The following is a 61,254-nucleotide window of genomic DNA, read 5'->3' as shown; positions in this document are numbered from 1 at the left end:
AACCTCGCGTTTAAGCTCATTATTAGCCTTTCCAGCAGATTCCAACCTCCGGCGAAGAGATTCCATCCCAGACAGCTCGAACTCGGCTTTCCGAGCTATCACTGCGCCGCGCAAGAGGGTACCATACATCCACCTCGCTTGCCCGACAAGGGATGACTCATGAAAATGCTCTTCGGTACCAGGAATCAGCTGAGAATCTATAAAGTTCCCGGAGTCGAAATTCTTCTCCATGACAGTAAGAACCCCCTCAGGACTGCTGGACATCTTCTTCTTCCTTTTGAGGCTAGGGACCTCCTCCGCCTCGTCGTCGGCATCAGGGTTGGACGTCGAACCCCCAGTGCCGACCACCTCGCGGAAGGGGGAAACGTGAACCACCTTGTCACCTTGAACCGAGGCACCCTGAGCCGAGGTGCCGGTCTCGTCGACCGCAACAGATTTCTCATTACCCCCCTCGTCGTCACTCGCGCACAGGAAGGTTTGGAACAAGTTAGGGAGACCCGTTATCTCGGTAGACATTCCCACTGTAAAAAGAAAAAGAAGTCCGTTAGACGCAATGAGTTATTAGGAAAAGCAAGAAGCTAAGAGACAAAGCAAGCAAAGATTTCTCACAAATATAGTTTCGACCGGCCTTCCGGTCACCCATGAGAAGGTGAGGATTCACGTGATTCCTCCCAAAGATTGCCAGCAACACATCGGCAATCTTCCTGTCCACCGCAGACATGCCTTTATAGGATACTTTAACAAAGGCATTGGACCCTGCCCCGAAGCTCCAATAAGTCGGGATGAGGCGTGCCCCCTCCAACGACAACCAAAAGGGATGACGACCTTTGACCGGGCGGACTTTGAAATATTTATCCTTAAATCCGTGATAGGAGTCCTCAAACAAACCAAAAATCCTCCGACCTTGGGCAGACCGGAAGGACATGAACCCCTTCTTATGTTTCCCTTCCTTCGAAGGGTTTGTAAGATTGAAAAAGAAAAGAAAAACATCTACAGACATCGGCAGCTCGAGATATTCACAAACCATCTCGAAACAGCGGATTGAAGCCCAACTGTTCGGATGCAACTGCGACAGCGCCACGGAAATCCGACCTATAAGCGCCATTTGGAAGGCGGAAAACGGAATACGGACCCCCACATGAGTAAACATGGATTTGTAGAACCAAATCCAGTCGGCAACTCGGGGAGCGTGGAAATTGAGCTCGTACAAGCGCTCATGAGGAGCCGGGACGAAGACGTCGTAATTGGCCTCCTCGTCGGTCCCTCCACATAAGTACTCGTTTTGACGGAACTCGGTGAGCTCCTCCTCGCCCATTTGGTTGGGAGAGTCCTTTACGTCGGAAATAACCCAGGCGTAGGGGTCGTACGCCGCGGGAGAAGGGGAAGCCCGGGAGGCGGTGCGAGCCATACCTACATGGGGGACCATCCAGTCAGTCTAAGAGGTCGGGTGCTCGGAGCGAATACAGAAGCTACCCCCCACACTACTCCCCAACTAAGGCTAAACACGATTAAAAGCGTAAAAGGTCCAAACAAAGTCACACTAAGAATGGCAACCCCCCCTTAGGACCTAAGATCAACCATCATGCAAGATAAACATACGGCATGCACAAAAAGAAGTAATGGCAGAAGCAGAAGAATGACAAAAAGATAAAGGAAGTTACCTATGTTGATAACCAAAATCTGGAAAGAAGGCAGCAACAAGCACCCTGGAATCGATAAGGGAGAAGAATATGGAGGTTGGCAGAATTGGAATCGGAGGAGATGATCGCCAAATGAATCCCAAAAGCACTACTGAACAGTTTTAAAAACCACCACCAAAGGGAGCGCGAAAGTCGAGGGGCATATCAGTCTTTGCATAAAGGGTTTTAAACCCATTATGAGCATTTAATGCTCGGCACGAAAAACGAGGTAGTAACTAATCACCCCAGCAACAAACAGGCACGCGCGAAAGGGGCACGTCCTCCCCACGGACGTCCGAATTGGCGACAACACAATAGGTCAGGAACGTCGCGTCACCAACAGCCCACGCGACTGTTGCTCACGCGTCGGGGGCACTGTTACGACCTGGCCCAAGAAAGAACTTGGGCGTACCCGACCCGATCACTACCCGACCTCAACGGTCAGGTGACCCGAACCTGCCCGACCCGCGCATCCTTCTGAGACAGCTGGCCGCCACATCTGTACAAGGAAGCTTCGAAGAAGGTGGGTTCTGCCCTCCTAGGGCCCACACTTGACATGGTATATAAGGGAAGGGTCCTACCCTTCCCCAAGGTATGTCACACTTTCCACCTAACCTATTCCACACCAGCACACTAACTAACTAGAGCGTCGGAGTGTCTTTGCAGGTGGCACCCCCTCTTTCCTTCCACAACGAGAGCTCGGCTACTCGGCAGATCCGAACCCAGCACGACCACGATTGAAGCGTCCTCACCCCCTCAAATATCCACCCGAATTGAACGGTAACCGTCCACCGAACAAATATAAAAAAATTATGTCATTTGAACTATAACTCGTTGGCTAATCTCTTCTCAAATACATTTGATGAGAGTTAATCTAAAGTGTTTGAATAATTTAAGTTTAATATATTAACTATCACACATCAAATCCAGTCAATAAAAAAATATAATAATAGCTTAATTAACTTTTTCCAATAAATTTTTTCCAAAGCCATACCACTTAAACTTTTGGAACTATTACAAATAGCAATCATGTTATATATATATTTAAAAAGGCAAAAAACAGAAATAAGTCAAGTGAGCAAAAAAATTACCTGAATCAGCCAAACTGAAAATTACTTCACGAATCAGCCAAACTGAAAATTGCTTCACGAATCAGCCAAAGCACATTACTATGTAATTCGAACTAGCTTGGTTCGAACTCCATAAACATATAATTCGAACCTACTTGGTTCGAACTACATGCAGTATAATTTGAACTTGGTTGGTTCGAATTACACTTATGTTCCACTCCCTTAGTAATTCAAACCGAGTTGGTTCGAATTACTCTCAAATTGCATCAAATCGTAATTCGAACCAGGCTGGTTCGAATTACTAAGCATGGGATCCTAAGTAATGAAACTGTTTTGTTATCAGATTTTTAAACGAAATGTCTGTTGAATGCACACGGCAATAAATAAATCTACAATTTAAATTAATACGTGATGCAGAAATTAAATAATATCAAAACGCAAAGTACAGATGTTTTCATAGTAAATGATAGACGATAAAGCAATAAGTAACACAAACATACATTAACTGATAAATACATAGACGAAGATAGGTAACATACAACATGGCACATTAATCATCTAAATAAGTGTGACCCCGTGAAGCAACGACGTGGTACTCGTGTCCTCTGACCTCTCCGGATAAGGGGCTCCTCATCCTCGATCTCATCCTCCTCGTCCTGCGGGGCTGCCTGTGCAGGCGTCCTAGGCTGGACATGTAACAGTCGGGATGAAGACGGCCCAGCAACTGAATGTGACCCAGCAGTATGTGTCGAAGCTGGGGTACTACCCAAAGCGAAATAGTCAGGAGGAGGCACGGAGGGAGGCTCATTTAGATCGACATCTAACGGTCCCTATGTCCCCGTCGTCTGATTCCGGCCACGGGCAGCCTCATCCTCCTGTATGATGGCACTGATCTCATCGAGGAACTGTGGTCCACCAAAATCTACATCAAGACCAACACTGGCAAAGAAGTCTGAGAACGTGCTGCTCGAACTCACCCATGGCATACTCTCCTGAAGTATCTGGTCGTCACCGGGAACACCAACGAAGTAATCTTAGAGCGGCCCCTCCCCAAGTCCAACCTCATCATGGGTAGAGGGATCTCCGATAGCGTATCCCTCTCCACCCTGCCCACCATGATGGGGACTAACAACCCCGACTGCAGCCCCTCCCCCACCGGCCACGTCACCAAGATCACCATTGTCGTGCCCCACAACAGGCGCCCTCCGTCTGCCTCCACGCCCTCGTCCTCGACCACAACCCCGACATGCCTCATCAGCCTCCTGAATAGCCTGGTCTAGCCACCTCAACTCACGCTGGCTCCGTCGTGTCTTGACTCGAGCTCTCCTCTCTATCTGACGCATATCAGGAACGTCGTCAACTCGATCCATGTCAGGAACTAGCCCAGGACCCCTCTGTGACGCCTCCACAGGAATAGGAATGCCCCTCGAATCCCCAAATACATCTCTGGTGACAAGAACCTCTTTCTATGCTGACTCCACCAATCTATGTATGTGTGCAACGGTCCAGGATCCACAACAACATCGAACCAGAGGACGTGGTCTGCACGACTCTCCCAATGAAGATGCCAATGCTGCAAAGCGGACGGGAACTAACGATCACCGCCTCTCCCGTCCTTCGACATCAGAAAGTCGATGTTCAGGTCGGGACGCGGTTGGGGCTGGACATCCCGAACTATGGTAGAACCCTGTCTATCTGATGCCACTCTATGACGACAAAGTATATCAGTGACATCACAGATCGCCACAGCGCCGTGTGTCGAGGCTCCAACGCCTCCGAATGCACAACCTGCAGTACCTCGGGGGAGCTATACGGCATCCAGATAAACTGCACAAAAGTTACAACATTGTCAAGCAAACTATTTATACAAAATCTTAAAATCTAGTTATTTAAATAAAAGTAACCGAAAGTATACTCACATCCCTGGGCTGTAACATGTCTATCTGCAGTCTCCACATCTGCACTCTAGGACCCTTCTCGCTAACGGAAGGGTTGTAACCTGACCACCTGCATCAGACATGGGTGTTATTTCTAATTAAAAGTATGACAGAATTATAAAATAGCACAAAGCGTACATCAACATTAGCTAATTTAACTTGAAATAGAACACTAGATTACCTCGATGCCAAAGGCCAGCTGCACGTATCATACCCAGCAGGCCTAAACCTAGGAAAGCGCCAGAAGATCCAGAACTGAAGTAGCTGAAGTGAGCCCGCTAACTTCACCACATGTCGGTTTGCCACTCGGCACATGCACCGGTACAACCATGCCAATGTTGCAGACCCCCAACTATAGGAACCCATCTCCTCAAGCCTAGCTATGTAGGGAAGCCATCTGATGTGAATGCGGTTGCCGGATTTGTCGGCAAACAGTTGAGTGCCCAACAACATCATGATATAGGCACGAGCAAAGCGCCGCACGGTGTCCTCATCGGCTCCCTCGGGGCACTCTCCAAATGTCTACTGGAACCAGCTACAGTTTACTGCGAACTTCTGAACTTGGCTCGGAGGAGGAATCACTCCAAGCAACTCCTCGAACCACACCCAAGCAGGACGTCCACCCTCGATATATATATATGGAAATCCGTAAGGCAACCGCTGACATAACGGCCGTCCACTGCCAACCCCAACTGGTACGCCACGTCCTGAAGCGTGATCGTGCACTCTCCGAAGGGCATATGAAAAGTGTGCGTCTCAGGACGCCACCGCTCCACAAAGGCACTGAGAAGGGACTCATCTATCTGGAACCATCTATCGTTTAGCCTCGCTAGATGGTATAACCCCGCCATCTGCAAGTACGGCACATACCGCTCATCGAGTCGCATGCCCTATTGCCACCGCATGCTCCTGATGCATCTCTGTGGCTGGGCATTACATGGACCGCATTAGTAGATCGACATAGAAAACCAGTAACAAAAATGAGTAATAATAGAAACCACTTATCGAAACCAATAACACAATATACATATGAAACCAATATAACAAACCGCTTACAAAGGCACATAGTAAACCACTAATTAAAACTACTAAACTGAACCGTCAACAAAATCACATGCTTAAACCGCTAACAGAAACCGGAAGCTAATCCACTTAAAAAACCACATGCAAATCCACTATCATAAATCGCACATAAAACCACATGATAAACCTCTTCCAATACCACCTAAAGTAATTCGCCAACATAAACCATCAACAAAACAACTATAAAAAAACCACTAATATAAACCGCTAACTAAAACCACATACAAAACCTCTAAAAGAAACCACTTGCAATACCACTACGATAAACCACTAACATAAACCGCCACTAAAACCACATGCAAAACCACTAACTCAGATAAACTGATTGCAAAGAAGTGTTCTATCCACTATCCTCGTCGTTGATCACCCCGGCTATATGAGCGACTCCGTCCAACCGATATAGCCTTGCAGGATCGTCTCCCATCAGCAGAATTTTCTGTTCGAGTCTTTGTCGAATGGAATCTGGGTCGTTTTCTCTGGAATTTGGGTGGGGTATGGGATGGAGAAGTTGTTCGAATGAGGGTGATTCGAACTCTTTATATAGCCGAAAACTTAGTAATTCGAACCAGCCTGGTTCGAATTACGATTTGATGCAATTTGAGAGTAATTCGAACCAACTCGGTTCAAATTACTAGGGGAGTGAAACACAAGTGTAATTTGAACCAACCAAGTTCGAATTATACTACATGTAGTTCGAACCAAGTAGGTTCGAATTATATGTTTATAGAGTTCGAACCAAGCTAGTTCGAATTACATAGTAATGTGCTTTGGCTGATTCGTGAAGCAATTTTTAGTTTGACTGATTCAGATAATTTTTTTGCTCCCTTGACTTATTTTTGTTTTTTGCCCTTAAAAAATATTTATTAATTAATTATCATATTTTAATATTTAGTATTTATAAAAATTTAATAATCTTATTTTAAAGAAATAATTATATTCTATAATATATTTAATTATTCTATTATATAAGATTTTATTATTCTAACAACTATTTATTTTATTAAAAAATATATAAAATAATATATTACTTAACTAATTTGTATTTTAAAGACATATTTTTAAAGTTAAAACTTTTGTTTAATATATTTAAAACATAAAAAATGATCTTTTAAATAAATTAATATTTTTTATAATACTTTTAAAATACATATTTATAAAATAACAAATACAAAATTTATCCATTGCTAGCCGTGGAGAGAAAAATATGTGGCTGTATGTATTTTGATTTGGTGGTTGTCTAATACGTAATTTTGTTTCACGTGGGTAGGCACTATGAAAGCTGCTACTAACGCACACAGCTTGAAGTGCCAGCTGGCTTTGCATCTTTTAGTAACAAAATATGACCAACGAGTCAAAGAGAACCTCTTCAGCATTCAGTCTCCTCTTAGCTATAAAAACTTTTCTTGAAGGGTCAACCTGTCCGTGTCAGTTACTATCAGGTCGTTACCTTCTAATATAAAGCTACGTTATTTTTATAGATAATAATTTAATCAAATAATTCCGTAAAGCGTACAATAGTGGTACCCTCGTAATTACGCGACTAAACGGAGGGCACTCTGGTACTTTGAGTTCTGCACCAAGCACTCCCGTGCTCTGCACAAACGACACCGAACCGAGAGATAAGAGCGAGAAAGAGAGTGTGCGAGAGAGAGAAAGAGAGAGAGACAAACAGTATTTCAGAGGAGCAAGTCCTCCTTCTCGCAAAGCAATGTCTGCCCTTAACTGAATTCAATGTTTTACTTCTTCCGTGTTTATGACGCTCCTTTTGCCCATTTCACGTAACGTAACCACTTCTTAGAAGCAAGAAAAAGGTAAACTAAATTAAATAATGGAATAAATAAATAAATGATAATTACATTTTTCTTCTGGAGCTGGTGATTGATTATTTTGCGCTGTTTATTCATGCATGCTAGGAAGCATGTCTTTGAAGTTCTGAGTTACTGGTTTTTTTTTCTTCTTCTTCTGTAGTTTAATGTTAATTATTACTATTGATATTTTTTATTTTTTTAAAAAAGAAAAAGAATGTTTGCTATGTTTGCATGCTCTCGTCTCTGATTATTCAAATCTTGTAGGGTCAATGCTGTCTCTGAGAATCATTTTCCAGAAGGAGGCTTGATCCGGCACACAAAGTCCTTCTCTGTTGAAGAATTTTCTTGTTTCTTCGCATAATCATTTTCAACCATCAAAAGCTTAGGGAACTCAATGTTATTATTTGCTTAACCACTAAACAGAGGTAGGAAAAAACAAATGGATGAACACTATTCATGTCTTGCAATTTCTAATTTGAAAAAAAAAAAGCGATTATGGAAATTAGAGATTTGAGCTGAGGCTTACATATCTGTAATTTAGGGTTGATTTTGATTTTGGAGGGAGCAAAGCAATGGCGTCTCCTTGGGATCATATGGGGGAAATTGCAAATGTGGCTCAGTTAACTGGTCTAGATGCAGTGCGTTTGATTGGGTTGATTGTGAAAGCGGCGAGCACGGCGAGGATGCATAAGAAAAACTGCAGGCAATTTGCACAGCATCTCAAGTTGATTGGGAACTTGTTGGAGCAGCTGAAGATCTCGGAGCTGAAGAGGTACCCTGAGACAAGGGAGCCATTGGAGCAGCTTGAGGATGCTCTCAGAAGGTCATATATATTGGTGAATAGTTGTCAGGACAGGAGCTACCTCTACTTGCTGGCCATGGGATGGAACATTGTTTATCAGTTCAGGAAGGCACAAAACGAGATTGACAGATACTTGCGGCTCGTTCCGCTCATCACTCTTGTTGACAATGCTCGAGTCAGGGTAGCTATTTTTGTTCTTCACAATGCTATGTCTTGTTCTGAATTGGAATTTTGTGTTTTGGTCATAAAAAGAAAATAAGAGGAAAGAGTTTTCGGTATTATTTATTCTGTCTGGTTTTCATAGCCATATTTGCTTATAAGCTATAACATTCCTGGTTTCTATGTAACAGTCCATGGGTAGGGAGGAATTTGAGGGTCACCTAAGCTATTGGTAGAGGGGGTATAATTCAGTTAATCCTTATGTGAAAAAATAATAGACTGGGAGTCCAACTTTTGACTGATTTTCAACATTTGTTGAAGTTTTTTTCTCAGCTTCAACATTGAGCAATGTTTTAGTTTGAAGCTGTCAAGTTTTGAAATGGGGATTGCTTCATTCAAGTGATGCCTAACTCTTGGTGGTATGGAATATTTTTTTGGCAGGAATTAGATTGTCCTAGACTATTCTGTTTATTGATTGGTTGCCCTTTTATTTTCTTCTTTCTTTTTTTCATTTTGGTGTGTGGGGGAGGAAACAGTTGCATGTGGTTGAATCTGATACACTAGATAATAGAATTCAGAAAGATGGGATGTACAGTTAACTAGTTTAAATAGCATTTGGCTTAATGCACCTTTTGAAACTCAAAGCATTTTGATTCATATTTCTTGGCAATCATAAGAAAATTTCCCAATGCTTTGTGATAAGTATTTTATGCTGAGGATAGGACGACCCCAACATATGTTAGTTGAAATGATATGTTTTAGATTTAGATAGAGTTGGTATTACTTTGACCAAAGTATTCCATTCAACTAGTATCTGTATGCAAAAGGCAGTAGCCGAAGATGTAACCAATTGAGCAATTATTCAAATTGGAGTTGCTTTTCCCCATGTTTTGAGTGTTGATAGTACATGTGAGCGTTTTGCACAACCTGCATCATTTTGCTTGTAGATTTTACTTTTTCCCTAACATTTATAGGGACAGTTATGTTTGCTTTATATTGTGACTTATCTTGTAGCATTTTCCATAAAAATCATTTTGTCAAAAAACAAAAGGGGTTAAAAATCTATTGATTCTCTGGAATATTCAGGAGAGACTTGAAGTTATTGAAAAGGATCAACGTGAGTACACACTGGATGTTGAGGATGAAAAGGTGCAGACAGTTATTTTAAAACCAGATCCTGACAAAGATGATGCTGCAATGCTGAAGAAAACACTTTCTTGTTCATATCCCAACTGTTCATTCACCGAAGCACTTAAAAAAGAAAATGAAAAGCTTAGACTAGAGCTACAACGTTCACAAGCAAATCTTGATATGAATCAATGTCAAGTCATTCAACGGTTGTTAGATGTCACAGAAATTGCAGCTCATACTCTTCCAGAGAAGACTGACAAGGTTCATAAGAAGGAGGAATACAACTATAATGATGTAGATAATGACAACGACCATTCATCTAGTGAAAAATACCAAGTTAAAAGTGACCCACTTTCCACATCAAGGTCATTATTCATCTTCCTTAACCTTAATATGTAATTTGAGATAATTAGTTGACCAACAATGACAATATTTTGTGAATCTTGAGTGAACTCATGCACTTCTGACATCCAGGAAGATCTAAATTTTTCCCTTAGTTTTACTTTTTTTGACTACTCTACAGTTCCTGCTTCTTCAATCCCATGTTTTCATAATTCTTTTAATGATGCTTATATGCCCAAACTGAAACAGATCAGCAGTTTGCCAAAAGGATCTGCTGTCAAATGGAGGTTCATATCAGCAGGAAGACTGGCATACTGATTTACTTGGCTGTTGTTCTGAACCTTCTCTTTGTAAGTTTTATCCTGCTCGATTTTCATTAGATTTGCACAAGATGTTGCCAAACCCTTGATTTGATGAAAAAAGGACAACTAAATCGAATTAAATGAAAATTATTTGATAAAGTTGGCTATATACTGTTGCTAGAAGTCTGTTTTTCCCGAACCTTGAGCAGTTGAGCGAGACTACTACTAGAGGAAAGTTTGTTATTAGCGGAAGCTTCATTTCTCTTTTTTTCTTACTTTGCATGTTGAATTATGCTTGAATAGTTTCCAGTATGTAATCTCATCGAGCATAACCTCTCTTTCTTTCGACAATGTGTTTTTTAATAAAAGAACAGGGTTACAGGAGAACTTTCTGATTTTGCTATACCTTTCTTCTCAAGTAATAAATATTAAATATGGCAGTTGATCTGCAGGTATGAAGACATTTTTCTATCCTTGTGGAACATTTTCAAAGATTGCCACTGTTGCAAAAGGCAGGCCCATATGTAAGTTGGTCATAATCTATTCCAGTACTGCTAGCACTAAATGTGATGAATCTACATCTATGTGCTATTTCTTTTCAAATGGTTCTTGCTGTTTCTTTCCAACAAGTCTAGAGTTTAAGTTTGTCAAGTTTATATCAATCTTATATTTGGCTTCAATTTTAATTTTGTACCTAGTATCTTTCCCTGGTTACCAATAATTTTGTGAGAAGCAATTGTGATGCAATCTGAAATCTTTATTTCATCAATTGAACTGAACATTTAGAGAGAGAAAGAAGAGGGGGGGGGGGGGGGGGGGACTGTCTGCACTTTCTCATACTGTGAAGAATACTCTTATGTCATTCAGACCTTTTTTTTCAAAGATTAATGCTACATTTTTTAATCCAGAGTGCAAAACTTCTCACTGTATGCACTTCTTCAATCCAGTTAATTTGAAATGCTCAAAAGATTATTAAGGTCCCGCTACTTTAATTTTAGTTGTGTTTTTTCAGCTTCTGGAGATGCATGTAGTGAATTGATGGCATATTCATTGGTTTTGTCTTGCTGTTGTTATACCTGCTGCGTAAGGAGGAAGCTTCGGAAGATGTTGAACATCACCGTAATGCTTGCTAAATCTCTTCTCTTATTTGTGTTTGTATTTAGATGTTGTTAGCTTCATTGAAGATGCATAAAGTATATTTGCTAAGGCGCGAGCAATACAATGGAATTGAAGAATTAGTATTAACTTGTGTGCATTTTCCGGTCTCTATAAAATGTTTAAGTATTAACATTTAAATTCTATTTCAGGGAGGCTTTATTGATGATTTTCTATCTCATTTGATGTGTTGCTGCTGTGCCCTTGTGCAAGAATGGAGAGAAGTGGAGATCCGCGGAGTTAGTGGTATGTCCTACTCATTCTTCTGCTTCTTGTGCATAATATTCATAACTTTAGACAAGTGTTTTGGTCTTGTCTCTTCATTTTCTCGGAAAATCCTCTTGAATTGAAGTGAAGCTTCACTTTAGTCTTCGGCTTTGTAGTCCCAAGTAATTTTAGTCCCCTGCAGATCCAAATCAGCATTTTGGGTGGGTCATTTTAGTCTAGTCATGAGATGAGATTCGCTAACATGTGCTGCTAGTGCCACATAACCATAACACATTGCATTTACCAGGATCAAGTTCTTCTAAAGTGAAGAAGTTGTTAAAGTAAGAAAGTGAGAATCTAATTATCCTTGAATCAAGGTAGTGGGGCTCATGATAAAAGTCAATGGTGATTAATATCTTATGTTATCACATCAATCCTTCACACTTGGAAGTTTTTTTCCCCATTTCCTGTGACACATTAACATATCTATAATGGTGGAATTAAATTACAAATAGAATATAATCCAAAGTCATAATTGAATTGTATCCAGCTTGGTTTTCTTGGTCTAGTTGTTTTTGTTATAAATATGAATTTGCATTTCATCAAAGCTGTTAGAAAAGGCAAGAGAGAACGATAGAGAAAAGGTTTGAGTGTATTCAAATTGTCGAGAATGATACAATATGAAAGGGTATTCATAGGTGTTATGAGAATCGAAATAATAAAGACGTAATATCCTATAATAAATATTTAGATATGCTAAATAATGCTAATTGATCTAGTTAATCTTAATTATATTTTAACATCTCTCTCAAACTCAAGTGACAACTTAGAGTTTGAAACTTATTTAAAACAACGAAATAAAAAAAATGCATAAACTGATAGAACGGGTGCAGACTGAACTGTCTGAAGAAAGCGCAGACGAAACTGCCGTAAGGAAACACAGACGGAACTGCCGGAAGGAAGTGCAGACGAAACTACCGGAAGGGAACACAGACGGAACCGCCGGAAGGAAACGCATACGAAACTGCCGCAAGAGTGGCCAACTGTCGAAAAACTTTTGAAAAGATGGCGAACTGCCGGAAAACTGCTGAAAAAGTGACAAAGTGTAAAGAGATGACAAACTATCGAAAGGTGATGGAAAACATATGGTTTCTCTATAAGAATAAGTAAGTAATGAATAAGCTAATCGGTAAAAAAGTATCAAAGCATGGACAAAAGAGAAGGAAAAAAAATTGGCACGAAAGAGAAGTATGAAAAATACGGTGATTTCACCGGAAGAAAAACAACCTATCCTCCTCAAAGAGGAAAACATGGCTCTGATACCATGTTAGATAGGGTAAGAGATAGCGGTAGAGAAGATTTGTGTGGAATGATACAATACGAAAAAGATAGGCTAGATAATGCTAATTGATCTTAATTATACTCTAACAAAAGCTATTTTATGTTTAATGTTGAATCACTTGCAGATCGCGAGAAGACCAAAACAAGCCCTCCACCTTCCCAGTACATGGAATCTTAGAACAAATGAGATTGTATTTCGGTTGTTTAGGGATTCAAGAGTGTTTTGAACCACATATTAAATAGAGGCAATTGGCTAGTGGGACTCATAGCAAGACAGAAACTATGTATTTCCTTTTTCTTTTTTTCCTTTTCCCTCAATACCTCTGGCCTCATTACCCATGTGTAAAGCTTACAGATTTAGCCACTGATGTATTGGTTTCCTTGTTTAATATAATTTGATTTTAGTTGTTTAGTATCATGGTATATTGGTATGTTTGTCACGATATATTATGGGACTTTTTTTGACTTTATATTTTATGGGACTTTAAACCCCTTTTTTGTTGGGTCTTTAGCTTTCACGAATACATTAGTCATAATTTTGGAATGGAATCACGGAGAATATTGTCCCAAAAAAAAAGGGACCCTCCTGGCTCCTGGTCCTAGCTATTCGGTACTAGTACTGTCAGTATACTAGATTAGATTGAATTAGAGTATATTAGAACTAAATTAGATAAGTGATTTAATTGAGTTGGATGGAGTCAGATTTGAACACCCCTTAAAAACATATAATAAGATAAAAAGATAAAAAGAATCAAAGTCTGTGTTAGGGTTTTGTTAAGAATTAAACGAAAAAAGATAAAAAGAATTAAAGAAAAAAAAGTCTTATTTTAATTTTAACTTCATATAATAAGATTTAAAAAAAACCCTTAAAAAAGATATTTTTTCAAGAAAATGTGTTAGGATTTTGTTAGTCTTATTTAGTTTTAATTTTATATAATAATACATAGTATAATAATATTGTCATTCTTATTTTTTTATGGCATTCTATATTTAATATTTTGTATTGTGAATTTATAAAAAAAATTATCAAGATAAAAGTAATAATATTTATTCTCCAATATATAAAAATGACATTTTTCTAAAAAATTTCTTTAAAGATCCTAAATTTCATCGTGTTGAAATTTTAGCCACTGCTTTCAGAATATCGTTGATAATTAGATTGGGTAACAAAAGAAGATAACCTAATATTTACATTTGACCGCTTTCTAATTTTTTTTCCCTCGTCATTTATGCCGCATGTAATCATTATTGTCAGTCGTTAGTACCGCTTATCATACCAAAGTCAGAGAAATCAACGTAACTGATGGAAATATATAGAAAAAGTTAAAGGGGAAAAAGTTGAAACCTGAATTTAATTAATTTCAACGGAAAATAAAAACAGAATTTATCTCCAAAAATAAAAATCTGCCAAAGAAACAGAAAGTAGTAAGATATCCAAGTTTTATTTTTAAAATAAAAAATAAAAACTAAAAAAAATTGCCACGTAGGAGGGCATGATGCATTGGATAACCCAAACGTCACAAGATAGATGCTTCTAGTGCCCCTCTATAAAACCAAAGCCCAGCCCCCTCGCTTGATTTTCATCGAGAATTAGAGATAAGGGGCCGAAAACGAAAATAAAAAGCTAGGGTTAGGGATTTTACCTTTTCACAGCGAAAGGGAACGAGAAAGAGAAAAGAGGATCAATCTCTGATATCATTCCAATCATGTCGTCGACGAGGAAGATCACCCTCAAGAGCTCGGACGGAGAGGCGTTCGAGGTGGACGAGGCGGTGGCGCTGGAATCGCAGACGATCAAGCACATGATCGAGGACGATTGCGCCGACAGCGGCATCCCTCTCCCCAACGTCACCAGCAAGATCCTTGCGAAGGTCATCGAGTACTGCAAGAAGCACGTCGAGGCTGCGAACGCCGAAGAGAGGCCCAACGAGGAAGACCTCAAGACCTGGGACGCAGATTTCGTCAAGGTTGACCAGGCCACCCTCTTCGATCTCATCCTGGTCTGTTCTATTTCTATTTCTATTTATTTGTTTAATTTTTTTGGTTATGCTGATTTCTTGGTTTCTTTTTTTTTCATTGTCTCGATCTCTTGACTTGTATCTGTTTGTGGTTGTGCAGTTATTATGGTTATTTAGGGTTTCCTAGTTTTGGATTGCGGAATTGTGTAGTTTTTTTGTTGTGTCGATGTTGCTTTACTTTGTTTTCGAATTTTAATTTCTTGTTATGATTTTCGATGATGTAGTTTTGAGCATTGTGAACCTTTCTCTGTGGTATGAGAGTTTCTTGAGATATTGAATATTCTTTTTGTGTGGTCATGGTTGATTCTGAGCTGAATAAGGTTCGTTATTTTACTCATCTTGCAGGGTTAGAAGACATAGCTTGTGTTTATATTTAATTGTGTCTGTATAAGAGACTGTGATTTCAGTTGTTGATTTTTGCTTCAAAAGCCACCACTATGTTAAAAATTGCATTGATGTATAGGTACTATATATTGTTTTGAACACTGCTTTTCACACGACATGAATTTTTGTGCAATAACCTCAATTTTTAGTGCATTAGTTGTTTCATCAATTCGTATATAGATTCTTGTTAGTATTTGGTGGTTTGCATTCACAAGCAGAATTGCTAATTGTTATTGCATTTTTTCCTGCTTCCATGGTTTGATTACTTTTACATTTAAGTATGCATATGAGTTCTTGTTTTCCGGTGTTTTAATTTTTTGCAATTGCACTTAAGTAACATTTGTTCTTTTCAGGCTGCGAACTACTTGAACATCAAGAGCCTTCTGGACCTCACATGCCAAACTGTGGCAGACATGATCAAGGGGAAGACTCCCGAGGAAATTCGTAAGACCTTCAACATCAAGAATGATTTCACTCCGGAGGAAGAGGAGGAAGTTCGTCGGGAAAACCAATGGGCATTTGAATGATTTGTTAAGCTTTTTAACATTGTCTTTCAAATCTCTGCCTGTGCTTTTGTTTTGCTTGTCAAAGATCTGCCATGTGCATTGATCCTATACTTATGGTTGTTTGCCTTCTATCTATCTGACTATTTTTGTTGACTGTTCACGGATCAGACGTATCTTTGTTGATGAACCTTAGGGGACGTTTTGAATATGTAAGTAAATAGTTGAATCTGGTTAAGGTAATTGGTGAATTCTGGTTGATTCTGCTTATTGATAATTTAATCATTGGCAACATATGGTTTCTAATTTTAAACACAACGTGGTGTTATATGTTTAATGTTCGTTTCCGCTGTTAAAGAATCTTCGAAGGCTGTTTGTGTTAGGCATGCCAAATTGCCAATGTGGTAGCTGTATTATGTGCTAACTGCTAAAGGCGTTCTGACTTCGGATTTTGTTTTTAGGTACTTGTATGCGTTACTACCAATTTCATAATCTCAGCAGATGTATTAGAAAGATTACGGGCAAAAATTAATTAATTTTACAGTTGAGACTTGAGATGTGTTGTATGTGTTCGTTAACGAGTGAAAACACGCCCTTTATCTTTTTCTTCTCTCCTGTTTCTTCTTTCAAATATGTATATATGTCATCTTCTTTTAAATTTACGTATACCTCCTCCTTCATTTTAAATTTACGTATACCTCTTCCTTCATTTTTGCGTACATAGATTCTTCTTCTGCTTCTCTTCATCCTTTTTCTCTTCTTTCGTTATCGTCATCACCAACATTTTGCTAATGGATTATTTTTTCAATCGAATTGAATGAAAGCAAATGTTCTGAATCTGAATTGAATTGATAATATCTAAATTGTAGACAGAAGTGTTTCGAATTTAATTTTATATAGTAAATTATGTTTCGTTCATTGAGTACAATCAGGTGAATCGAACTACTGAATCCAACACCAATCATGTGCTGAATAAACGTGAGAAAAATATCATATCACAATAATCTTAAAATATCATATCACAATAATCTTAAACACTAAACAAAGTAAAAGAAGAGAAAAATATTATATCACAATAATATTAAACACTAAATAAAGTAAAAAAAGACCACCGAACCGAACAACATTCATCTGGTGAATCAAAATCACAAAGGTCACTGAACCGAACAATGTTCATGTGGTGAATAAATGGTGATCAACTTTCAATCAACAAGAATAGTATTTCTCCTCTTCTTCCTCGTCCTCTTTCTTCTTTCAAATTCGCGAAAGTAGGTTCCTCTTCTACTTCTTCGCACACGCAGATTCTTCTTCTTCTTTCGTCATAATCATCATCAACAACACTAACATTTTGCTCGGTTAAGTGGAGTTGTTCATTTTGATTCACTTGATTGTTAATGTTTTCAGTTGAGCCCTTGTACATGCAGAAATGTTTTTCTTAGTGGTTGATTAATTCAGCATATGATTGGTGTTCGGTTGTTGGTGATGATTATAACAAAAGAAGAAGAAGAAAAGAAAAATCTGCGTGCGCGAAGAAGTAGAAGAAGAACTTACGTGCGCAAATTTGAAAGAAGAAGGAGGAGGAGGAAGAGGAAGAGAAATACTATTCTTGTTGATTGAAAGTTGATCACCATTTATTCACCACATGAATATTGTTCGGTTTGGTGGTCTTTGTGATTTTGAATCACCAAATGAATGTTATTCAGTTCAGTGGCTTCCTTTTACTTTGTTCAATGTTTAAGATTATTGTGATAGCATGCAGGAATCATTTCCTAGCTGTTTCAACGTAATAACCTCATTCAACTGATTGGAAAATGATGAAGACGAAGAAAAAGTGGTTATTGGGTGGGAAAAAAGGGTGCTTCAGAGAAGAAGTTGAAATTGTCGAGATGAGACTCTGACCATTCATTTGAAGGTTGACATAGACAAGTTGATCGTTTAATTGCCATTAACAAACATGCCTCTGCTCTCTGCTCACTCTCACGGCGTGTTTAGATCACCACTCAATCAATTGAGGTTGCCAAACCTCTCTAAACACTGCGCCTGATTCGTTGCCTATATTCATTTTTTTAAAATAAAAATTAAAATATTTAATGTTCGTGATCAACATTTTTTCTAATTTCTATTACCGTTAAAAATGACTCTGATAAAATTCTCTTAAAATTAAAGTAATTTATTTACTATTAATAAAACAAATAAAATAGAATAATTACTTTTAATTTAAAATTCAAAACTTACCTATAATTATCTTCCTATAAAATTAATAAAATAATAGTTATAATTTAATAAATTTTCAACTTATAACTTTATAACTTTACAGATAAATACACGTGAATTTTAATAGAACATAAATAAAAATAGAATAATAGCAATATATGCAGAGTTATAAATATATTATTATAAATATCTAGATTAAAATTAAATTTTAATATTTAAATTAATAGAATAATTATAGATGTAATCAAATTTAGTCAGCTAAATGTTAAATCATTGACTAAATAATTTCTTAAGTGTTTTATATAACATAATAATTTGATTGAAACCATCTACTATTATCTCCTTTCGTTTTTTTCTCTTCCTTTTCAATCCTCACTAAACTAAATTCTTCCTTTTTTTTTGTTGTTGTTATAACTAATATTTATTTTCATGGCATAAAGACTAGTTTTTGTTCGAACACGCAAAAATCAAGTAGATCCGTTCTGGGTAATAGTTTGGTCTGATAGAAAGCTCTTTTTGGTAGGAAAGCCCAATAAAAAGAACGTCATTGGGCCCACAAAAAATAAAATGAACAGATAACATTTTCTTTTGTCAGGAGAGTGGCAAGAAGAAGCAAAGAGGCGATGGGTCCAGTGGGGAAGAGGCTCTGGGAGGTTCTGGTTTGTCCTCTCTCGAAGCATCCCTTGAGGTACTGCCAGGAAACCAATTCCCTAATCAGTGACGCCATTGCCGTTTCCTTTCCTGTCAGTTTACTGCTACTTCGCTTTCCTTTCTCAATCTTTGCTTTCATCACTTCAATCTCTAACCATCCGCATATTCCGTTTTATTTCAGATCAAAAACGGGATCCCTTGCTTGGTTCCACAAGATGGGAAGATACTCGAGGAACAAGATGCCACTGATGCTAATTCGTCTGCAATGAATGAAGAACATCAAGGAAGAAGATGAACTGTAAGAGATTTCAGCGTCTCTTCCTTTAATTGTGACTCTTCTGGTGCTCATTCAGTTATTAGTATTGCAAATAACTCTCATCAATTTCTGTTTAACTCTCACTGTCTTGAGTAAATTATAATAATGTCCTTTGAAATTAAGAGGTGTTGCATGTAAGAGTGCTGATAATTAAGAGCTTTTAGATATGAAAAAGCGTGGTACACTAATTTTCTTTTTTTAAAATACCTTATAATTAAGTTATAAACTACTTACTACCTCACCTAATCTTATTTTTATTGATTTTGTACACATTTAGTAGTTAATTTTGCACGTTAATCCCTGTCAATATACTAGTGAAATATAGCATTACAGAGCTTTGAACTATGATTAGGGGTGAACAAATCAGGATTCCATTCGTAATATCCGTAGTATTTATCCGTATCAGATCTAAATTTTGCAGATATTGGATTATGATCAGTAGTATGAGTGCTGACATAATCAAGGTAAATGGCTTGCATTGGGAGTCATGGAAACTTGAATACTTTGACATTTTATCAAATTAGATTGAGGTGTGGTGGCCATCCTTAATCTATTGACTAATAAAAGATTAATATAAAAGATAGCTTTACTTGAACTTGAATGCATTGTGCAATGGTATGCATCCATGAGATCTGGTACAAGATTTGTCTCTTGTAACCTAACAACAACCTTCTTAACATTTTTGAACTTCAATTCAACCCTCAACATATTCCTGTCTAGGCTTGTGAAAATAATTGTCAGCAGTTTCTATCGGTTATGGTTTTGGTTTCGCTTTCACTTTTAACCGTGATTCGTTGCTTAAGCAAGCTACAAATCCAAATTCCCTGTTTTGTCTAGGCTGATGTGAGAAACTGGTATAATTGTGAGATTTTTCTTATGTATACGGCATATGGTGCTTTAATTCTATAGGTGAGAGGTAGGTGTCTGAATAACAAGTTGGTCAAGAGAAAACCCTTCAATGGTGAATAGCTACCTGCCATCTTCCTTTTCTTTCTTTCTTTACAGCGTGTTTTACACAGGGAATACAATCAACATAACTGTTCATAAGGCAAATAAATTCAAGTAGCTTTTCATGGCATAATAACAATAACAATAATAATAATTTAATATACTGATAATGTAAAGAATTTTATACAATCATTCAATGAGATTCAGATATTCAGACGACATTTCAAGTAGTAGGTTTGAAAATTAGTTAATTTGTTGATACAGGGATACACGATTAGTTGTTTGTATAAATTTTTTTTATACTAATGGTACATGAAAATTAAATTCTAATAATAATCATATTTGATAAATGCGATTGACTAAACTTACTGTGCAGACTCAATACAGTTATGAAATTTTCCTGTCAGTATAATTTAAACTATCCAGAGCATTTTTTTCCTATTGTTACTATTTTGATAACTTTGATAGTTTTCAACACAAATAGGATTTGATAAGACGATGTTGCCTTGTCGCCAACTACACTTATGAAAATAGACAACGATGACCATTTATGGTAAAACAAGATAAAAAGACATCTTCAATGAAGATTTCTTTTTTAAATGTTTAAAATGTTATCGTCTGACTAGTGACTACTATTCATGAGTTAGGAGTTCCGTAGTGTAGTTTTATTCCCTCAAAAGCAATGAGGTAAAGAAGGAATTGACGAATAAAACAAATATGGTAACAATTTTAATCAACCACATAACAAGGTAGGTTGCTGGTTGCGGTAGTTTATAGTATTATTCTCTCCAAAAGCAATGAGGAATGAAAAAAGAACCGATGTTAATTTGTATGCATGGTATCGTGAAATCAGTAAAAAATTACTAACTTAAAGTCACACGAACATAAATATATAATTGGATGAAATTGGAAAACAGTGCAAAACCTAATATAAACTCAAATAAAATGCTAAAAATTATAATCAACCACATAACACTAGTATTACAAAATAGTTAGAGATCCTGTAGTTTATGGTATTATTCACCCTAAAAGCAATCCAATGAGGTATCTATCTGAATATCTAGGTCGAGTGTAACACTCTTGTGTTGGTGTAACACACCCTCTTAGCTAACCACCCTTTCAAAACAAGCAAAACAACTAAACTACAGACTATATAGGAAAAAATATTATTTATGATAACGTGACCCGTTATTTGCAACTCTAGTTCTTACTTCTTATTAAGGATCTAACAAAAATGCACACCCAACAATGATAAACCAGAGATGAATAATCTCAACAACTTGGTTTCAATTGTGTTCAATTTAATTGGTCTAACAAAGGGACCAAGCAATGTCTCTTTATGTTATTTGCTATCATCTGACTCTGCAGCAGCATCTTCATCAAATGAACTCATCATGGAGAATAATGGTGAGGCTGTTTGGTGCTGTGTATGCTTGTCGAGGTTAAAGGACGAAGACGAAATTCGAGTCCTTCCTTGCCTGCACAAGTTCCACAAGGTTTGTGTGAATAGATGGCTCAAAGGTCGCCACAAAACCTGCCCCCTCTGCCGGTTTTCGATGGGAGGTGGCGGCGAGGAGAAGTCGCACCACCGGCCCGAAATGTTCACTGAAGAGATGTTGATATGGTTTTCTTCTTTCCATATAGCTGGTATGTAGTTTCTGTGCTAAAATAGTAAAAATTTTCACCATAGGGAATCTGTGCAAGTGTCTATATAAAAAGCATAGCCCTTGCTTTGCTTTTACCATTTTTATGCTTTTTTTTTTTGGTTGCTGCAAGGCTTATGATCCTGATTCTAAGAAAGGTGAAAAATGACCAATGCTATTAATTCGGCTGCAAATTAGATGAGCAAGTTCACAAAGGCTCTAAACTGGCCTAAGGCAAAAATAATAATACACCTTATTGTTCCTTTCACGTACACTAATTTGTTCAGTGTTTACTGTTTACCATTGTTCTCTCCTAATATTTGATAAAGAATTATACAATATGGATAACATAATTGAATATCCAATATGACATGTTCATAAATTAATATCCCCAGAATATCTAAATGCGATTTAGTATCTATGATTCGGATAATTGAGTGTAGGGGCCTTTTTTTTTCAAGTTTTCTAAATCCATACTTTATGGTCTTTGCAAGAACTTAGTCGTCCTCTAGTAGATGGTTGGATGGTCAATATTCAATAATGGGTTGCAGTGCTTGGAAAGATAAAGACAAGTCTAAACAAATAGGTAAAGTGAAAGATATATAGTGGTAGCCATGGTTCTTGAGTGAGAAAAAAAAAAAAGGAGCCTAGTAGGTTAGGTATCATATATCATTTCATAAGATAAGATGAGACATCATTTTCCAGAGGCAACTGTTTAATTCTTGGTCATTTTATTTTTAGACCAATGCACGACGGTTTTTAATTATTTATTTTTAATATGGTCTCAAAATTTTAGATTATTCTTTTTCTTTTCTTTCTTTTTTTTTTTCCGTCAAAGTAAGATTATGTCGGCTTATAATGAGTATATCTGCCCTTCTGAAGGCCAATAGATAACCAATATTACTATCATTGGGTCGTCGCTCAATACATAGGTGAATGAATGTCTGCTTGACAAGAAAATCATGACATACCGGGCTTCCACTTAAAAATTAAAAACCCAAAAACAAAAATAAATAATTCCGTTGCCGGGAATCGAACCCGGGTCTCCTGGGTGAAAGCCAGATATCCTAACCGCTGGACAACAACGGAATTGGTGTTAAAATTGGCCGTGATATTTTATTTATACTATGCTTTATATTTAATGTGATTAATATAATGCATAAATTACCTAAAAGGAATGTAAAAGATTATGTTTGGTTACAATATTGGCGGAATGTTTTTTTTTTGTCATGTAAAAAAAAGATTGGGAGAATATAGCATCATGTGCAAGTATATATAGCAAAATTAACCCAACAAAAAGATGATAGTATTCTATGCTATAAAGTATCATGTATAGAACATAACAGCTTAAATAATTCCTTCTTACTTAATACTTATTAGTCTTGGGTATTTTATGATTTTCTATATACTAATAGGGTTGATTGTTGTGTGGTAATGTACATTTAGCTATTAAGCTATTGTACTCTAAATGAAATGAATTACATTACCAATAATATTCTTCAATGCTTAGCACTACATTTAGAATATTCTAACTCAATAAATTTATAAGAGTATTTGTTAAGGTGTTTAAGAAAATAGAATAATTAAATAATTAAGTTTTCAATCAAAGTTATAATATATTTATTTAAAAAATATATCTATAATTTTTTAATGAAATTTTACAAAACAATCTGATAGTAGTGCTACTTAATCAATTAGAAATATCTTAGACTCATTCTCTAAGTGTATAAATATTTTTATAAAAAAGTTATCTTGTAAGTCAAGTTATTGATTAATAATTATTTTCTTTGTCTCTGTAGTTGTCTCTTTCATTCTTCTTCTTTTAAAGTTTACATCTGTCTTTCATTTCAATCAAGATTGAGATTCAGTCGTGAAAAGAATCAGATAGTAGAAGTAAAATCTAAATTCTATATTCATTTTTCATTTTATTGAAGATTTGTATAGAACAAAGTCAAATTTAAAGATTCCACGTAACGTACTCAACCTAGCTAGAATAACAGATAAAAAATAGCGTTATTCTATTTTAAAACTGCAAAAAATTGTAAAGCCTATACGAATATCTGACTTTAGTTTAATTACACGAATCTTATTTTAATTTATGTAAAACAAAATTTAATTTATTCATTTACAGGTGGATCTAATAATAGCCCACATCAATTTACTTGTGAGGGGGGAAGAGTTACAATTTAAATAATACTTCAAAAAAAATTTATCAATAATAAAACATAATATTTTAAAATTTTTAAAATATAATATATAATTAATATAGTTGATGAGAGTACTATATTACAGTCCTCCTATTAACTATATTGTCTTATATACTATATTTTAAAAATTTTGAATATTATATTCTGTTATTAATAAAAATTTTATAGAATATGGTTTTAATTTCTTTTAAAGATTTTGAGTACTGTTTATTAAACAAATGTATTGAAATAAAGGATGAGCTATTTAAATTAAAAAAAGTTTAAAATATAAAAAATATAAACATATTTAATTTAAATCAATATTTTAAATGTTATTTTTAATCGTAATTTTTTTATAATAATACATATATTTCAATAATTATAAATTTATCTAGTAATATGTGTATTTTTTTTAATTTTTATATATTTTATTTGTAAATAAGATAAAGTTAAATAAAATTATATCTTATTTTATTTACAGTGTAATAGAATATATGTGTACTAATTTTGTTTATATGATAAACAAATTATGTAACGAGACCTAAGGACATTAAAATACCTTTCTTAATAAATAAAATAATTAAAATATTTATTTAAAAAAATTACTAATCAACTTAAAGTGGTAAGATTAAGAAATTAAATTTCATCCTTTGAGTACAATAACTTATTAGCTAGTCAAATTTTTTATTCTGGACAAAAAATTCATCAAGTTAACTAGTTAAATTCTCTTAAATTACTTTTCTTTCTCTGATAACATAAATTAAATTATATATCTAAATACCGAACACTAATTATTATGGACAAAGATATTTTCTATTTATTTATTATTAACCTCTCATTATTGTTTTTTTTTTCTTTCAAAGTGTTCCCTTGTTCTTTTATTTTATATTTTTTTATTTACTCAAGTACGATTTTACACATCCACAATATTATATGACTTGATATGATATAACTAACTTCTTCTGTCATATATATTTTTTTAGGTATAGATAATTTTACTTTGTTTTCTTTTTTAATAAAAAGGAGAATCAACCAGGCTGAAAGATAGAAGAAAAGTTAAGTATTGGTTTGATTTGTTCTTTTAATATTTTTGTTTTTATAATTTTATACATATTTAAAATTAAGATGTGAATTATATAATCCTAAATTGTGTGAGAATTCTTGTAGTATCCTCAAATAGTTAACCTCAGACTCCACATCTAGAGTGGTTAATTGTCTACGTTTGCCTTCACATCAATGATCTCGATAAAATTATTTTTATTTTTCAATGGATTTTTAAAGCTATCCATTAAATGAAAATCTCGTCATTCTTTTTTTTTAAATAAAAAATCAAGTTCATTGTAATATATACTGTGTTATGTTTATTAACATATTAACAAAGTTACACCAAGTTTCTAAAAATCAAATTGCTCATGTTCATTTTAGTTATTGATTTATTCATTTAGATATTCAACCAGTTTAATTGAAATAATTAAATTATAATAAAATAATATATAAAATTATAAATAAATATATAAAAATATAAATATATGTTAATATAAATTTTAAAAATACATAAATTAAAACTGTTACACAATTACATCTCATAAGTCAAATCATCTAGTAGTATAAAACGGATACATTTAATTAGTTGTTAATGCATGTTTATAGGAACTCTAAGTAGTTCACTCTATTTAATTGTAAAATTTAACAATTATAAACCACTTTTCATTATCAAATGGGTGTTTGTGTTTTATTTTATTCTTTTCATTAAAAAATAATTACAAAAAAACGAATTTAAAATGACTAAAATTTTAAAATGGTCCTTAAGATTTGTATCGTACACTAAAATTATCTCTAAAATTTCAATTACACCAATTATATCTTTAAAAATTAAGGACGTGATAACATAAGTTGATGATATGGACGTGACACATGTTATTTTATAATTTATCCACGTATAATAATACGATGATGTATTAACCAATAACATATAACATGTATCACAATACTATTTAATTATGTATTAATTTGTACTACGTATTATAACTATATTCGTTTACGTGTCACTTATTAATCTGAGGGATCATTCTAAGGTTTTAGTCATTCAAACATGCCATTATTTCAGATGAGTAATTGCAATCCACCCAAGTTGGACGTTAGTTGTTGGGCCTATTAAAGTGATATTAAGATAATAAATAATAATCATAGCATCAAATATCAAATTAACAAAGCCCCATAAATATCAAATTAAACGAAACGAGTCAAATATCACATGGACGTAGCTAGTGACAAAAATGAGAAATCACATCATTATGGAAAACTGGCAAAGCCATGGACTTTTATGTAAAGGACATTACACTACACACGAATATTAAAGAGATAAAAAGTGAGTGAGATAGGGAAAAGCTAAGCTTGTTTGCCAAAACGTAGTACTATTATCATTTTAATAAAAACACAACCATCTTATTTATTTTATGTTATTCTATTGGCAAGTTGTTGCCATCAATTAATTAACAAATGTGGATAAGATAACACATTGATCGTCATTAGTGTCCATTCGGAAAATCCAAAGTCGGGCAAGATATGGTGGCATTAAAATAACCCCATATGACTATCCTTACATTAATGTCATATAATTAAGATAACTACCCTGCAGGTTACACTACTCTTCCTTATAGACTTATAGTGTCTCTGCTATATACTTGTGAAAGAAACAATCAAAATGTGCATCACATTAATATTTTTTATATGAAAAAATGTAAATAGATAATGAAAATATTAAATAATGTGAACAATGGATATATTAGATGTTCATTTTACTAAGTATGTAGATAATTATTCTAATATTAAGATTTAAGTGGATAATTTAAAGATGTAGTGTGTTTTGATTTGATTGATAGTTGTTCATGTTGTTCAAGAAAGTTATTGATTACTTAACATTATTCTTTTTATATTTATCAAATATGTAAAAAATGTTTTTAACACACACATATGGAAATAAATATAATTAGTTGGACAAAACACAAATTTTTTCTTATTAATTAATTTTAATACTAAAAATAAAAAATATATAAAACTAATGTAGACATACAGCATATATAAAACGTGGTGCAACTTGGACAAAAATGCAAAAAGCCAAACCCAAGTGAAAAATGCCAAAAACAGAACAAGAAGTCAAGAAGGGCAGAAGGCCATGAAAGTTGCTTGTAGAGTCCCTACAAAAGAGGAATGACAAAAGCATGCATACAAATTAAATTCCTTATATTACATATATTGATTTAATTCAACTTTCTTTTGGCTGGAACAAATCTCATGGTTAGAAGAGATTTTGAACGTGGAAATTAAAGAGTTACAGCCACCAATATTGCAGAAATAAACATAAGAGCGATGCATTCTTACATCATCATCATTATCATTATCATACATACACTCACTTAGCTTAGAGGAAGGGGTAAAAGGAGTGAGTACAGTGGTGAAGGTGCTTTCTTTTTTCATGAATTTCATTGCAGCATTAATGGCACACTAACTAAGAATCTAGCTAGATAGATACTCAAAATGGTGCTGTAAATGTTCGGTACAGGGCACTCTTCTTCTTTTGCTGATGATTCAACACTGCTGCTTCACATAGCTGCAACAATCACATACACATTTTGCAACGTCAATTTAGTAAAAACACTTCTTTTAGAAAGTCATACACAACTATATCTATTATTACTAAAACAAAAAAAGAGATTGTTGTATCATCACACTATCACCGTTAAAGCAAAACATAAACAAACAAAATCACTAGCAACTAAAATGTGTGTATTTATTATGTATATAAATGAAGATGCATGCCTTTTGTTGCTGCCTCTTGAGTCTTGCATTCTCTTCCAGCAAGTGATCCACTTTAAGCTGCAACTCGCTCGTATATGCCTGAAATAATAAACAGCAAAACCAAAAAAAAATGAAGACTTAGAAGCAAAAAGCAAAAGAAAAGAACATTAGTGTTGAAACAGTATGCACGTGGAGGAAGAAGAAGAAAGATGGAATCTTTTCCTGTTTTCTAGCGCGTGATCGAGCAGCAGATTCACGATTCTTAATCATGCGCTTGTTGCGGCGGTCGAGGGTAGGGGCGGGATCAGAGGAGGTTTCAGGAAACCTGTTAGTGGTGGCGAAGCAGGGGAGAGAAGAAGAGGAAGGAAGGGTGTCAAATAATGGTGAAGAAGAGTAAGGAAGCTTGGTAGTGGAGGGAGGTGATGGTGCAGCAGGATGAGGGTGATGGCCGAAGGGATTATGATGAGGATGGTGATGGTGGTTGCGGTTAATAGGGCGATGATGACAACCGAGGCTGAGAGCAGTGAGGGATTGCGGCGGTGCAGGAGATAAGGGAGAGGGGGATGGAGAGGGCGAGGGTGGAGGATCGGAGTTGGTGGTGGTGTTAATGGTGAAGGGACGGGCGAGGAAGTCTTGGAAGATGAAGGCGGCGGCGGAGGAGGAGGAGGAGGAAGAAGAAGAGGGTCTGGTGCTGTGGTCGTTCAAGGAAGCGAGGTTGATGTCCTTCCACACCTCTTCCATGGTGCTTCAGATTCAGCAGGGTTTTCAGCTTCAAACTCAAGGGTTTAATAGAAGTAGGAGGGACTCGTTACAAAAAAATGATATTTGTACACTAAAATAATCGGTTATTAATATATCATGAAAATTTAGCGACAGTCGATAAAAATGTAGTCAAAATCATCAAATCATTTAACAGTCCATAAATATTAACTTCACATAAAATTAACTACATTTAAATTTTTATTTTAATATATTTGTATATAATATATATATATAATTTAATTTATTTTTAATATATATTTTAGACTAATAACTAATTTTATTGTTAGTGATTTTTGTTTTGACTGATTTTAATATACAGATACAATAATGAATCCCACGATCATACATTACTATTCATCTCAACTTTATATATCGGATATGCTTTCCTTATTTGCATTATATGCTCTATTTCTTCTCATTTCTTTGTTTAATTTAATTCGTCAAGTACTTCACTACCAACACTATCATCTCAAGTCTTTCTCATTGGATCAAAAACTATTAATCATTAATTTAATAAAAGACGAGTATTCCTCCAAAATGTCTTTATATATAAATAATAATTCAAAATTATTATATAATTCGCGTTATAATGTCAACTTTTTCTGTAAATTCATACAAAACACAATGCAAAAAAAAAATTTATATAAGGAACGACATTATAAAAAATAAAAATAATATTATTTTTTAAATAAATATCTATATTTTAAAAATTATCTTTGTATATAAATATACTTTAATTATAAGTTACATGTGTTAAATATATTATATTAAGTATTAATTTATAATGCTTATAAGATAATACCAATATTGTTTATAGTATAGATAACATATTATTATTTTTTATTATAAAAATTATAACTTAATTTAAGATAGGAATAAATATTAAATATTAAATATTATTGTCATCACAGGTAAATTAAAGTTTAAGTTCTTAATTTTCTGAAGTTAGGATTCAAAAATTTTAAATTAAGATATTCTCTATCTTAATTTTCTAAAGTTTAAGCTTTTAATTTTAAATTATAGTTCAATTATGTCTGAAATTAAATTTTCTCTATCTTTTGTTATTGTTGTTAAATTTGAAGGAGAAATTATTCGTTGTTGTTGAATTTGAATTATTTGAAGTGTGGATTGTTAAATTTGAAAATTTTCAAATGTAGTATTGTTGGTAGTGGTGATTGGTGAATGGTGACCAAAGAAAAAAAAAACAGTGGTATATTAGTGGTGACAAAAGAATATTTATATCATTTAAAAATTATTGTATAAGATTAAGGATGATTTAGATTTTAACTATAAATTTTAAAGATTAAAATAATACTTATTCTATTTAACATCTATTTAATATTAAATCAGGTTAATAAAATTACGTAATTTTGTTAAAATATTTGAGTAGTTTTATATCATTGGGTATTAAGATTGTTGGCCCTTGTACATTTATGATCACAAATGACAATACATTATAAGAGAAAGGATTGCACATAGAAAATTAAATTAATTAGTTGAAACATGTCCCTCACTCACTGTTTACCAATGTGTATGGATGCTTGATACTTTGAAGCAGATTGTGTGAGTAGTCAAATCACACGTGACACGCGCGTGGGCCAACTGCATCTCTCATACATAACCATAACAGGGACTTCCCAACAAGTAACACTCTTTTTACCTAAAAAGTAAATTAAAAACCTTAATTAATTAACTTTTAATTTGCTTACTTATTTATATTATTATCGGTTTTCCTATGTATGATCTCTTAAATAAAAAAAAAAAGATATTTGTTGATTAATTTTTTAAAATTAAAATTAATATAAATTAATTTCTTGTATTTTACTAAAAATATTAATCTGTTAACATTTCTCTTTAAGATAATAATTTAATAACCAGCTGCCTAAAAAGTACTATTTCGTCAATTAAACAGCTTTATTTATATCATCAATAAACAGTGATTTTTACTAAGACACAAGATCAAGCATGTAATTTTAGAGTAGGATTTTTAATAGAATAAGTTAAAAAATAACCTTTTTAATTTATCAAATTAGTTAATTTATTTTTTATTATAAAATTATTTTTATAATTTTATTTTTGGAAGATTTAGGATTTAGTATTAAGATTTGAGTATTAGATTTAAAACTAAAAAAATAATTTATAATTTAAAATAAAAATTTTCAAAAAATTAGGTGATATTAATTAAAAAAGTAGTTTATAATTAAATTATTTTCAATATTAATAAGTAATGAGCATGTATCACTTTGATAAAATATGTGCCTCATCATATGTCCACTTGTTATTACTTTTGGGCTCACCATATATCACTATCAATTCTTGCAGCAACAGATAATACCAACAAAGAAATGTCAATTTGACAATTAAAAATAAGATAATATATATTAAAGAGAAAATGTCAGAATTGTTCTAATTATTATTTCTTAAAATTTAATTATGAAGAACATTTTAATTTTTTTTTCTCAATATTATTGATTGCTACTTGTGGTCGTTAATATGTAGAGATCAGAGGGGGAGAAAAATCATGAGATGGCATTTGGAAAACAGAATAATATGAATATATATAGAACATGCGGAGAGGCAAGAAGTATTGTGAATCAATGTTACATCGTTTTCTTTGATATGTTATAATCTATTTTCTTTACAACAAAAGAACTACCTTGCTTCCTATAATTATACATAATAGGATATATTTGATATTTATATTGTTGAGCCAACGACACTTGTTTAGAATTTATTATGTCATTTTCTCGGAGACCTGTATGGCTGTATCCACAGTAATCAGGGACCAATCTAGGTTATAATAATTAAAGAGGAGGGACACTTGCATCTTGAATTAAAAAAGTATATATAAATATATATTTATTTTATTATTATACTATTTTGTTTCCATGGTAAATTATAAATAAATTATTTTGAGGATTAGGTTAAAAAAATATTTTGTTAAACTCAACATGTAACAATAATTATTTTATTAAATTTTATATAAGTAGTGAAAATAAAAAGAAATAAATAAGTTAACTCAATAAAAAATAATATATAATGATAATATACTTGTGAAACTAGTCGTCGCTTGGTTAATTACCAAACTCAAATTTAATTTTCTAAGTGAAGTATTAGTGTGTTTTTTACTTTAAAATTGGTTGAGATGACATTACTAAAAAAAATTATTTTTAGCGACAATTTATTTTATTTTTAATGATAATAAAAATAATTATTTATATATTTATTGTTAATTAAATATTAGTTATTATATACTTTTATTTGTTACTAAAATATTTTAGCTGCAAGACTTTTGTAATGGCAGTAAAAAATATGTAATTACTATTATATCATATAATAATAATAATAATAATAGTAAATATATAATTATCGTAAAAATATAAGTTATACAATAAATATTATATTATTTACACTAAAAATTTGGCATTAAAAATTTTTATTACGGTATAAGAACGAATATTTAATAATATCCTTTATTTAAAAGTTATACGGTATTTTTTTATCTTAATCTTAAATAGTTTTGGTTATAGTATTTGTCTTAGCTAAAAAAAAATATTTTATGCCATGAATATCGTAACAAATAGACTTCTCAATTGAGTATAATTAAGGTAATGAACATTATTAGATAAATAAATATAGTTGAATAAATGTTTTAAAACATGAATTTAATTTTTATTCATTAAAATGTAATTTAACTTTTATAGCCATTCAATCATGTTTATTCAATTGAATCACTATTATTCGTAATGAATTAAAATATAGTTATTTTTTTCATATATATATATATATATATATATATATATATATTTGGTTACCGGATACCAAATGGGTCGGATGAAGAGTGGATAAGAGTGAGACGATGGGAATCTGAACTTGGTTGTTAGCGAACGGGTGGATCTCCCGGGTTGTCAAAGTGAGACGATGGGAATCTGGACTTGATTGTTAGCGAACGGGTAGATCTCTCGGGTTGTTGTATTGGAAAGCGGAAGGTTAGGCCTCACGACCTCACGAGCAGTAATGGTGTGAAGGGGGGAGCCGCCTGCAAAAAGGGCTCTGACGCTTAAGTCAGAAATTCGTACAGATGGCAGTAAGAAAGAGAGATAGTGACGTACATCGGGGAGGGGTAGGACCCTCCCCCTATATACCTTGACCCGTATTCCAAGAAGTTTCCTTTTCCCTCAGCTGTCAGGTGCTGCGCTGGAGGGGTATCCGGTTAGTCCCCCGGTTTGGGTCTCTCGTTCTCGCTGGGTCGGCCTCTCGGATCAGGGCGATGCGCCAACTGGGCCGGGCCGGAACAGTGTCCCTAATGCGCCGGCTAGGGTCGTGAGCACCGTAGTTGGCGCGTTCTCAATCGTCTTTGGTCGCAATGTCGCTCGGTCGGCTTGCCGCCATTCGTGGTAGGGACGTGCTCCCTACATGCAAGTGGGTCTCGTCGCTTTGAGGAAACGCCTTTTGTTGCCTCGTTCTTCGCGCCGAGCATTTAATACTCTTATTGGGTGATTTGAACCCTGCGCAAAATGTTCATCTTGCCCCTGTCTTTCGTGCTTCTAGGCGTTAGTTACTACTCAGTTTCTCATCTTTACGTTTCAGTTTCCCAAATCATAACCACTCATTTCCATTTCTCCTTTGCACTCTCTGAAGTTCTTTGCTGTGAATCGCCCGTTTTGTCCAAATCCCCCTGAAGTTTTCCAACTCCTTTCAATCATCACCATCATTCTCGTAAGTTGCTTCTTCCTTCTCTACTCTTTTAGTTTTACCCTACAGTTATGCCGCTTTTCCTCTGTTTGGTTTTGTGTGTGTATTGTGCATTTGTTGGATTGCATGCTTGAATAGTGCCAATGTTAGGTAGACATTAGAGGGGGTAACCATTTTAGGTTTTTGGTTTTTAGGCTTCATTTTGACTATAGATTTAGCCTTTGCTTAACTGTAGATACTAGATAGACAAACTGTAGTTTCTGGTGTTAGTACCGGTTTTCTGACCTCTTAGACTGACTCTGAGTGGTGCCCCCACTGTAGATATGGCTCAACGTCCCATTGCGAGGGTTTCCGTTGCGAGAGCACCTGTTGACCGATATGCTTGGGTGACTTCGGATGTGAAGGACACCCCATTCAGATGACCTTAGAGGAACTCACGGAGTTCCGTCAAGCCGACTACCTCTGAGGGAGAGGTCCCGAGGAAGCTAACTATGAGGTGTTTGTTCCCACTGACTGGGAACGGATATGCCATTTAAACCTAAACACTCCACAGATCGCCTATTGGATCTGGATGTACAAAGCAATGTTTACCAACTTGGGGATTCGCATTCCCTTCTCCCCTTTTCAAATGGCACTGCTAAACCGATGTGACGTGGCGCCATCTCAACTGCTTTCGAACAGTTGGGCTTCTATCCACTGCTTTGAGATGGTTTGGAGTACTTAGAGATACCGGCCTCTGTGGAGGTTTCTTATTTCTCTTTGTCTCAACAAACCCTTATAAGGAGGGGAGAGCCAAAAAAGGCTTCATGTCTTTCCGGTCAGCCTAAGGCCGGAGGATATTTGGCCTGTTTGAGAATTCCTACCACAGTTTTAAAGATAAATACTTCAAGGTTCGTCCCACTGAAGGTCGGCATCCCTTCTGGATGATTCTAGAGGGGGAACCCGCATCCCGACCTACTGGAGTTTCGGGGCAGGGGCTAATGCCTTCATAAAAGTGACATACAAAGGGTTATCTCTCGAGAACAAAAATATTGCCGATGTGTTGTTGGCCGTGTTCGGGAAGAATCACGTTAATCCCCACCTCTTAATGGGGAATCTGAAATGGGCAAAGCTTATATTTGTGAGTCATCGGGTCATCGTGGGCCCTTATCCTCTCTTGTTCGTCTTCATTTTATCACAAATTTAATGTGTTTTTATTTTGTTTTTGACTTTGCAGTATCCATGGCTGCCAACCAAGTTGGTCTTGATGATCTGATGTCGAAGTTCCTCCTCGGAGATGACGAAGATAGCTCTTCCACTCCTCCTGTAGATCTCGCAGCAGCATCTGGTTCTGAGCTCCATTCCCCCCCCCCCTCAAGGGGAAGTCGCTAGGACGAGTGCCAGTCCAGTTCCCCCAACGAAAGAGGCCTCGGGGGAGGGAGGGGGTCCGGAAGTTGCCATCGTCAACAACCCTCGGAAGAGGAAGCCGACATCTTCCCCAGAGGGAGTACTGACTGTTATGGAGAAGAATTTCGACGCCGGCTACTTTATTGACGCTGATTGTGTACTAAAAATATAAACCTTTTTGTACATAATTAATTTTTATAATGACCTACAAACATGGTAAAAAAGAGTTAAGTTCCTCCTAAAGGTATTGGGATAAAAGGATGGAACCTAAAAGAACCCCTTGAGAAGTTGAATTTCTCTTCAGTGGGAACTATATTGGTGGAAGTGGATTGGTTGGATTTGGAGTGTAAAGGTGTCATCTAGTTAAAAGAAAACCAAATTAGATGTCCCTTCACTAATGTCACATGTTAGGAGCTTTAGTTTAACATGCGGGAATTAACTTCCTACCTTTTCAGTTGACAAGACTTGAGGTGACACGAATACCTAAAGATATTTTGGAAAGAGTAGTAAACCAAATATCAGATTAAAAACCATTGGACAATAGACTTCCTCTTCATCATAGTTTTATACTATAAAATGACCTCAAGCCATCTCTTCAAATCATGAACTTCTTCTTCACAGACCTGCAACTAGACTTTCACCTTCACTTTCACTACTTTTCACTTTCACCTTCACCTTCTTCTAGACCTTTCTGACTTCTGAAGCTAAGAAGCTAAAAAAATCCATCTTTTCCTTTACCCAAATTTCCTTTCATTGTTCTTCATTTCATTCACCACCTTCACAAGTAAAAACTGGTGTTCTGGTGTTCCACCAAAACACTCAACAACCATTAACCAACCCCTGTCCACTTTAAACAAAGCTCATTCATCCTCTTTTGACATTAGTGGAGATCTCAACACTTGTTCTCCACCTCTATTTCTCATCATTAGTTCTTGTGTTGCTTATTTGCCATTAACAGAAGTGTTTTTCCTCACAAGTTTACTTATCCCGAATCTCTCATCTTAACCATTATTTTTCACTTAATCAATTTTTCACGAAATCCAACCGAATCAGATGCCCAGCTTCTCCCGAGGACAGAGGAGTTCTTTGATGGTGGGGACCTTGCCTCCCAGGCCAAATGGGTGTACCACACTCTTCTCTGGGCTGCCGCAATTGCGAGAAAGGCAGAGCCTGTTTTAGCTGGCCCTCCGTCCTTGGGGTGCTCCTTGGGCCTTTCCCTGTTACCGGGCTGACGAGCTGGATGATAGAAGGGCTGGCGCTTGTTGGCTGCCACGACTTGGCTAACCTCCTCATTGTTGATGTACTCCATAGCCACATTTTAGATTTCTTGCACGTCCACATGGGCTTGGTGGTAAGGTGTTTCCTGAAATCTTCGTTCAGCAGCCCGTTTGTCAAGCACAAGCTGGCCTCCGAGTCGGCCAGACCGTCAATCTCCAGGCATTCATCATTGAACCTATCCAGATACTTCCTGGTCGGTTCCCCACTTCTCTGCGTCACCCCTAACAAGTTGATCGGGTGCTTAGCTTTAGCAATACACGTGGTAAACTAAGCCAAGAAAGCGCGGGTTATGTCCGCAAAAGTTGTCACGGATCCTTGGGGGAGAGCGTTGAACCAGCGGATTGCAGGCCCCGCTAAGGTTACGGGGAAGGCGCGACATCTCACTTCATCACCCACACCTTCCAGATTCATCCTGCTCTCAAAGGTCGTTAGATGTTCTTGAGTGTCCTGGGTGCCGTCATATGTCATTTCCGTTGGCTTATCGAAATGCTTCGGTAGCCGGACCTCGAGAATGGAGAGGTGGAAAGGGGTCGCCCCCATGATCACAGGGTGTTGTCGCCTCCTTGGTCTTTCTCTGCTATCCTCTCGATTTTCCTCCTCGATATGTCTCGCTGGAGGACGGGTATAGATTATAGGGTCTTGCCGTCTCCTCGACACCTCTCTACTTTTCCCCTGGCTTTCTGGGTCGGACCGGGGGTCGGTGTACGTCTGGAGCGATCTCTTCGGGGACTTCTACCTCTGGTTTCTCCCCTCCTTAGAGGAGACCGGGACCGATGTTGGCCTGGGGAAGGCTGGTAGTGCTCCCTGCTCGCCAGCTCCCGCTCTAGGTTCTGCACCCTGTGGCGCAGCTCCTTCATTATTCGAGCGCTGTCGCTCCCCGTCCCTCCAAAGGGACGCCTTTCCTGGGAGCGGGAGGGAAGCTCACCTCGCCAAAGGGGGATCTCGTGCGCTCACGGAAGGAAGCCAAGGAGAGCACCCTACTGGTTCGGTGAACCACTTCATCCCTACGTGGCTCGTCTCCATCATCTTCTTCCACAGGACCTAATAGAAAATCCATTCAGACCAGTCTCCACAGACGGCGCCAAATATTCGGTTGCCGGATACCAAATGGGTCGGGTGGATAGAGTGGATATGAGTGAGACGATGGGAATCTGGACTTGGTTGTTAGTGAACAGGTGGATCTCCCGGGTTGTGGTATTGGAGAGTGGAAGACTGGGCCTCGCGACCTCACGAGCAGTAATGGTGTGAAAGGGAGAGCTACCTACAAAAAGGATTCCGACGCTCAAGTCAAAAATCTATACAGATGGCAGTAAAAAAGAGAGATAATGACGTACCTCGGGAAGGGGAAGGGCCCTCCCCCTGTATACCTCGTATTTAGATTCTAGGACGGGTCCCACAAGAGCAGACCCGCCTTCAAAAAAGTTTCCTTTTTCCCCAGGTGTTAGGTACTTCGCTGGAGGGGTATCGGGTTAATCTCCCGGTTCGGATCTCTCGTTCTCGCCGGGTCGACCGCTCGGATCAGGGCGATGCGCCAGCTAGGCCGGGCCGAAACAAAGAATATAAAAAATGATCTCCAGCTATGTTTAAAATAAAGAGAAAAACTATTATAATTAATTTTTTTATTATGTTAGATTAATGTATTATATATATATATATTTTTTTTTTTTTGGTATTTGTACATAATTCTAATTTCGAAATTATAACTATATATATCAATATCAAAAACAAATTCATTCCAATATATTTTTGTCTCACTGTTTTTTCAAATTGATCACTGAGGTCTGAGGGTAATAGGCTATTAATTAACGTACTACGTACTATTTGAATTAGATGGAGTGAGATGTGGACCACCCTCCATTCTTTCTTAGTGGATGTCTTATTCAAGATAGCTAGTTACTGTCCCGATTTTCTCTCTTTCCATGATTCTTCTAATATTTTTATGGTAATGATGAATATTTAAAATAATTGGAGAGTATATTTACAAAATTATAACATTTTAAAAGAATTTATATTTTGGCCATCATTCTTTTTAGATCATTGTTACATAACACAACTCAAGTTGAAGAGAAAATATTTAATTTATAAATTATCTCTTTCAATAATGTCATCAAAAATAAATTTAAATTAAATAAAATACATATCACACTAAAAATATTTAGAAATTAACAACTAAAATATAACTTTAAACAAATAAATAATAAATAATATTATATAACAAAACACAAATAAATTTTTTTATATTTGTTGTTGAGCATTTTAAATATTGTGTTTGTCTCCTTTTAATTTTTTTCAAATAAATTCACCATATTAATCACTTATATCATTCTAATTTTACCGACTCACTTCGTTCGTTATTTCACTTTTATTATTATGTACTTATATTTTTGTGATCTATTTCACCTAATAGTTATTATTTGTCACGATCACACTCTCTCCTTCTTTTCTTACCTTAAAATCTTCAGTATTCTTATACTTTATCTTAATATTTTATTTCAAATATTTTATTCTATAAACTTTATTTCTTAAGTTTTATTGTTTTTAAGACGTACTTTTCTCTTCATTTGGCCATTTTACTATATTCTTGTTGTCAATAAAAATCACTTTTTATACTCTTTTGGCCATTATTTTAATTTATATAAATCGCAACATTATTCTATAAAATTTTACATATTTTTATATAAATCGCTGTATTCTGTCGCGAATTACGCGTGAATCTTACTAAATCAGTAAATCCTAAACCATAACACCATAAAGTAATAAAAAATTGCACTAAATAAGGTGAAAAAAACAAATAAAAAAAACTCACATATAATATTTAATTAGACAATTTATCTATATAAAATAAATCTTGAAAATCTTTACCTGATTACAATAATTGAAAACTTACTTCGTGAAAGTCTTATTTCACTTTCTATATAATCCGTGGGAGCCAACCACGATTTTAAGATTACACATAAATCGTGGCTGGCAGCAAAGGATTACATGTAATTCGTGCTCAACGTAAACCGTGGAAGGCAGCCATGGTTTACCCTCAGTGAATGCAACAGATAAACCGTGGGAGGCAGCCACGGTTTATGAGAAAGATTTTGTGTGTATAAAATCTTGGAAACAGCCACGATTTATGCATGAGTGGCTATGTGAAGTTGGGTAGAGGCAGCCACAGTTTATGCATGAGCGGCTATGTGAAGTTGGGTGGCTGAGAGAGAGTCCGAGGAGCTTTGTGGTTTATGGACTCAGCAAACTTGTTTACGTTTCAATATGATTTGAATTGTATTAGTATATTTTTATTTTTTAATCAATTTAATTTTATATAAATAATTAGAATTTTAAATTATAAAATTTGTATTAATTTGTAATTTAAAATTTAAATAGACATAATTTAAATTAATAATTTATAAAATTATATGTATTCGTATTATTATACTCATATGATTTTTTTTACTATTTTAATCATATGATTAATTATATTTATTCGATTTAAAAAAATAACGGTTGTTAATTTTTAACTAACAAATAAATACACTTATATTATTTTTAAATTAAAATTTTTTAAATAAATGTACTCTTATTATTTTAATTTTTTAATTTAAATAAACATATTCGTATTATTTTAAATAAAATTTAAAATTAATATAAGTAGGTTCATTTAAAATTTAAAATTTTAATATTTTAAATAAATATATTCTTATTAAAATTTTTTAAATTTAAATAAACGTAATCATATTATTTTAAATAAGTATATTCTTTTAATTTAAAAATAATATGAATGTATTTAATTATCATCTAATTTCATCTTTTATTTCTATTTATCCTCAACATTTTAAATTATCATCTGATAATACCATTGAGTGGTATAATTTAATTTTTGAATTATATGTAATAACTTCAATGACAATCATTAAATATGCATATTGATCTTTGACTGAGTTTTTGATATATTAGTACATATATGTGTAAAGTTCACAATGTAATTGTGTTAGATGTCTTATATCATATATTTTGACTTTGGACTACTTCAAATTACATTATAATCATTGAATTATAAATATAGTGGCTGAATAATGTGCAATAATATTAATAGTGGTTGATTATAATAAGCCATGATAATTTTAATAGTTTTTTTATCTTAATGCGAAATTATAGTGTCCAGATTAAGTATATAAATAATTAACATATTAGTTTCAATAAATATCCTTGTAAAGTACTTTATTTTACACAATTACAGTAACTAACTATAAGTTTACACATATTATTGATTTATATAGTATCATATTTGTAAACTTATAGTATCATATTTGTAAATTTATAGTTAGTTATAGTTAGTTATAAATATTTATATGAATACAATAATACGAATACATACAATTTTATAAATTATTAATTTAAATTATATCTATTTAAATTTTAAATTACAAACTAATACAAATTTTATAATTTAAAATTCTAATTATTTATATAAAATTAAATTGATTAAAAAATAAAAATATACTAATATAATTCAAATTGTATTAAAACGTAAACAAGTTTGCTGAGTCTATAAACCACAAAGCTCATCGGATTCTCTCTCAATCACCCAACTTCACATAGCCGCTCATACATAAACTGCCTCCCACAATTTACGTTGAGTACGAATTGCATGTAATCATTTGATGCCAGTTACGAATTATGTGTAATTTTAAAACCGTGGTTAGCTCCCACGGATTATATAGAAAGTAAAACAAGACATTCACAAAGCAAGTTTCCAATTGTTATAATTAAATAAAAATTTTCATAATTTATTTTATATAGTAAATTATCCTATTTAATATATATATATATATATATATATATATATATATATGAGTAATAAATGTTTACAGAGAATAATTTATCTAATTTTTCACTGTAGCCAAAAATTACACCAATGTCAAGTGATAAAAAAATATACAAGGCTAACATGTAATAAATTACCGCCAAATTTTTATTCTAAAGACAAGTCTTATATTAAAAAAGTTAATTTTTTATTGATGTTTTCAGCCACGTAACAATACAATTTAATCAGTATAAACAATTTTTTTTCTCTTGTAGCCACTAATTTTCTTTTACACTAAGATAATTTATAGACATTCAGTAAATTGACTATAATTCGCAATAAGATATCGTAGATTAGGATTTAGTCAGATTTATATGTAATTCATTTTAGAATACGTTAATTTATATAAAAATTTATAAAATCTTGCCGTTTATATAGATTATAGTTATCACCGAAATATAAATTCTTTCAAATATTGTAATTATATAAATTTGCTCTCCAATTATTTTATACACGTATTTTGACCTATATTATTTGTCATTTTTTATTTTTAATATGGAGAAGAGTGTGAAGTGATATAATGTAATGAAGAATAGAAGTATTTTTCCTACCGCCTGTGGTATTAAGGGACTGAAATTGGACCGAAAAATTTAGAGCGAAAAATTCAAATAGTCCGATTAGAAGGTATCTACAAAAGAATATTTTTTAATAAAATCTGAAGAGTCTATTTTGATTTTAGAAAAAAAAAACAAAACATCTAAAATAGAGAGTCTATTTTCATTTTAAGAAAAAAAAAACTAATCGGATGTTCTATTAGTGGTCAACGAAATTTCCTAGTAAAAAATTTAGACGGTCTAATTTTTTTTGTCATTATTTAAAAAAGCCTGTCTCATACTTATATCTAACATCTATATACACCATAACCAAATACAACTCCCATACTCCTGCGATATCAAAAAAATAAGCCTATTTCTGTTCACATCTTAGTAACTTGTACATTCTTTATATAAGTAGGATTTAATATTGTTGCCGGACCCGGGAATAATCGTGAGTAGCTTTTATCTGAATCCTAATGAATTAGGGTTTAGGGTACATATATATGTGTAATAAATTAAACTATAATTCAAATAATTTTATTTAAAAAAAGGTGAATTCTATCCAATCCCTTCTAAAATAATATGTAAGTTATACTTCATGATGTGTCATACTTTAATTGGTTATTATCTTAACTATAGTTAGGTTATTTTGTAATTTATTATTTTAGATGGGTAATTGTATAATTTTTTAAAATATTAAAATTCTATCTAGTAAGCAGCACTGACTTAGTTGCACGCAATCTCTATCTACAGTGCATCATTCCTTAACGAGTCGTTGAATTCCTATGGCTTGTAACTTTTCCGTTCTTCCCAGTATAGGCAGCGCCGACTTCATTGCTATCTCCTGTCCTCCTTACCAACATAATTAATGGTTAGTTCGGTTATTAAATTTTTTTCATTAAAAACAATATATGGAATATATATTCATATGTAAAATATAATATAATAAAATAAATCTATTCAGAGTACTTAAAAGTATAATTAAAATAAGGAATATACAAATATAATAATAAAATTTGTACTCTAAACAAGTAAATATATCTTTTATCATACATAAATTATTTAAAAAAATATAAATTATTAAAATTAATAACACAAATTTAAAATGATAAAATTCAACTTTCTTACAAGTATTTTTATTTTTTTAATTTTTAATTTATTAATATTTTATTATTTAATTAATGATAAAAACAAATTATTTTCATGAGAAATTATTTTTTGTATAATCTTAAAGAAGAGACCAATATAACAGTTTAAAAATTAATGTAAAAATGATATTTTAAATAAAAAATAGTTAATATTAAAATTTTTAAATACAAAAATAAATTGTATAGATATTCAAGATATAAATATGAAATATATGTTTAAAATAAATAAAGAAGACAAAAATAATTATTTATTTCTCATGAGTACTCCCATTTTATCTGTTTTATTTACTTTATGCATATATTTATATTTATCTTTTAAATATTTATACAAAATATTTTTGTATTTAAAAATTTTAATATTAAATATTTTTATTTAAAATTTTATTTTTACGTTATTTTTTAAACTATTATATTGGTCTCTTCTCTAAGATAATATAAAAAATAATTTTTTATAAAAATAATTTGTTTAATCATTAATTAAATAATAAAGTACTAATAAATTATAAATTAAAAAATAAAAATATTATAAAAAAATACAGTAAAAAATTAGATTTTATTATTTTAAATTTGCATTACTAATTTTAATAATATATTTATTTTTTAAATAATTTATGTATAATAAAAAATATGTTTACTTGGTTAGAGTACAAATTTTATTATTATATTTATATGTTCATGATTTTAAATATACTTTTAAGTATTTTGAATAGATTTATTTTATTATATTATATTTTACACATGAATATATATTCCATCATGTAATTAAATAAATACATATTTTTTAATGAAAAAATTTAATAACTAACTAACTATTAATGATGTTGATGTTAGTAAGGAGTGATTCATGGGTCATGGCAAAAAAAGGATTGAGTAAGAGGACAAGAGATAGAAATGAAGTCGGCGCTGGCTATACTGGAAAGAACGGGGAAGTTACAAGCCATGAGAGACCCGTTAAGAAATGATGCACTGTAGAAAGAGATTGCGTGAGAACGTGCTTCAATTAATGGGGTAGAATTTTAATATTTTAAAAAATTATACAATTATCCATCTAAAATAATAAATTACAAAATAACCTAACTATAGTTAAGATAATGACCAATTAAAATATGACACATCATGAAAAATAACTTACATATTATTTCAGAAAAGATCGGATAGAATTCACCTTAAAAAAATATATAGTTCAACACTTCAACATTTCACAAACTTTGAACAATTATTATCGCCAAATTAAAGGACAATAAAAAGAATCGGATCCTTAACCTTTTCCTTTAAAGATAACAATGAAGACCATATATAGAGAAGACGGTACCTTGGCATAACTAGCACTTTATATGTACGAAGCCTGCTTAATTATATTTTTATATACTTTTCCGAAGGAAGAAAGGAACTATATTTATTTGGGTCCATTTAATGTACAGATGTGTTTTGGTACAGATTTATAGATTTTTGTTTTTTATTAATTTAAAAGTGTATCACTAAAAGTGTTGCTTAAAAAAAAGTGTTACCCTTAATCGTTAACTTGGCTCTGATACCAATATTTAAAAGTAAAATGACTTTGAATAATTCATAATCTAAAGTATTGACCATAATTCTGGTTTTTATAGTTTTTCAATCTTGTTTTAGTTTATAATATTCTTTTTTGCATGGATTATTGTATATAAAATCTTTTATCTGTTTGTCTTTTTCTTTAATATATTTTCTTAAATTCTCAAAAACTTCTTTTATTTCTACACTTTCTGTTGTTTCTAAATATCTTTTTAATTTTTCAACTTCATTCTCCATTTTTTCTTTTAACAGCTTTAATTCTTTTAAGTCATAATATGGTTTTCTAGACATTTATAAATTTTTTAAGTTTAATTCCAACTTGTTTATATTTATTCTTATTTCTATCTTTTTTATTATAAGGTCATTAATTTCAATCTGAAAATTATTTAATTCCCTTTTATACTCCTTTATTTTACTTTTTAATTTTTTCGTCCTTTTCCTTTTTATTTTATTTTCTGGTTTCTCAATCCTTGTATGCTTCATTATTTATCTTAGAATTTCTGCAAATTCTATCATCGATTCATCACTATTTTCTAAAGATTCTATTAATTTTTCTATCTCTTCGACTTCTCTTTTTAACTTGTCATAGATTATTTTTAGAGTTTCAAATGCTCTTTGATTTATTTCAGAAAACTGTAAATAATTCAACCGATTTTCTCTTTCAAAGAGCTCTTGTTTCTTGTCTTGATAAGTTACATATATTTTTTTCTTTATTTATTGTCATAATTTAATGTTTAGGGTTTCATTTAATTTTTCGACCTTTTTTGTTAATTCTTTTATTTCAGAATTTTCTTATTTAATCTTTAACTTGGATAAACTTAAAGGGCTATTAATTTTAGATTCTCTTATTTGAAAATTCGATGAAACTAATTTTTCTGATGGTTCTTTTAATAATAGAACTGGATTTTCAATAGCTTTATATTTTGGTATTTCTGTTTTTACAATTTTCTGAAATAATTCATCAACATAAATTCTTTCTCTGTTTTTAAATATTATACTATGATGGCTATTTGTTAGAGCATAATTTATTGCATATGTAATTGAAAATGGTTCATCGTCTTGTTCCATTAGATTCTTTCTGTGGAATTTATAGGCCAAACTTATAGATCTTCCAAGGTTTTCAGTTGATAAAGGTATAGCATATCCAAAATGGGCATTGAATTTAACATTTACGTTTGCCAAGTTTCCATGAACAATTCCAATTATTTGATCTATTGGGTCGTCAGTAATTCTTTTGTCACAGATTGCTAAGCTTATTGGTGAATTAATTCCTTTCATATATGTAGATTTGATTAAGACTTGTATAGTACTAATATGAATCCATCCAATTTTAGATATTTTTTGTTGATCCTTAATTTTCTCAATCTGTTTACTCAATTCTTCATCATTTATCAAAGCTATTTCAAGTTCTCCATTGGCGGATTTTATCTTTATAGGAGCTTCAAGTTGAATTTTTCCATAGTATATTATATTTTTTCTATTAAAAACTTCTTTTAAAAGATTTTGTTTATTAAAATTTTCATTTGATTTGAGATTTAATTCTGTTTTTAGAACAGCCTATTTTTCATTATCTAATAAAGCAGATAATCTATAATAATCAGATTCTTCCGTTAATTCTAAACTTTCTAAATAATTCATAACTAAGAGATTAGGATAAAGGCGTACCTTTTTGAAAAAACTTCCTTTATTTAGAATATTTTACATAGGATGTTTTTATCTCCAGAGGGGAGATTGTAGATACTAACTCTAGAGGGGAGTTTAGAATTGGGTTTTCCTAAGGGAATTCTTCTTCAGACTTTAGAATCGCCTTGGCAGCTTCCTCCTTGCTCTCCTAGCATATGAGTACTCTTAGCCTTCTGCTTTCTATTGTCTGATGCCTTTTACAATTGCCTAAGCAACCTATTTATAATGGTTGGGTCTGATGGACAATTCCCATCCTTACCCTTCTTATGACGTCATTGCTTACGTCATTGCTTACGTCATTGTTTATTATCTTGCACCAGCTACATTGTTGGTGCTCTATGACCTAAGCGCTTACGTCACTATGCAATAATGTTGAGAGATGCTTCAGATGTGCTGTCTTCTCCTTTCATCATGTGACCTTCAGATGCGTTGTCTTCTTCCTTTATCATGTGGGTTGATTCCGTTTCATTATTGCTTTCTTCAGATAACTCTGAGACACATAGCTGGCACTTGTGGTCTTCTCTGTCTTTTATCAAATAGCAGAGATTCCTCTTTATCCCTTCGGGGAGCTTTTCTAAGAGTCCAGATAAGTTGTAGAATGCTGATTCAAATTCCACTAAGAGTCTCATCTCTCTTTCTTCAATTTCATTTCTTTTACTGGACACAAGCAAAGTATTTCTGCTTTTATAATTGATTCTTGTGTGAGATTCCCTTGTTATCTTTTGAGTTCTTTCGAAGACCCTTGCTAGTGTGCTGGCTAGTCTTCCTTCATGACTGTAGATTGTTAAATCTTGAACTTGATCAATTGGTTGAAAATTTCCTGGGAAGACGGACATGAAGATTACTTGATGTGCTGGAACCAAGCATTCTTCTTCTTCATTAAAAATAGGTTGACTATTCGTAAATTTTAGGGATATATCCCTTGGATTTACGTTGTCAATCATATTTTTAAATCTCTTTACTGCATCAATGAATCCTGCAGGAAACTCACTAATAATTTTTAAATCATTAAAAATTAAAATTGTATCAATTAATCCATACTGGAAAAACTGATAGGTGTCAGATGGGGAGGCCTCTGGAAATATAACCAGCTTTGTTAGCTGTTCTTTGGCAATAGGATAATATCCCAAGATTGCCCTTTTTTCTTCAGTCCAATTTAGGACTATGTTAACGGTTTCTCTGAGATTTGATCTACAGACCCTTTTCTTTTCCTTGATTTTAGCCCTTGTAGGAATGTTTCTTATTATTCCTGTTCTCTGGGTTTGAATTGGAGCTTTATCTGCTCTTTTTAGGGTTTGCTCTGGATGAAGAGCTTCATATTCCCTGAAAGATTTCTTTGCTTCTTCCAGTGTTAAAAACCCTCCTTTATGAATTATCCTTGATTGATGTGTAAATGGTGCTGCTTTTTTTCAGGCATCATATACTCCTTTCATGGGGCCATTATAAATTACATAATATTTTTTTATCTTGGGTGGATTTTTTGATAATTTCAACAATTGTTTTATTTTCTGGAATTTTTTCTTCACCTGATTTGTCCACCACGCTTAGCTGGCTGAACTTTGATGGTTTTGGTTGTTGTGTTGATTTCATTGCTTCGATGGCCTTTTTGAGGGATTGGATCTGTGTCCTTAATTGCTGACAATGCTTGCACTTTTCGAGTTCTTGTTCGTATTTCTGAATTTCTTGATCTAATGCGTTGTAGACGAATTCCATTCTCTTGTTAATGTATCTGCAATAACATTTTTGTCACCCTTAATGTATTCAATTTTTATTGGATATTGTAACAAAAATAATTGCCATCTTACCAATCGTCCATGATTATAATCAACTTTTAAATTATATCGTATAAAACCTGTTAGGTAACTTGAATCTGTCCTTAATGTAAATTCTCTGGGTAGTAAATCAATTTTCCATTTCTTAAGAGATTTAATTGCTGCTAGAGTTTCCTTTTCATGAGTGGTATATCTATGTTCTGTTGGAGTAAAAGTCCCTGAAATATACCTGCAAAGTAATTCCCTTGGGGAATATTTAGAATCTAATGATTCTTTTTCTTGTTCCAAGCTTTTTATAGCTTTCTTAGCTTTTAGATATCTCGACCAGGTTATGTCTGAGGCATCTGTTTCTACTATTAAGTAGTCATTTTCTTCTGGAATATAAAGTTTTGGAAGTTTTTCACATAATTCTTTTATTCTTTGAATTTGTATACTATCTTTTTCATCCCATTTCCATTCTTTTTTAGTACTTATTTTTGGAAATAAGCTTTTAGTGTATTCTGTTATATTCTTTAAAAATCCTTGATCAGAGATATAATTTATACACCCCAAAAATCTTTGTAATTGTTTTCTATCTTCTATTTTATTAGGAAATAAATTTACCTTTTCTAGAACATTTGGTTGAAGTTTTAGCTTTCCTTCGGTGGATAGAATTAATCCAAGAAACTCTATTTCTTGTTTTGCTATTCTTGCTTTCTTTTTGCTAAGAACTAACCCTTTTTCTTTACATCTTTTTAAAACTATTAATAATTTTTGAAGATGGTCTTCTTTATCTTGTTTTGTAAAAACTAGTATATCATCAATGTACACTAAAACAAATTCATTTAACTCTTTTAGATTTTCTTCCATAAATCTTTGATAAATACCTGGGGCTTGTTTTAATCCGAATGGTAATACATTCCATTCATAGAGCAACACACTTGTTGATTCTTTTGTTGGGCAAGTAAAAGCAATTAATTTCTTTGTTTCTTCGTCTAAACGAAGTTGCCAATATCCTGATTTTGCATTAAGAGATGAAAACCAAGTTGCTCCTTTGATTTTTTCTAAAATAGAATCTTTTCTTTGAAGTTTATAAGCATCACCAATAGTTGCTTCATTCATCTTCTTATAGTTAATAACCATTCTTCGTTTTCCCCTTTTAATTTCATTATTGTTTTCGACATAAAAGGCTGGAGCCGCATGAGGACTTTTACTTAATCTTATAATTCCTTTTTCCAAAAGATCTCTACATTCTAATGAGAACTCTTCTCTATCTCTTACGGAATATAGAATTTTATTTGGAACATTTATCTCTTTTGTAGGGTCTTTTAATTTAATGCTTACTAATTCGTTATTTGTATTTTTAATATCTAAAGGATTTTCAGCACAAATTTCATCAAGAATTTATTCTATCTTTGTTTCAAGATTATTTTTTAGAATTTTTATCTGAAAGTATAAATTTAAATAACATGTCTCTAATATAGAAAATATTTTAAATTTTAGAATCTTATCTATAGTAGTGGTTGGTATTTTTATACGTTTCGATTTTTGATTTATTGAAGAATCGTGTGGAGCTTTTAAAACTATATATGTTAATTCTTGAATGAATGGATGATATAGCTTTAAAAAGTTATTTCCTATGATAAAATCCATTCCAGAATCTAACATATATATAGATGGAACAATGAACCTATAATTTTGAATAAAAATTTCAGCCATTTCTGCTTTTTGGTCAATTTTATGTATTGATTTGTCAGCTATTCTAACTCTTAATGGTTTCTTTAATTTTTTCCAATCAAGTTTTATATTTGAACTAGCAAAGCATTGTGTTGCTCCAGAATCTATGAAAGCATTTATAAACTTTTCTGTTATTTTTATAGTAATAAATGTGGCATTATTACTCAATCTCTGAGTCTGTTTCTGAGACATATTCAAAAATATAGTCTAAGTTATCATCAGATTCCTCTAATGGTTCCATGAAACAAGACTTAACAATTTCTATTTGTTTAGTAAGATTCCTTTTATCCTTCTTTTTTGGACATTCATTTGCATAGTGTCCTTCTTCTTGGCAATACCAACACTTACAATTTTCTTTTTTATTTGGGCAATAGTTATTTTTTTGTCTTTTGTTTTTATTGTTATTTTCCTTCCTAAAATACCTCTTTTTTCTCCAGTTTGGATAATATTTTCTTTTTCTAAATTGATATTTTCTTTTTCTTTGAAGGTTTTTATTAAGACCATATTTTTGAGGTATCTCTTCATTATCCTGACAGCAAATTCTAATTATATTTGCAAATCTTTTTTGAGTCGCTTCTTGCATACAACGTTCTTTTATTTCCTCTCTTATTGCAGATGTTGCTCCACCAAAATTATTTTCAATTGTCCCTCTATTTATCTCTCTTATAAATCTTCCCATTATAAATTCATTAGCAGGATATGGAAGTTTTGTTATATACATACTAAGATAATGATTTTTATCTTCTTCTTTTAATTTGTAATAATATATTCTATATTCACATATATAAGACTCTACATTACATAGATCATATATCTGAATATTAGCTAGATGGTTTTTTGCTTCTTGATATTCTTTATTATAGACTTCTTGTCTATGATCTATAATATTTTTTTCCAAAAAATTTTTTATATAGAATCATCATTATATATAATATTTTATCATAAGCTGTTGTTTTTGTTGCTAATTCTTCTATTATTTGGTTCTCTATTGATGTCATATAATCTCTTATAGTTCCTTTAGTATGAGACCCTATGTAATTCCAAATATCTCTTCCAGACAAATCACTAAGTTTTGGATTAGTAAAGGCTTCTAATAAAAAGGAATTCAACCAATTTTCGAAAATTTTCTTTTCATTCTTTTTACAGTCTAAGTCAAGCATTCTTTCTCCTTCCATTTTCTGGATTTTAGGAACGTATTTTGATGGTATTTTTGTATATTTTGAATCTTTATTTATAAACCCTTTTTTGAAAGCATAATTATCAAAACCTGTTTCCCATTTAAATTGAGATTGATTATCTTTAGATGTTCCAGCTTCATTCTTTACTTGTATTGGAATTGCTGGTTCTTCGTCACTTGAATAATCTAGGATGTGTTCTTCATTTTCTATATTTTCAGAATTTACTAATTCTTCTTCTATTTGAAATCCTTGTTCCATAATATTATTTTCTTGAGCCATTTTTAATTGTTTAAAAAGCATTGCAACTTCTTCTAATTTTTCCTCAATATTCATAATTTTAGTGGTGGTTTTACTTTTAAATCTGTTATGTTGATTATATTTTGAAATTTTTCTTCTTTGGGATTCTCTTTTTCCTTATTTCTTTGAAATTTTATGGATACTAATATTTCTTCAAGCATATCTACTATAGAATTTAATTGTGGGTTAAAAGTATGATAAAGATGTGGGGAATCATTTCCATGGTAACATTTCTTAGAAATTCCGTGTGAAAAATAAGTTTTTTCAGGTTTTTGAAGTCCTTCAATAAAACTTATAGTAAAATAAAGATTTTGAGAAAAATCTTTTTGTATTGATTTTAAGAATTCGGTGTCATTACATTTAACATTAGTTAAAATCATTAATTTTTGATCTATTAATTTTGATAACTTAATTATTTCTTCTCTTAACTCTTCTAATTTACTTTTTTCCATTAGGTGACGCTTTTCTTTGTGAAGAGTTACGATTTAAAGTGTGACTTTAGAAAATATGATGTAAACAAATCTTTAAATCTGTACAGATTTAGATCTGTACCATATAATTTTCTTATTTATTTACATACTAAAAACAAAACATGTTCATTTATGCCCTTCTCAGCTAGATGGTGGGAAAAATAAATAAAAAGAAATTCAAAGACTGATATTAATCCACTTGTTGAAGCACCAGAATAGCTGCTCTCTATAGATTTTTAAGGACACATTGATTTGACCTATATCCGTCAGTTGCCAAAATGACAGAAAAGAAAAAACACAAACAAACACGTCTTATTGTCTGCATTTTTATGCTAATATTTTCAATTTAATTTTTAAGGTATTATGTTTTTAAAGCATTTTTCTATAAAAATTAATTTCATAAGATGTTATCATATAAATTTAATGATATTAATATAATAACATGTACATTAACATGTTTGTAAATCATTTGTACTAGCGCCCCGTTTGAAAGATTTTATATAAACATGTCTTCTATATTTTTTAAATCTTACACCATATTTATAAGATCTCAATTGAACTTTATAAAATTTTTTAAAATAATTAAAAATTGCTTAACAATAAGAATTTTAGTTGTACTCATTGTAACATATATGTGTACTTGTTAAAAATTTATAAAAATATTAATAATAATTTTAAAAAAAGTTTATAATAAAAAATTTTAGTATTATTCGTAGTTTGTGTTACTTATATAGGTCTCTAATACACACTAAATTACTGTCTTGAAACATTAATCGTCTTTGTCCTAGTCGATTGTTTTAGGATTAGGACGAGTACCTCTTCTACATGATAAATCCTTCTTACATGTAACGATTAATATAATGTGTATGCTAATTACTAAATTATTGTGGGTAAAAACTAGAAATTATTTATTATTATGAAGTGCTAAATTAGTAAATTATTGTGATTTACAACGATTTTCATAAAACATATATATAATCAAATTTAATTAAGGACAAATAAACATATAATATCAAAGACATAATATTTATTTAGGTGTTTACTTGTGTTTAGGGTTTGTAAATTATAAGAAAAGAAATTTTATTAAAATACTTTGTATATTTATTTAGAAATAACTTATACAAATAGTAAAAACATAACTTTAGTTTCTTTTATTTGAATAGAAAAATAAATTATTGTGACACACTAATATAATGTAAAACATCACTACATTACTAGCCAATAAAAAGTTAATAACTCATCCACTTTGTCTTTTTCATGATATTTGAAATTAATAAATTATAAAAAAAAACAATTGGAAGTGCATTGAACTGTTGAAGCAGTACTGATGAGAATATTAGGTTGTATACGTGATCATAGATAGATTTTGCTAGACCAAAATTTTTTTCACATCATTATTTATAGCAAAAATTTAAGTTTTCAAGATAAATGATTTTTTGATATACTATTAGAATTTTGTTACCTAAAATTTTAGAATTTTTTTCCCCATGAGAAAGCATATTATTTATGTATTTTCTCGTGATTTCATGGTAGTAGCATATAATAAGATGGTGCAAATAAAATTAAAACGAAAGCAATTGATTTTAGACCCAAGTACGTTTTCTTGATAATAATAATAATAATAATAACCGTTTTAATTTTGATGGACTGTCTTTTTAAATGTAAAATAATTTCATACGTGTATCAAATTATATAATAGTATGTCAGAAGAAAACTATATTTTTATATAACCGCAAATACTCATTAAAAAAGGATTATTCCCCACATACAAGCACTTTTTTATATAAGTCATACAAATTATTTATATTTACGCTGTTTTCACATTTTTTTTGTGTCTTCTTCTTCTTCTTCTTCTTCTTCTTCTTTTTGTAATTTTTCTTTCTCGCTATCGTCGTCATCAACACCACCTCTTCCTCTTTCTTTTTTCTATTGAAATTTCTTCTCCTTTTTTCGTTTTCTCTTTCTCCTTCATCAAAATCACCAGAAAAAACGAAGAAACATTATTTAAGGTACTGTTTTACTGTTCTTCTAGACTTTTTTTCTAAATTGTCTCTGCCATGTGCCTCGTCCTTAACCAGCAAAACATTAAAAGATTTCAAGAAGAAATATACTGTCTCTCCCCTATATTGGGTGTATTTCTTAAATCCTTTGGGTGTATTTCTGTAATCGTTTGGTTTATTTCTATAACTGTTTGAGTGTATTTCTGTAATCCTTTGGATATATTTCTGTAATCGTTTGGGTGTATTTCTGAAATTCCATCATCTTCAAAACAATTTCAAAGCTTGATTTTAGAAACCATGAAAATCGAAAAAAAAAAACAGAAGGAGATCGAAGGCAAAGAGAGAATGCATGAAGGAGATCGAACAAATTTGACAAGAAACTTGAAAAAAAAAACGAAGATGAAACACGCGAAGATGGTTCAGTGACGCGCGTATTAGATTTGGCCCAACTTGTAAGAGTTATAAGCCAAAATGACTTGTATGTGTAGCACTCCTCTTAAAAAAATAATATAATTAGACAATTGTGTAAAATTATTTTACACTATCATCTTATTAAAATTAAACTCTAATAATAATAATAATAATAATAATAATAATAATAATAATAATAATATATTTATATAAGTACATATATGCATTTATTTAAATGACTTTGTAAGTAATAAATTTAAAAATAATTATTTTTATTGATATAATAATATACGATTGATTCTTTGTGCATATTTTTTTATATCGACATGAAATTAAACTCTAATAATATATTGCATTAAAATGCACGATCATGGGTAAAAAATATATCTCAAAAATAAATATCTATAAAAATTACCTATATTTATCGAGGAGATAAATAGAATTTACTCATATATTTATATGTTTACTGGTATAACTATTATTATCGTTCTTATTACCGCCGTCGTCGTCGTTATTATTATTATTATTAAAATATTTTCTTTTGATTTTTTGAAAAACACAAACATTATTTAAGTTATATTAATTTACATAAGTTACTCTAGAGTAATTCAATCTTTCATTAATTATAATGGTGTAGTTCAATATAATCAATATTGTCCATTAAGTTTTTCTTGCCCTAAAGTGTATTTTAGAAAGTTCAAAGTTGAAAGTCATAATGGATAGTCACTTATTACTATTCTTGTCTTGTGAGTCTCCACCAAGCTTCTTTATTTGGAACTAGACAGCTGTCCATTCCAATTTACTTTGTCCCAATCCGTTCAATCCCCCGCCTTAAGAAAATGTACACTTTAGTATCTTATCCTATCTTTTTTAATATGTACAGGTCCCACATACTATACTCTTTTTTATAATATTATATGAAAAAAATTTAATTATTAAAATAGAATTTTTAATTTTGAAATTAGTAAGGAAGATTAATTTTAGTAATCTAAAAAAAGACTAAATATTTGTTGAAAAAGATATATATATTTTTAAGTTATTGTTTTATTTATTTCTTTTCTATAAATATATTTTCTTTCTATTTACCTATTATATATAAATCTTTATTAATATAATTTTATCTATATAACAAAAATTTATTATTATAAACCACCAATTTATTATTAGTAAATAATTTTATTGTTTCACTGTACTTTCAAAACCCAACGGAGCAACAATAATATAAGAATAATGAAGAGAGAAAAAAATATTTTTACTTTTTATTATTTTTTGAACTTGAAATACATATGTAAATTATATCTAATTTTATTATGATTATTATTGTTGTTGTTGTTATACATGTTTTCAACTTGATTTTGTCGCTTCTTTTTGTAAGAAGTTAATTTTGATATTGTTGTTAGATAGTGTAAAATTGTCTTCATTATTAACCTTGCAAAATTGAATTTGATTATAGGACTTAACAACTGACGATCGACATAAAAATTTTACAGAATTGGTACACTATAATTGAATTGAGTTTTTTCCATAATTTTCAAAAAATAATAAAAATAACAATATATCCTCTCTTTTTTCCTCTCTTAATTCTTATTATACTATTGTTGTGTTAGGTTTAAGAGTGCAAAGTGAAAGTATAAAATAAAATAATGATGAAATTAGTTATAATAAAAGCAAGACTAAGAAATTAATTTGATGCATAAAAACAAAGTTAAAAAAAAAGAAAAAAAGATTCAATTAAATAAAAAATATGTTTTTAAGAATAAATAAATAAAAATTATTTAAGAGTATATTTGTCTCTTTAATTAAAAAAATTTAGTCTTTTTTAAATATTTTATTAATTAATTATTCTTAATAATTTTAATAAAAAATAAATCTCTTTTAATAATAAAATCTAATTTTTAAAATAATTTTTTCTATTATTATTTGTCTACATAAAATAGGTATTGTTCACACCTCATATTGCCATAATAGTATATCACTATTCACTACCCTCTAACATCACCACATATAGGCTATAGCTACTACGATTCCTCCAAACAATGTTAAACTTATTACCATTTTCACCTATCTTTACCATAACAAGAGTAGACACAAATTCCTTAAAAAAAATAAACATACCCTATATTTTGTTTCTTGTTTTTTTAGTATACTACTAGTATTGAATCGAACCAAATCAGCAACATTGTTGTTTCCGCTTTCTACATACATTTTGGGATTTACCAAATTCAATAAAAGAGGTGGTGAAGATGTGCAATAATATTTGGAAATGAATTAAATATTGAGAGATGTAAGGACTGAAGAATATATGGGATGACTCAGCAGAGCCAAATCAAGATGGCACATTCAATTTCCAATGATGCTTGCTAACGAAACCCTTTAAAGGGTGTGAGAGATTGGGTGTAATTTTGATTGATCCAGACCCATCAAGAAACTGACATTAAAGCTCTAGGCTGCTCAGAAATGATAATAATAAACATCAGTCAAAGTCCCTCTCATCACTCTCATTTTTATTTTTAGTGTGTTTTGTCCTAATAAGTAGATAAGACAATTAATTTTCAAACACTCATTTTTTCTTTTATAAAAAATAATTAACGTCAACACTAATTTTATTATTTTTAAATTTGAGTATCACTCAATTTTAATGTTAACGAATAAAAAAATAATCCAATATATAAATATCTCGTCTTAACATAAAATTTTTAAAAAAAGTTACACCTAATGAGTGTAATGTAAATAGTCAACTTAACTTGATAATTAGATCAACGACTGACTTATAATTTTAAAATAAAAAATACTAGAAAATTATTAAAATATAGAGTAAAGCAGTATATTTTTTGTCTTTAAAATTTGGCAAAAATTTTAAAAATATCTCTAATTTTTATTTTGTTTTAATTTTGTTCCAAAAATTTTCGATTTGTATCAAATATACTTTTGACAGCTAAATTTTTAGAAAATTTAAGATCAATCTAACAATAATATATGAAAATTATGCTTGATTTGCTTGTGTTGAGGGGTTGTTTTTATGAAATTGTTGTTGAATCGGTCTTAAATTTTTTGAAAAATTAGCCGTCAAGAGTATATTTGATGCAAATTAAAAATTTTTTGGACAAAATTAAAACAAAATAAAATTTAAGAGTATTTTTAAAACTTTTCTCAAACTTTAAAGATAAAAATTATATTTTACCCAAAAATTTATTATTTACGACTATTAATTTTAATAATTAATTCAATTCTTTTAGTCTAATAATTTAACGATATACTTTAACCTATATTTTAAATATTAATAATAAACTAATAACAAAAATAATAAATTTTAATAATCTCCTAATATTCGTCGTTTAAAATTATACAGAAACAATTTAACTGTAACTCTAAAACTATCCTTCCCACAAGTAAATCGAATAAAGTGTCTATGTTTTGGTTTTTTAATATGATGATATTTCACTACTGTGTGACATAACATAACGTATCCATTGGATGTCTTTGTCAAGTAGCAAAGGACATACATACATACATGCGATGTAATGTAGTAGCATTGTGAGATTGTCCAGTGGTATTATTATTGAAGTGTGTGGATGGGTTTTTATGAACTGTTGGATGCAAAATGTTCATGTGAAGGGCACGAATTTCGTGGGATTTGACACAGAACATAGGACATCACCCTAGTAAAAAGTCCTACGTAGTTGGAAGGAAAGAGAGACGGAGAGAACATAAAATGGACCATGCTTTATTAACCAACATTTGGCCCAATCAATGCAAAAGCATTATGATTTCCATTTCTCTTTTCTCACTTTCCAAAGCAATAAAATAAACTTGCAACTTGCCACACTTTCAGTTTAATCAACCACTCTCATGCTAACAGTTGGCACGTGCCAGTGCCCAGTGTCAAAGGGACATGGTGTTCTTGCCTTGCATTGTGCATGTCGCATATAGTTTAACTTTTGACACGCGTACACCCCAAACACAAAGGATCTAAATGGCATAAATGTTTAACTTCATCTCTCAATTCAACTTGGATCTTTATATATTTTTTAATTATTTTATTAGATTTTATAATTTTATTAAGGTAAAAATTCAGGTACAGTTAATTTTATATGAAGTTGATAATTAAAGGAACTATTAGATGATAATTTAGTCAAATTATTTAATAATTTTTAATTATTAACTTCATATAAAATTGACTGCACATGAATTTTTATCTTTTATTAATTTAATAATTAAATTTTTATATTATTTTTAATTTTATAATTAAGTTATGTTTAATATAAAAAATTAAAATTAATTGAATACTTTTTATAAATAAAATATATTCATAATTAAATATGTATTAGTTTAACATGCAAAAAAAAAAAAATCAGATGATGTAGTGTCAAGAAAAATGGTAAGGTTTGTTATTATTAGCACCTTAAACTAAAGGCCTATTTTTGTTGCTATGGTTTAGGGTTTTAGTTTTAAGTGTTAAATTATAGCTAAGTTTTCGAATTCTCCCATTCAGAAAGAAATTTACAAATCTTGTATATGTCAAATGCACAGGGCTGGTTAAAATGAGATCGAGTTCATTTAATTTGACGCAAAATTGAAATATTAAATCCATTATCTATCTGAACAAAGAAGGCTTTTAGTTTTTAATAATGTTGAATTAATTAACCATGAGCATTGATGATAAGTTGTACGAACATAGGAGTAAGTACGAAAGAAGATAGATGTAGTTTAATGGTATAGAAAGATGCGTTCAGACCAGGTATTGAAATGCTCTCATAGTTATCTTCTTGAATCTTTTTCTCGAGAAAGTAAACCGGGATTAGGAAAAAATAAAAGGGGATGATGATGAGCCATAAAGCTGCCCTACTTGTTCATACTGATCTGCCACAAAACCAGAGCAAAATGGCAGAATACCGGATATGATATTAATAAAATAAAACTAGAGATTAATTGCATTTTACACCCTTGAATTTTATTTTATATATATTTTAGTTTTTAAAGAATTTGTCAATCGTTTATTTGAATTTTCGATAAATATCATAGATTTCGATGTCTTTATACATGTTGTGAACATTAGTTTTGGTCTTTATAATTCATTATTATTTCAGTCTAGACGATATAAAAATGTTTTGGGGATTTGTCTATGATGGAAGAAGTTGAACCTGGTTCTTTTGAAGATTAACTTTTAAAATGTTAAATTTGTGGGGCAAAATGAATTCCAATTCTGTTTTCTTTTAAATATTAGGTCTACAATCATGAAGAATTACAGCGTGTTATATATAAATAGGTCAGTTTTATTTAGTTATTTAGTTGTTTAATAAGACGGATGCCTTACATGCTCTTTGGACATAAGAAGTTAACAATACTACTTGCTACTTTGCTCCTTCCATTAAAGATACTACTTCAAAATGATGTTTACTTAATTATATTAACTAAATTCTTCTCTTAATTAGTTGCAAGATTAGACTCATTAACCTTCAAATCATCTCCAATAAACACAAATATTTAGGTATGGGCCTATGTTGGAGTCTTTTTCCTAAAAAGTATAAACACAAAATGCCCCAGTTAAAAATTTGAAAACGACCCTGATCCTTAAAGGACCATAAAATGCTTTCATCACCCTAGAACCGTGGTTGATTTTTATCTTTATGAAAACCTCATGTTGAAAGCTTGATTTTAGTTCAAAATTTTTTAAATAAGTATAAAGCTCAGAATAAAAGCGTGTTATACAAAGTTCATACAGATAAGATCAAAAGATACAACTATATCAACCACTCGTACATATATAATTAATGACATCATAATATAAAACATGATAAAGAAACTACAATAATTTGGTATTAAGATTCTGAAACTATTCTTTTAAAACATTACTTTTTGTATAGGGGCAAGGAAAACAAAGAAATAGTGGGAGCAGATAAATCCAACTGCTCTATTTAGGCTCAAAACAAAGTTTCTTTTTATAAAGAGCAAAATTAAATCGATAGCACCAAAATCTCAAACCAAAGTTCCTTTTTATGAGGAGAAAAAAATAAATTACAGACATAGAAACATGTTAAATTTATTTGGCAGGATTGGTGTCTGATCATAACAAAAAATAATAGAACCAAATATTCCTGAGATAAGTTCATTCATTTCGGTTTTACCAAATAAATAAAACTAAAAAATATAGTTATCAACCACTGCATGTAAGTAGATGAGAATGTAAATAAATAGTGACAACAGATGGAAATATCCGAGATTAAAAACTTCCTTACTGATCCCATAACTCAATGTGAGTTTTAAACAACTTTAATTAGAATAAGAATTTGAATAAAACAAAATTGTTATTTTGTGTTTTGTTATTTTGTGCTGTTTAATTAGTATAGCTATCTCGGATATTCTTGCAAAGTTTGATGGAGTAAAAGTACATCATATAAATTTCTATACAATCTAATGTTTTGAGGGATGGCATATATAACTATAATTTTGTCATCCAATATTTAGTATATCATCATATAAATTTTCAGAAATAAGAGTAAAATAATATATCACGATCATAATAGCTAACAGCAATGATACGAAATCCTATTAGCAAAAACAAGCACGGCCACATGGTTTCAGAAATTTCCATTCTTATCAACAAAGCAAAGCAGTTTCCAAAATTTAGAAATGTTTAAACAGGAAATTTGGCAATCACATAAATATCAACTAATATTACTTTATAGCTGCACTGAGTAGCACATTTAGTCTTATTATGTCCCAAATTGCAGGTAGGCATCAAAGTGATCAAACATGTCAAGCATTCCATCAACTCACCGTACATCATAATGCTTCATTACCTGGTGGGACAATGACCCCAAAGATTTTAAAATGCAGCTGAGGGGGCAACAGGGGATACGAAAACAAAATTTCCCCACACGGAAGCAAAACCATACCACCGGTAAGAGCAACACTGTGTCCCATAACAACAAGTAATGGCAGTAATCATGCTTACTACTAACTCCACCCAAAAGATGAACCAAAGAAGAGGACAAAGAATCTGTGTTTTAGAGAGGTATTTACCATTCAGTCCTCTTTGTTGTTCTATAACTTCTTGTTTCTCAATCATCATGAGCTACGCTTTTGTGAATCCCACTGTGCCATACCGAAAAACTGATACCATCTTTAGAACTTTGATTTTGATGTCCTGTTAAGAACTCAGAAAAAAAAGTGCACATTACAACTCTAATTTCCTGCCGAAACAGGATGATCTGCTCCTTGAATTCCAGATTGACCAGTACTCTGGCTATTGGAAAACTGCAATGGATTATTAAATTCCCCAAGAGTATGCTCTGAAAGATCTGTGTGAGCATCTAGTTCACTTGTACCATCATGGTTAGTTGTCCTCAAAGTAATATTTTGTACTCGTTCTGACAGCGAATCTTGATTCACAGTTCCCTGTATTGAAGAGTCTGCAGTGTTGGGAAATTGAACTGTAGGAGGTATGATCCATCTCCTCCAATCATTTCGCCTCCTTATTTTATCACCCTATGATATATAAACAAAAAGAAATCAATTTAAAAGAAGATAATTTTATAAAAATATAAACGAGTTAAAATTGCTAGATGCTACCTTCAATCAAATAAATACAAGAAAATACCTGCACTTCAACAACAGATGAGCTTCGAACAGCATCTAATATGACTTGTATATTGTCAGTCAAATGCATGACCTAACAGTCCACGGAAAGAAAGAAAAAATATATCATTTGATAACAAATAATGCCACTTATCCAAATAGAATTAATTAAAAAATGTTTACAATGATATTCAAAAACATGAGGTAAAACATAAGTATCAAAAGATTATTGAATTGTCCTACACTCTATTGTACTGAGGCCTAAAG

General features: G+C 32.1%; 4 protein-coding genes, 1 long non-coding RNA gene and 1 other non-coding gene across 10 annotated transcripts in view; 3 read left to right on the top strand and 3 right to left on the bottom strand.

Annotated features, from left to right (window-relative positions):
- Positions 1-7,257: 7,257 nt before the first annotated feature.
- On the top strand, positions 7,258-13,431 carry LOC112800316 (protein MID1-COMPLEMENTING ACTIVITY 1-like). Of its 4 annotated transcripts, none has more exons than XR_003201366.3 (10): positions 7,258-7,580; positions 7,842-8,002; positions 8,119-8,560; positions 9,625-10,034; positions 10,261-10,361; positions 10,766-10,837; positions 11,326-11,432; positions 11,621-11,714; positions 12,569-12,806; positions 13,142-13,431. XR_003201366.3 is itself a non-coding variant. In XM_025842532.2 (9 exons), exons 3-9 carry the CDS (start codon positions 8,150-8,152, stop codon positions 13,192-13,194), a joined length of 1,248 nt encoding a protein of 415 aa, XP_025698317.1. In that variant the 5' UTR covers positions 7,258-7,580; positions 7,842-8,002; positions 8,119-8,149; the 3' UTR covers positions 13,195-13,431. The 4 variants fall into 4 exon arrangements, 2 of the variants coding, with proteins under 2 accessions (XP_025698317.1, XP_029154032.1); XR_011861829.1 differs by having other exon boundaries at positions 7,421-7,705; XM_025842532.2 differs by lacking the exon at positions 12,569-12,806.
- Positions 13,432-13,506: 75 nt separating this feature from the next.
- On the top strand, positions 13,507-16,236 carry LOC112800315 (SKP1-like protein 1B). The gene is made up of 2 exons (XM_025842531.3): positions 13,507-15,016; positions 15,772-16,236. The coding sequence occupies exons 1-2, from the start codon at positions 14,723-14,725 to the stop codon at positions 15,943-15,945; spliced, it is 468 nt and encodes a 155-aa protein (XP_025698316.1). The 5' UTR covers positions 13,507-14,722; the 3' UTR covers positions 15,946-16,236.
- A 2,339-nt stretch (positions 16,237-18,575) lies between these two features.
- LOC112800314 (uncharacterized) lies at positions 18,576-19,343 on the top strand. The gene is made up of 2 exons (XR_003201365.3): positions 18,576-18,878; positions 18,968-19,343. It is a non-coding gene; the product is annotated as an uncharacterized lncRNA (long non-coding RNA).
- Positions 19,344-22,710: 3,367 nt separating this feature from the next.
- On the bottom strand, positions 22,711-22,782 carry TRNAE-UUC (transfer RNA glutamic acid (anticodon UUC)). Its single transcript has one exon. It is a non-coding gene; the product is annotated as a tRNA-Glu (tRNA).
- A 4,319-nt stretch (positions 22,783-27,101) lies between these two features.
- LOC112800313 (protein FD-like) lies at positions 27,102-28,490 on the bottom strand. Its single transcript, XM_072196303.1, has 3 exons — positions 27,903-28,490; positions 27,699-27,779; positions 27,102-27,489 (listed from the first exon to the last, which is right to left on the bottom strand). Exons 1-3 carry the CDS (start codon positions 28,416-28,418, stop codon positions 27,412-27,414), a joined length of 675 nt encoding a protein of 224 aa, XP_072052404.1. The 5' UTR covers positions 28,419-28,490; the 3' UTR covers positions 27,102-27,411.
- A 31,495-nt stretch (positions 28,491-59,985) lies between these two features.
- LOC112800312 (la-related protein 1C-like) overlaps positions 59,986-61,254 on the bottom strand; it is a 4,156-nt gene continuing 2,887 nt past the window's right edge. Inside the window, exons 5-7 of one of the 2 annotated variants that reach the window (XR_011861828.1) lie at positions 61,010-61,081; positions 60,433-60,897; positions 59,986-60,209 (exon numbers count right to left, since the gene is read on the bottom strand). Coding sequence is in view for 1 of the 2 variants with exons in the window: in XM_025842528.3 (XP_025698313.1) it covers positions 60,595-60,897; positions 61,010-61,081 (375 nt within the window). In the remaining variant the exon portion in view is untranslated. Of the gene's footprint in view, positions 60,898-61,009; positions 61,082-61,254 lie in introns of both variants that reach the window. The other variant, XM_025842528.3, reaches the window with a different exon arrangement.

Source organism: Arachis hypogaea, chromosome 5 (assembly GCF_003086295.3).
Source record: "Arachis hypogaea cultivar Tifrunner chromosome 5, arahy.Tifrunner.gnm2.J5K5, whole genome shotgun sequence".
NCBI classification, from domain to species: domain Eukaryota; kingdom Viridiplantae; phylum Streptophyta; class Magnoliopsida; order Fabales; family Fabaceae; genus Arachis; species Arachis hypogaea.
Note: the sequence above shows the minus strand (reverse complement) of the source record. Positions and strands in the feature narration are given on the sequence as shown.

Excerpts from the sequence above, each read along its gene's own strand:
- LOC112800316 (XM_025842532.2), top strand. The coding sequence starts at position 8,150 with ATGGCGTCTCCTTGGGATCATATGGGGGAAATTGCAAATGTGGCTCAG. Across the intron at positions 10,838-11,325 it reads TGCAAAAGGCAGGCCCATAT|CTTCTGGAGATGCATGTAGT; the intron begins GTAAGTTGGTCA and ends GTGTTTTTTCAG. Across the intron at positions 11,433-11,620 it reads GGAAGATGTTGAACATCACC|GGAGGCTTTATTGATGATTT; the intron begins GTAATGCTTGCT and ends ATTCTATTTCAG.
- LOC112800315 (XM_025842531.3), top strand. The coding sequence starts at position 14,723 with ATGTCGTCGACGAGGAAGATCACCCTCAAGAGCTCGGACGGAGAGGCG. Across the intron at positions 15,017-15,771 it reads CCCTCTTCGATCTCATCCTG|GCTGCGAACTACTTGAACAT; the intron begins GTCTGTTCTATT and ends TGTTCTTTTCAG.
- LOC112800313 (XM_072196303.1), bottom strand. The coding sequence starts at position 28,418 with ATGGAAGAGGTGTGGAAGGACATCAACCTCGCTTCCTTGAACGACCAC. Across the intron at positions 27,780-27,902 it reads CTCGATCACGCGCTAGAAAA|CAGGCATATACGAGCGAGTT; the intron begins CAGGAAAAGATT and ends TGTTTATTATTT. Across the intron at positions 27,490-27,698 it reads TCAAGAGGCAGCAACAAAAG|CTATGTGAAGCAGCAGTGTT; the intron begins GCATGCATCTTC and ends TGATTGTTGCAG.